General features: G+C 40.5%; 2 protein-coding genes across 3 annotated transcripts in view; both read right to left on the minus strand.

Moving 5' to 3' along the window:
- Window positions 1-37,174: 37,174 nt before the first annotated feature.
- On the minus strand, window positions 37,175-38,751 carry LOC133822395 (uncharacterized). Its single transcript, XM_062254718.1, has 7 exons — window positions 38,560-38,751; window positions 38,335-38,452; window positions 38,172-38,215; window positions 37,949-38,059; window positions 37,763-37,855; window positions 37,551-37,657; window positions 37,175-37,459 (listed from the first exon to the last, which is right to left on the minus strand). The coding sequence occupies exons 1-7, from the start codon at window positions 38,661-38,663 to the stop codon at window positions 37,323-37,325; spliced, it is 714 nt and encodes a 237-aa protein (XP_062110702.1). The 5' UTR covers window positions 38,664-38,751; the 3' UTR covers window positions 37,175-37,322.
- Window positions 38,752-69,093: 30,342 nt separating this feature from the next.
- LOC133822396 (aspartokinase 1, chloroplastic-like) overlaps window positions 69,094-72,089 on the minus strand; it is a 3,747-nt gene continuing 751 nt past the window's right edge. Inside the window, exons 3-13 of one of the 2 annotated variants that reach the window (XM_062254719.1) lie at window positions 71,971-72,011; window positions 71,679-71,833; window positions 71,274-71,423; window positions 71,052-71,147; window positions 70,715-70,831; window positions 70,399-70,518; window positions 70,198-70,290; window positions 69,997-70,113; window positions 69,784-69,900; window positions 69,622-69,684; window positions 69,094-69,526 (exon numbers count right to left, since the gene is read on the minus strand). In XM_062254719.1, coding sequence (XP_062110703.1) covers window positions 69,383-69,526; window positions 69,622-69,684; window positions 69,784-69,900; window positions 69,997-70,113; window positions 70,198-70,290; window positions 70,399-70,518; window positions 70,715-70,831; window positions 71,052-71,147; window positions 71,274-71,423; window positions 71,679-71,833; window positions 71,971-72,011 — 1,213 coding nt within the window. In that variant the 3' untranslated portion in view covers window positions 69,094-69,382. The remainder of the gene's footprint in view (window positions 69,527-69,621; window positions 69,685-69,783; window positions 69,901-69,996; window positions 70,114-70,197; window positions 70,291-70,398; window positions 70,519-70,714; window positions 70,832-71,051; window positions 71,148-71,273; window positions 71,424-71,678; window positions 71,834-71,970; window positions 72,012-72,089) is intronic. The other variant, XM_062254720.1, reaches the window with a different exon arrangement.

Below are 72,089 nucleotides of genomic sequence, written 5' to 3' on the forward strand. Positions count from 1 at the left end.
CTGGTTAGGTCCGTTCATTGTTACTAAGGTTTTTCCTCATGGAGCGGTCGAAGTTGTAAGCCCAAGCACGGGGAAGTCTTTCAAGGTGAATGGCCAGCGACTGAAGCCTTATTATGAGTCAATGGCCAAGGAGGAGCAAGTTCATGTGATGTACCTTGAAGACCCAGTTTATGTTGATGAAGATTGAAGTTCTGAGTCGAGCTAGCGACGTTAAACGTAGCCATCTTTATTGTTTTCAGTTTTAGTTATTTTCTTTATTTTTATTTTTATTTTTAAGTTAAACATTTAGTTTTTTTCAATTTTTTTTTCTGTACTCTGATTCTCTCTTTAAACCGTGAAAAACGTGAAAAAAAAAAAAAAAAAAAGAAGTAAGAAAATGCAGAAAAAGGCACCATGCCGCGGCACATAAAAGCCTTGCCGCGGCACGATACGAAGGCCCGAACCCGAGACCACTGTGTCGCGGCACAGAAAATTTCCTGCCGCGGCACGTTATGCACATCCCCCAGGCCAAGACCCCTCTGCCGCGGCACAGAAAAGCCCTGCCGCGGTACGTTCAGAACTCCCAAATCCGAGAGTTCTGTGCCGCGGCACGTAAAACCCCCTGCCGCGGCACGCGCCCAGAAATCCCTAAAACCCCCTTTTTCTTTCATTTTTCCCATTCACTCACCCATCTCTCAAAACACAAACCTATCTTACAATCCCCACTCTCTTCTTCTTCTCCTCAGCCCTAAAGACCACTCCCATCTCCATTAAACGTCATCACATTCTACTCTAATCCTCATCCTCCTCAAACCTCACCATCCTCATTAAACCATCATCATTGCCTCACCCCACCATACCCATCATCCATTCCCATTCCTCAAGTTCATCATCATTTGCCACCTATTCTTCTTCTCTTCAATTCATGCTCATTTGGAAGTCTTTGCAAGGAATCAAGGAGTAATCAAGCACATTATCACAGCTTTTAACTGGATTCAAGGTAATATTCTCATTTGCCCTCCTTTGTTTGAGACTTGGCATCATTCAAACCCATTATTAGAGTGAACGGGTTTTGTTGGATCTCCTTCTTTGATTTTGATTTCTAGTGAAAATGCGTGTATATTGAGTGTATCTACATCTTGGGGGTAGTTGATCAAGCCATAAACTTGTGATCTCTGAAGTTTAAAAAGTGCACTCTACATGCTCGATGAAATGCCACAGTGAGTTGAATAGTCAGATTTGAGCGTGTTACATCTTCTACTCTGTGCTGTGCCATTAATTATTACTCATTACCACTTTGAAGCCGTTAATCCTCAATTATTGCCTGTAATATAATGTCGAGCAAGAGATCACGCACTGACCATGCAGGCCCGTCTACCACAGCCAAAGTCAAGTATGATGCAAAGAAATTCACTTCTAAAGAAGCGTTTGAAAGCTACAAGGATGCCATTGATAAGAAGAAGGCATGGGTGGCAGAACGGGGCTTTGATCTAGACATGCATCATCCTTACCCAAGGTTGATGAGTATCATCGAGCAGAGGGGTTGGCAAAGACTGTGTGCCCAACCACAGCCCGCGGTTGTTTCGATTGTTCGTGAGTTCTATGCTAATGCAATCGACCGCAAGAATTTACAGGTAATGGTTAGGGGTGTTTCCGTTACCTATTCTGCCTCTGCCATTAACCGTTACTATGGCTTGCCAGACATTCCCAATGACGAATTTAATGCTTCTGAATCAAATCTGGATCCTAATGCCATTATCCAAGCTATTGGCATTCAAGGAGCACGGTGGAGGGCGACAGAGAATGCCTTGTCACACAAACTGGAGTCCAAGTATATGGACTATGAACTTAAGGCATGGCATCGTTTTGTTGGGGCAAAACTATTCCCAACAAAACATTTTGGAACAGTTGATTTGGCCTGTGGGAATTTGTTGAGGGCTATTATGACCAACGAGACTATTGACGTTGGCAAGATCATTCACGCCTCTATTCTGAAGAGTATGGCTAGCACACAGTACGGGTTCTACCATCCTTCATTAATCACAGACTTATGCAAGAAAGCCGGTGTGCGCTGGAATGATAATGAAGAGGTCATAAACCCAATGCATATCATTGACAGGAATACTATTCAGCGGTTTGACAAACCCGCAGCCACATCTTCTGAGCAACCTGCATCTTCTTCACATGCACCTGTGCAGCCTCACACAGGCCGATCCAGGTCACTTACTGATCGGGTTGCCGCCATGGAGACGGAACTTTACCGAGCTCGCATTGACATGCGAGCATATCATGATGAAATGGTGGCCCACAACCAACGGATGATGGAGATTGCTGCTTATCAAGACCTATGCTTCAGGATGCAGCAAACCTATTTAGGGGCGGATATGTCTGCATTCCCACCGGCCCCAAATTGGTTGCCACCTTATCCCCCAGCTGTTCCAGTACAGCCGAGTAACACTCAGGAATTTGGAGATGCTGATGAAACAGCTGGCACAGAGGAGTTCAACTATGATGAGGATGACACTTTTAGTCGCAACTGATGAGGGAGTTTTCTTTTTTCGTATTTTCTTATTTTTCTTTTATTTTCTTTTCTTTTATTTTATTTTCTTATTTTTCTTTTATTTACTGTTCTTGTCTCAATTTGTACTTATCTCCATTGAGGACAATGTTCAATTTAAGTGTGGGGGACGGGTAACAAATTGTTTGTCTGGTTAATTGTCTTTGTTTATAAATGTTTGTGTGTGTGTTATTTTGTCTTGTGTCTTGGGCTGGTCTTATTGAATGCAATGGTCGATGATGAGTTTATGAGTGACACTAAACTTGAATGCTAGAAGATGATGGATAGATTATGATTCGTGTGATTGACTCCTGTTTTGATGACTACTTTTGTGATTTAAATAGCGATTTATTACAGATAGATTTGCTACTTACTTGTTTTAGGAATAGTTTATGCATGTCGAAAAAAAAAAAAAAAAAAAAAAAATAAGAAAAGAAATATAGATATATACAACTTAGCCCCGCCACTCTAGAACACACTAGTAAATTGCTTGAGGCGAAATCATAAGTGCACAGAATTAGGAAAATGATAAAGGCAATTTCTTTGGATCGTTTGAGCCTTTCAAGCCTACCTTATCAATAATGTATCCTTAGTTCCCTGTTTTGGGCCTTATTGACCATATATTTTTTTTCGATGAAAACTCATTACTTAACCCTAAACTTCTTTCTTTTTCTTTATCTGTGTTGATAACCCATTGCACCATGGCTTAGCTAGTTAAATTTCTACTATGGGATGAGAGGTTATATGAAAAAAAAAAAAAAGAGAAGAAAGAAAGAAAAAAAAAAAAAAAAAGAAAAAAGAAGTATAGTAAGAGTTTCTGTTTATGATGTGGTTATAAGTGTAAAGATCTCCTATTTATCCCCAAGAAATATGTTAAAAGCAAAAAGAGAAAAAGAAAAGAAATTTTTTTTTTCTTGCATGAAAATAAGTGTGGGGGAAAATAGAGAGATCAACAATGTATGAAATTTATGAGGGAATTGTTGAAGAAGATCCAAAGTAGAAATAGAAAAGTATATGTATTAGGTATGCTATGGTGCAATATGAGCCTAAAATGTATCTTTCTCATCTACCCTGTACCCTAGCCATCCATTATAAGCTGATAAAGACCTTTTGATTCTTGATTCTGTGTGTTTATATTAGTGGAGAGTAATTGGTTAGTGTCTATGGAGTGGTTGCCCTTTATATATATATTCATTTTCTGATGAGGGGCTAGTTTGCTTAAATTTTTTTTGAATAAAACGACATGTATAAATTCATCTTGATTCAAGTGAACTGGTAAGTATGACTGTTATAACTCGTGGTTTAAGGCAAATTTCAAGTGGTTCATCAATTTGGGAGTTGAAAATCTGATGGTTATGAAATTCAAAGTCACTATAGCATAATATTTTAGTGAAATTCTCTGAGACAATCATCGTATTCAGTGAGACCGCCTCTGTGATAGTTTTTAGTTTTGTTTAGAGTCTAGTGGGTTTGCTAAGGGACTAGCAAAGTTTAAGTGTGGGGGAATTTGATAAGTATATTTTTGTATAAAGTTTACCTTTCTACTTATCAGATTTTGTGTTCATAAGTAGTGTGTTTGGGGATAGCTAGAATCGTTTTGTTAATTTGATTCATTTAATCTAAATTATTATTTTTAAGGATAATTGTATATTTTTGATGATTTTTGGTTGAATGATGATTTTGTAGGATTCTAACCATTGGAGTAAAGTGTTAAAGAGGAGAAAAATCGAGAAAAGAACAAAAGTACAGAAATCTGAAAGCTTGCCGCTACAGGGAAAAGTCCCTGCCGCTACGAGGGAAATCAGAAAGGTCCTTGCCGCTACAGAGAAAAGTCCCTGCCGCTACAAGAGAAACAGAGAGTCTCGTGCCGCGGCAAGGAAAGTTGCATACCGCGGCACGCAAAGCCCATATCGCATATCTGAAGCCTCGTGCCGCGGCAAGGAAATATGGATGCCGCGGCACGCGTTAAAATTCAAATCCAAATTCGATTTTTCTTAATTTTTAGACGGGAAATAAAAGGGGGATTAGGTCATATTCGTGAATTAAGTTTTAGATACACGATTTTAGAGGGAGGAACACAGAGAGAGCGGAGGAGAAGAAGGAGGATCGCATTCAACCTTTTCAATAGTTTTCTTCTTCTCTAAACTCTTTTATTCTTTGATTCTGGTTATGTTTTTAATCATGATTGTTGGCTAAGTTTCTTTTAGGTTAAGGGTTATTCAAAACCCAGACATGAATGTTTGATTTGAGATGTGAATATTGTTCTTGATTTCCATAATGTTAAATTGCTTCTATTCTTCTATGCCTATTGTATGAAATATTGTGATTCCTTGTTAGGGTGTACAACTAATTAGGGCTTGCATTATTTACTGTCATCTTAGAATTTCTATTCACCTAATAGTTTAGGATTCTAAGTGTTTGTGATAAATTGCAATTGATGATGTGGTCAAAAACATTGTTGATTGTGATGAAGAATAGAACCTAGGTTAAATGAATTAAATGCTTCATTGATTTATTGCCTAGATTAACCTATCTCCACTGTTGTTAATGCTTTTACTAAATTAAATGAATCGTATGCTTAATAGGTTTGTTGTTTGGTAAAAAGAATTAATTATTGAGCGCTTAGCCGTAATTGATTGTGATAGGGAGATTGAGATAATTGACTGCTTAAGCGTTATCTGTAGGGTTAATAGTTTAATTGGGAATCGGAATAATATTCATTATTGATATAATTGCATGACGGTCTGAGGTGGAGAATAATTCTTAACCATCTTTAAAATCGTTGTTAATCTCTTCTTGCTATCAATTGTTTTCTTAATTTTTGCTTTTACTTTTACTTTCCAAAACCACCCTTTCCAATTTAACTTTGTTAAGCTTTTGTGAATAATAAACTGAATATAGTTCCCTTGGGTTCGACCTCTATTTGCCGTTATACTAAATAATTGGTTTGAGAGTAAATAAAATATTTGTTAAATTTGGTACGCAATACGACACGCATCAAAGACGAAGGTCTTTAAGGCTTATAGTGGCTGCCCACTAGTGTGGGCCAAGTCAAAGTTGACCATTCAGATATGTTTGCCATGTTCCCGTCTTTCTCCTCCATATGTGTAATAAGTATGGCAGCTATGGCAACGATGAAATGAGTGTTATGATGAGTCTAGCTGCGATGATGGCTAGCCGGAGGAGAACCCATGGGATTATATATGATATGTGTAACAAGCCCTGCAAGCATTGGCCTAATCAAATAGTGTGCACAAGTGAAATTGGGCCGATAAAAATGTGAAAGTAAAAGAAAGAGCATAAAAGTAAAGTTTGAAAGTGCATGAGCAATAAATGAAATGCATAAGTATATAAGTCAGCATATTAGTATATGTGCACTTCAAACTCACGGCATTCATGTGTATGTGTATGCATGAGATTTACTTACTGAGCGTTAGCTCATTATGTTATTTTCCAACATTTTTCCAGGAGTGGCTTTAGATGTTGAGCAACTTGTGGAGCACGGACTCAGTAGCAATGCAATAGTGGTTTAGGGTTTTCATATTTCTACATTAAATTTAAAGTATTCATACATGTAATAATATCTATTAATAAGGTTATATAAATTTTTTAAACTTTTATGTATTTCTTAGTATCATTTTATTTAATTCATTTGGTCAAGTGCCTAACATACTTGTAAACCCTGGAATTACGAGTATGTGGCAGACGTACCCTACCCTAGGGGTGTCACATTGATGGAGCCAGGGTATATCCCGTTGAAGCGGTCCCATAGACCGTCGGGGTCATTAACAGCATCCCAAGGGTCCCAGCGGATCCGGACGCCGCTGGGGGTGCCGTATAGATATTTTCCGAACACTGCACTTCGTATCTGGGGAGGTTTTGGGTAGTTGACTGGATTGTTGGCTGCCACCCAAAGGCTTGGATTTGGGCCTCCTCCCAGTTGATGAAACCTTAGGCCCTCATGATGAATTCTTCAAGGGTGGTAGCCTTGTTGCGCTGCATGTCGTCCCAGAGAGGGGACCCAACTCTAATCCCGGACTGGAGAGCCACCAGGCACTGTTCATCATCCACCTTAGTCTCTTAGGCTTCCTCCGTAAAGCACTGGATGTAATCCTTAAGGGTTTCTGTGGGATGTTGCTTGACATTAGCCAGCGCACTAACTTGCATGTTCAGCTTTATGGCAGCCACAAACTATTTATGGAATGCTGACTGCAATCCAGACCAAGACTGGATCAATCCCGCCTTAAGTATTTTCCACCACTCTTCTGCGGGTCCAACCAGAGTGATTGAGAAACATAGGCACTTGTCGTTGTTGCAAACGTGAGCTACAGTCATTAGGCGATTGTAGCGGGACAAGTGATCTCTGGGGTCCGTGTTCCCGATATAGGAAGGTAGGTCCGGTATCTTGAACCCATTTGGTAGCACAACATCCAATATATGCTTGACATATGGCTCATTTTCCTATTCTTTGGAATCAGAACCTCCGCCTTCCTGTTTCCGGAATAAGTGGTATGTGACTCTGTTAAGAGCGGCCAGCTGTTCCATTAACTGTCTGGCCATTCCATGGTCTAGGTGGACTCTCTCGTTCCCCTTGTCATTGAGGTTGTGCGAATATTTTCCTTGCGGGCCCTCTCTTTTCGGGCATTGAGGCTGTCACACAAGTCTACTCGGGAAGTATCATCTCTCGAACTTATTGCTTCTGGCTCTTTTCCGTGTTTGCGCCCTTCATGATCCTTGATAACGAAGGTGCTAGGATAAAAATGTCTCTCTTGTTTGTCCTGTCTAGGGACGTTCCGGGGCTTAATACCCTGCAAGCGCTTCCCTTGCAAATCGTTCAGATGATTCCGTCTTGGGACAGGATTCATTCATTCTTTCCTAGGGAATTACCCTGGGTTAGCCCCAGTTCTTGGAACAGGATGAGCTTTCTTCTGGGGGTTTGTTTTTCCAACAGGATCGGCCATTTTTGCTTTTCCTTTCTCATGAGAAGGATTCGATGGGCCAGCTCTGGGATGCGGGGATGGTCCTGAAGGAGGAACAGGGCTAGCGTTGTTGGGTACGCCAGTCTTGATAGGTGGGACAGGCGGCTGCATTCCTGGAGTTGGAACGGCTGAAGGATTGGCTGCCAATCCTTGGGTATCAATAAAGGTCTGAAGATCCACGAGGGACTCTTGTATTTGGCGAATGGCTTCTTTTTGTTCATCTATCTTGGCTTCGTGATCCAGGACCTGTTGTCTCAGGTGGACCACCTTTGGATCCTCCTGTTCAAGATCTATACCCTTCTCGTCATGATCAACGGGATCTTAGGCCTCATTATCCTCATATTCCCCTTCATCTTCCTCGTAATAACCTTCGTCGTAGTCACCCCCATCTCCGAAGTTCTTGGAATCATCGGGCAGATGCCCCTGATAAGGAGTGTCCTCGGGTTAGTCTTGAGGAAATGATTGGTTGGGCAATGGTTCTCCATTATCTTACTGTTGTTTTTGGTGAGAAGGTTCAAACACGGTATGCCTAGTGTTCACCATTTTTCGCAGATGATCGAGATTGATTTAAGCTTCCTTCAGCTCTCAATGAAAGCACCAAAATGTTTACCAAGTATTTCAGAAACTAGAAATATATTAAGAAGTACGAGCTGAAAAGAAGAATTAGAGATGAACAATCACAATTATTACGTGGTTGGGGCGTTAATGAGCCTTAGTCCACGAGTCAATAGTATTAGGATTTAGAGAATTTTTAACAATGGAGTTTTTTACAAGTTTTAGCAGTGTATTTGCTTACAAGAGAAAATCTGGAATCCCTGCTACAGTGCACAACTAGCCCTATTTATAGGCAGTCAAGCACATTGGTCCGGACTAATTCGGGCCCAATAGGGATGTAATTATAGTTTTCTTGCTAATGGAGCCATAATACAAAGAATTTTACATAATAAGATGTAGTTAATCTAGGCCCATTAGACCGGCTTAGGCATGGCCAAGCCTTACAGTTTCCCATTGTACGTTAGCATGGACTGGTCCGCGTGGGCTTCTAAAGGAATCTTGGGCACAAGATCTATCAGAGCAGTGGCAACATTGTTTCCTAGGAACAGTGTACGTTCCCTTGCGTACCCTCTTCTGCAGGTTAGTTGAGGAGACCAACTGCCGGATTTCATAAGGACAGGTCAACATAAGGGAAAGCTAGTCTTGCCCTATCCGGAAGTCTGATTCGAGTTCATTTACTAATGTCCTGGTTCACTTACCGGAATCCTGGTTCGTTCACCAAGACTCAGGTTCATTTGCCAAGATGGACGTCGTGACACTGAGTATCTCCCATGGATCTTTGATAAGGTTCATCTCCATGGACTAGTTAGTCTGCTACCTCAATTGGCATCTTGGAAGATGTAGGTTGGTCGGGGCCGGGAAGATGAGTCGGACCTGCATCTTAGTCTCGCTTCCTTCGTTATGCTCGTGCCCATTGAATGTTTTTGGGCTCAATGGTGCTTGGGCTATCTGGGGTGTCCTCCTTCCCTGCTCACCTGATTCAAGATAGGTCCAGACCTCTTAAGATGGCCCACGGGCCCATTGGGTCATGCCATGGGTCATGAGTGGAAAACAGGGATAATAGTCACAGGGGGAGTAAGAACTCTCTGTCTCTTGGCTGAAGGAGAGGGTTCTAGGTGCTCCCGAGGGCATGACAACCCCTCTCCTATCGAAGAGCTTGAGGGTGCTCCGAGTGAATTGCAAGAACAAATCAAATAGTTAGTGTATTTCCCCACAAATCAATGTAATAACATAAGCTACTCGGAGGCCCACCGTGAGTTAAACCTTGGTGCATGCAAGGTGTCTTGTCCTATTTTTGACCTCATAACCCATGTTAGTGCCATATTGGAAAAACAAGTTAGAGTGGAAAGACGTCACTCAGTCTAGGGGTACAAAGCCTCGAGGAGTTGATCGTCTCCTCGGGCAGTGGAGATACACGTCTATTAAATCTATATCATCTTGAAATTCCTCCTTAGTCCAGTGCCAATGTGAAATTTGTCCACAGCGAAGGAGAGTTGAGGAGGCCTAAACGTGCTCAGGACTTATCCTATCCCTTAATCGGGGAGCATGATATAGGGTGAGAAGTAGTTCACCTGGAGCAACGTGCAAGGCTTCCATCCACGCCTGAAGCTCTTCCTTAAGCTCACGATCCTCCAAGACTTCTCGGGCTTCTTCCGTGGCATGCATATTCTCCAGCCTTTCCACCGCCAGCCGCTTCTGTAAATCCCTCCGGGCCAGCCCATCTATGTAGTTGATATGAAGGGACGCAAACTCCAGAGACGTCTTGGACTGGCGATACTTGGTCAAGTCCAGGTTGTTGATTCTTTGCTCCACGCTGAGAAGCCCCGACCTAATGAGATTGGATTTAGCTACCAGGATGCTAAGGTCTAAATCTCGGTCGGGAAGAGCCTTAATCACCTGGAGGTGGTCCTCGAAGAGTTGGACGTAGTGGGTTCGGCGGAAAGGACCTATTAAAAAGAATTGACTAAGTATCAAACACAAAAAAAGCCCTAAAAACATGAAAAAAAATGGCCGGGAAGATACTCACCAACCTTGGAGAAGTCAAGAATCAGGGTCGGATTGTTGCGAATCGAGAAGCCGTTTGTGAAGAAGAAGGCGTCCTTGTAATCTCGAGAAAGATTCTCGTTGTGGTGAAGAGCCTTGTAGTCAAGCGACGAGGCTGCGTACTTCGCCAGGGCATAGAACCCGTCTCGTTTGGTTTTCTTCTTCCTTGAAGTGGTACGGAAGCTGTAAACATAGAGGATCTCCGCCAGCAAAGGCTCGGGCCATTTCTGCTTCCAATACAGAATGTACATCCCCGTGAGCACTCTGTAGGTGTTGGGGGAAATCTGTAAAAGGGCTATCCTCATGAACTTTAGAAGGTTCACAAAATATTGTTTGAGGGGTTGGGTATCCCCTACCATTAGGTGGGCCTGGCTCCAGGTGCCCAAGCCATTGACGCTGCGGTGTGCTCTTTCAGACTCCTGACAGAGGCGGATGAGACACTTGTCCCTGACCGATTAGTGCCTCATGATGGCCTTAATGGCATCGGGGTGTCGAAGAAGAGTATGGTAATCCTCCACTTCGAACCCATCGCCCTCGTACGTTTGGATAAGGTGTGGAATTGGAGCTCTGTTGGCTTCTTCCATAGTCAGTCCCTTGACTTCGAGTGTTTCAAGCCTCTTCGGCAGTTGGCTGTCGAGGCGAACGACCAACTCCCTGGTTGGTTCTCGGGCTCCCACCCTTGAGTTGACCTCGGAAATGCCTTGTTCTCGGGCCATGTCTGAAATCTCCTAATCAAAGAGGTAGAATTTGTGTTCATGTAGTTTTCAAAGTTCCTCGAACATCTAAGACAAAAACCAAGCAGTTAGTATTTTGACCGAAGGAAAGATGGCCAAAACATGAATGACTACAAGGATACTGCTTAGGGAGAAGAGGGAGATTTTGGAAATATGGGTATCCCTGGCACCTAAAGACAGACCAGAGGGGATGAAACTACCAGAATCTGGGAATTCCCCAGAATCCGGTCACAGGCCCAAAAAGGCAGGAATGACATAAACATATCGAAATGACACAAAACAAGGACCATTTTGAAAGTCCCTACTATCGAAATGTGCCTAAAGTGACTCGTGTAAACAAGAATCAGGCTCATAAATTCCATATCACTGACATTCCTAAACATATAAAAAAAAAATCCTCAAGCATACAAAAAATAAAGAAAAAAAAGACAGGTCAAAGGCACTTACCCGAGATGAAACGAAGGTAGGTACTGAGGCGAGTCCTAACTCTGAAGTATCGTTTTCCATTTGCCTAGAAGTAAGATGATTCATTCCAATCGTCCAGAGCTCCTGGAAAAATTGGTTGAAGATAAGGGACATGCAAGAGAGAAGAGAGTGTTCTGTGAGAGGGTTTATGATTTGCGTATGGTTATTGTGTGAGATTGAAGATGTTTTTCTGGGCTTTATACCCAATAAAACTTAGGGGGAAAACAACTTCCCCACGATCGTCGGATGGCTTCCCCTGATAAGATCACTAGGGTGATCCAACGGTCAGGGTTCAAAAGGCATGGATCAAAATCATTGTTTCTTTCGGAAAAGACGCCTTGAGTATAGAGTAGACGTTTGATATCAGAGTTGACCCCTAATTAAAAGCATGGAATGATGGGCCCAACAATGGGGAGTTGACACGTGGGTATGCTCTTCAGAATGATTTCAGCGGAAAGTCCAAATGTTTTTTCCTCCTTTTTTTTTTCAAACCACTCTTAATTTAAGTCTCCACTGCCCGAGGATGAGTAGAGACCTGCGGGGCAAATTTTATCCATATTTTTACCTCCGACACGTGGCAACCCATAGTGACTCGCTCAGACGCTAGTAGACATCTTCGGGGTATGTTACTCCCTTAGGTCTCTGTTCGGGGTGAGGCCTTGTCTTTAACAATTAGTAGGTCATGGGTGCTACTTTCCGAAGATATCCTCGGAGCTTGAGGTTCTCCAGGTGAAGCAACTACGACTAGTTCTTCCTCAATCGTCCCCCAAGTTCGAGGATCTGGTTCTCGGACCTAAGATAGGTGCCAGGTGCCAGGTGTCAGTCGTTGCGGATTTGCAGCACCAAAGTATCATCTGACAACCTTTTTGGCGATCCTTCCACAGTGTTGTCGAGTGTACGACTCAATAATTCGCACTCCCACTATGCTATCTGACATGAAGGTACTTACAGCATGCCCTGGCAGTACCTGGTGCATGTTCCCTATAAAGTAGGTACCTTTCTGCAGTGGGCCCCACGAATCTCACTTGGGTCGTGGTCTCTATTCAATGCATCCCAGTGTATTGAATTGGTATTAATCCCCAATGATGGGAAGAATGAGTATTAATTATTGATGATTAGTATTAATGACCCCAGCCTTTATAAATAGTGTTGGGAGTCTCATTGTAAGGGGTTCTGTTTTTTAGAGAGAAAACACCTTGTACTCAGAGCAATCTAAACGTTGCCTGAGAATATACCATTGGAACTTGCCATAACAAGCTTCCAATCCTCTTAATACCAGAGACTCGTGGACTAGGGTTCTTTTATAACCTGAACCACGTAAAAATCATTGGATTCCTATTATTTATTTCTTTAATCTCGCGTTTTAAGGTTGATAGCGAAAAGGATAGTCAACAATCGGTAAATAAAATAAATAAGAAAAATTATTGTGTTTGGTGGATTAGTGGCATTGATTTGGAGTTAAAGGTGTAATTTTATGTTTAATAGATATATTAGGCTAAATGACCACTACACCCTTGAGGTTACATTGGGGGTTAAGTGAATGGAGGGGTAATATGGTCATTTGACCTATTAGTTAGTGGAAATGGACTAAGGTAGCTGAGCTATCCCACACGTTCAAGCCTCATTGTGTTTTGGAGTTTCTCATTTAGTTTCCTTCTTCAAAGCTTAACCAAGAATCCAAGGACATCCAAACTAGATCAAGTTGAATCTTGAGGGTTTAAGGGGGCATTTGAAATTTCTAAAGGAGTTAGCAGTTGTAAGATACCTTCAATCAAGCAAGAATTTTAAAATTCAAAGAAGGTTTCCTTATATAAATTTGAGTTAGCAAAAAGAAAGTAGAATTCCTCATACATGGTTGATCATGGTTTGAGAACACTTTTATTATTCTAAATAAGCATGAATGAATAATAAGAAGGATTTTGTTAAACTTTAAGCAAATTAAACACGAACTTCTTAATATTATATTTCAGTCTAGCCCTAGCTGGTATACTTACATTACAAAATTTACAAATGATTTGATACTAAAGATCAAAATAGTACTATATATGTAATGCCCCAAAATCCCTAATGCGGTTTAATGGTTGGATAAGTTGGCCGGGAGGGCCATAACTGATTTATTACGCCATTAAATGATTATGTGCATGTTTATATGAATTATATTATAATATGATGTTAAATGCATCCATGTGGGTCCACATTTAATTATAGGGGCATTTTGGTAATTTGGCCCATTGAGGGCATAATTGTGTACTTTCATGCATGTTGGTGAACTATTGATGAGGCCACATAATAATGTGGATTTGTTTGAGCCATTAAGCATGAAATGATCTTTGGGTGTAATTTAGCAGTTTGGTCATAATGGGATTAAGTTCGGGGCTCGGGGTAAGTCTCGGGGTAATTTGGTGATTAGAACGTTGCCGGGAATAAAAGGGTACCGGGATATGAATTATTGGTATTTGAGAATTTTGGGAATAACGGGAATTGGAGGGTGTTAATTATGACTAACGAAATAGGCGGGAAAGGACAATTTTGGGAATATTGGGAGCCTTTAGAAGACTTTAAATAGCCTAGGGGCAATTTAGTCTTTTCACCCTAAGATATACTTAAGCCATTGAAGGCTGTAGAAGCTTGCCAAAACAGAGTGTCCTATCTTTCTCTGCTGTACATCATTTCTCTTCATTTTCTTCTTGGATTTTTGAGCTCTTTTGAGGATTCAAGGTAGGGAAGTGGACCTTAAGGGCTTAGGATTGTGTTCCACCATTGAATAGGGTTCTAAACTGAGCTTGAAGTAAGTTTCTAGCCATTAAAACTCTGGTTTGCTCTGTTTTTGTTTTGGATTTTAGCTTGGTTTTCTAGAGTTGATATTGGGAATTGATGGGATTTTTTGGCTAGGGTTACTGGGGATATGATGCCTAGGACATGTGTAGATGGTTTTTGGGTTCATTTGAGACTTAAAATGAGGTTTGGAAGCTTTTTATTCAGGTTGGAAATGGTGGTATCGAAGGAGGGAAAAACTAGGGTTGAAAACCCTGGTTGTAGCGCTACAGCGCCCACAGTGGGCGCCACAGCACTAGCCTGAGGGGTTTCAGCTCTGTCAAGGGCGTTGGGGCACTAGGTGTAGCGCTACCCTATTTTTCCAGAATCCTGTTTTGGGCATTTTTAAGGGTTTTTGGCTTGGGGTTTCAATTCCTAAGGTTCGAGATCGAATCTACTCACCGTTTGGGTACAATTAGGGGTCCCGGGAATGAGGTTTAGGTCAAGACCCTTTTATTGTTGATTTTCATTAATGGAGGTTATAATTGGTTATGACTAGGTAACCGCTAAGGAATAAAAAGATCGATCGTTCTCAAGGGTCGTTCTTTTACTATTTCTCGCTCGAACCAGAGGTAAGAAACTGCACCCCATACATGACATGCATGGTTATCATTGAGGCATGTTGAGTGTCAAATGCTTAGCAAATCTTGCTCACTTGTGCATGGCACTGACTAATTAGTCAGAATTTGCAATGGTGTTAGTATTAACTGTGAAGCTGTGACTCACTAGTCAAGTTCAACAGTAGTACTGAGCACTGGTCATATGGTATTGACTAATAATTCAAGAACGGTCTTAGCGTGTTTAACGCAAGCCGATAAAGATTAGATCTAATCGACATCTGCATTGAATGACTCATCATGAGCATTAATGCCGGACCTCAAGTTCGATGAAAACTAAAAGCGCTTGTCTAGCCCATTTAGAGTCAGGGCTAGAAGGCCCAGGTGACTGCATCATCACATGGCTATGGGAGCTGAGCCCCATAGTGACTTGCTCATCAGTCACTCATATGTTTAAGCTAGTGACTTACTCATCAGTCACTCATCTGGTTTACGCTAGTGACTTACTCACCAGTCACTCATCTGGTTTACGTTAGTGACTTGCTCATCAGTCACTCATCTGATTAGGGCTATAAGCCCCATCATGGTTAAACAGAACCTTAAAGCGTTATTCACTCATCTATTCAGGGCTATAAGCTCTGTATGATTATCATAATCATCATTTGATATTATTTACATGCAGTAATGAGTTTTCTTGCTGGGCTTTGGCTCATGGGTGCTATGTGGTGCAGGTAAAGGGAAAGAAAAGCTCACCCAACCTTGAGTGGGGAGCTTAGGTGGTGATGTGTACATATGCGGCCACTTGACCACCACGGCCAAGGAGTTTCTCGGAGGAACTAAGGGGTTAACCCTATTTTTTCCGCTTAGGTCTGCGGGTTGTAATTTTATACTTAATGACCATTTTGTATTGTAAATAACTTGTAAACGCTTTTATGGGCCCATGGACAGTTTTATGTTTTAAATAAAATATATCATTTCCTTTTGATTGGTTTTCTACCTTAACCTATTAATAACACCTAGATGCACATTTATAACCAAATAACTCGATTAGCGAGTTAAGCACGGTTCAAAGCTCACAGTAACGGTCTGAGAGTAATCAGGGCGTTACAATATATATAGCTATATATGATAATAAATTTTAGTATCTACTTGAAATTTTGTTGTTTTACTCTTGATTAATTCCCCTTTTTTGATATGATTCATACATATATTTGTAATTGTAACATATATAAGTTAGGCAGTTAGCATTGTTATGATTATAACTATTTTGATTTCTCCTAGTCTTATCTTGTAATATCTTCTAATTTATAATGTCTCTTTCTATAGATTTTGTATTTACTACTAATCAGATTATTGCAGTTTTCATTTTTATTTCGAATGTATTCATCATTAGATTTGGATCAATGTTTAAATAATTATAAACAGTTTCAAGTATATTTATATATACTTAATTGTAAAATCCTTTATTGGCATATTTGACAATATTGACAAAATTAATTAAAGGAGAATTTTCGAAATGGGTAGTTTCCTGTTTTGTTGTAATGTGTCTTTCTATAATCAGATTATTATATATATGTTAATAAGATAAATATATAATTTCCTATAAAAGAATATATTTTCTTGAATTGGAAATTATTGGTATTTATTTTATTTTATTTTTATCTGATTTATTTGTCCAGAAATCGTGTACAGCTTGCAGAGATAATGTATATATTGTTTCCTTATTTATTTAGGGAAAATGGGTTTAAAAAACTGTCCAGGTTCAATGAATCTGTTTGAACGGATTGCCAGTTTGTTTGAATAGATTCTGACTTTCCTGTTTTGGAAGATTTTCCATTTATTGACTGTTGGGTTTCTGATTTGTTTTCCACGACCTAAAGGGGTTCTAAAAAGTATATAATCATCCTTAGGTCATTGGTTTTTGATCATCTCTCTTGGTGTATTATTTTTCAAGTGTTAGAGAGACTTTTTATTATGTGAAGAACTTGAGTCCAGCAAGTTCTTAGTGGTTTATTACAGTGTACTTCTGTATTGTTTTCTTTGTCTTAATTGTGCAGGTTGAACACACTTGGACATTGTTCATCAAGCTTGGGGAGAAGTCTTTTTCGTGAGTCACTTTTCGGGAGGAAAAGTGCAAGTGTTATGATTTAAATGGAGTTCAAGATCTTAGCACTTCAGAAGTTCGATTAGGAGTTTAGATTACAACAGTTGCGACAAATTCCAGAGGGAGTCTTTATTTGTATAAGTCAATTTGATTTTGTAATCATTTAGATATTCTTCTAATAAATTTTATTCTCTGGGCGTGGCCCCGTGGACTAGTAGCAATCTGCAAAGATTGCTGATACCACGTATAATTTCGTGTGTTCTTTACCTTATGTTCGTTTTTATCTTCTGGTGATAAACTGTTTAAACATATCTGGTTTCTGTTCAAATAGTCTCTGTGTCCGTTTAAACATTTCCGTAACATTTTAACAATTAATTATTTAATATGAATAATTAAGTGGGTAATCATAAAAAACGGAATTTCAATTGGTATCAGAGCGGTTCACTAAACTCTTAGTGAGATCTTGTGGTTATTTTCCATTTGATTTGTTTTGTGTGAAATGTCTTTCTTTGCAGAAGGTAGTTCGGTGTCTCGACCTCCTTTGCTTAATGACTCAAACTATCCATATTGGAGAGTTAGGATGAGAGCTTTCATAAAAGCTCAAGATGAGAAAGCATGGAGAGCAATTTTGTCTGGATGGTCACCTCCTACTAAAAAAGGTGAAGATGGAAGCACAATTGTAAAATCTGAACTTATTTGGGATACAGAAGAAGAAAAATTATCCAGTTATAATAATAAAGCTCTTCACGCCATATTTAATGGTGTTGGAGAAAGTTTTATAAAACTTGTTTCCACATGTGTCTCGGCTAAAGATGCTTGGAAAATTCTTCAAACTCAATTTGAAGGAACTGTAGATGTTAAAAGGTCTAGATTTATTATGTTACAAACTAGATTTGATGACCTTAGGATGTCTGATTCTGAAACACTATCTGAATTTTATGAGAGATTATCTGATATTTCTAATGAGTATTTTGCACTTGGTGAGAAACTTGATGATTTCTAATGAGTTTTTGTTTTATGAGAGGTTCAATGTTAAGCTCACTGCTATGGAAGAGGCAAAAAACTTCAGTACTATGAAGGTAGAAGAATTGATGGGGCCACTTCGTACTTTCGAGTTAAATCAAAAGATTTGTCAAAAAGACAAGCCAAGTACTTCCAAAGAGAAAGAGAAAACCATAGCTTTCAAGAGCACTGAAAAAGAAGTGTCAGATGATGAAGATGGTGATAATGAAATGGCAATGCTTGCAAAGAATTTTCGAAAATATATGAATCGGATTGGAAACAAGAAATTCTATGGCAAGATGACAAAAGGTAATCCTTCTTTTCTTAAACATTTTCAAACTAATAAAAAGGGTATTCAGTGCAGGGAATGTGAGGGATTTGGTCACATCCAGTCTGAATGTGCAAACACCTTGAAAAAGAACAAAAAAGGTATGATTGCTACTTGGAGTGATAATGACTCTGAAAGTAGTGAAGATGAGGAAGGTAATGTCGCTCTCACTTCTATTTTGCCTGTTTCTAAATCTGAAAATGAAAAAATTGTTTGCTTAAATAATGTTTCAAAAGATGAAGAGAATACTGATAGTGATGAATCTGAATTAAATGATGAATCTTTGAGTGAATCTTACAAAAATATGTATGGTTCATGGGTGAAAGTGTGTTCTGAGAATCGGTCATTGGTAAGCAAAAATAAATATTTATCCTTTGAAATCAAACAACTTACTGACTTAAATGAAAATTTTGAAAAAGAAATAATTTCAAAAAATGTTGAAATTAATAAGTTGAGAAAAATATTAGAATGATTAACCCCAGTTCTACTGTTTTCGAGAAAATTCAGAATGCAGGTCAAAGAAGTCATGTGGGACTTGGTGCTTCAAGTTCTCAAAAATCAAAGAAAACTGTCTTTATCTCAGCTGGGATGTTATCGTCTGATGTTCCTGTGCCATCTTCACTGAAATCTGTTGCATCCAGTTCTCGGATTGTTCCAACAGACTGGACACAGTCAGTAGGAAAACCCAATGGAAAATTGGAAATATTCATTCCAATCTGTCATTTTTATGGTAGGAAGGGTCATATTCGTCCTAAGTGTTTTACTCTTATGAAGTTTGCCAAAAATGAATATTTTGAAAAATTCAATTATTTTGATAATTTCAAAAGAGTAAAAAAGGAAAATGTTCAATCAAAGAAAATATGGATCAAAAAGAATAATTGTTTTGCTGGTTTTACTAGTGAATATGATAGATCTGCTTCTTCATATTTTTGGTATTTTGACAGTGGTTGTTCAAGATATATGACAGGTGATAAGTCTATTCTTACAGACATAAAACCTATGCATTGTGGGTCTGTTATTTGGCAATGGAATTGAGGGTAATGTTCTTGGAATGGGTACTCTTAACTTTGAAGGGTTGCCTAGAATCAAAATAGTGTTACTTGTGGAAGGACTTAAAGCTAATCTTCTAAGCATAAGTCAAATTTGTGATCAAGGTTATACTGTTAACTTTGATAAAGAGAATTGTTTTGTTTTAAACAAGAATGGTGAGAATGTTCTTGAAGGTTATAGATCTAATGACAATTGCTACACTCTTCTGCCATCTATTATGTGTCAATATGTTGTGAGTAATAACACTGATGTGTGGCATGCTAAACTTGGTCACATAAATTTCAAAACTTTGAAAAAATTGTCACATGCAGGGAGTATTCGTGGTTTACCTAAGCTAGGTAAAGAATCCGATGGTAAGTGCAAGAGTTGTCAACTTGGAAAGCAATTAAAAAATACACATAAAAGTGTTTCTGACATAAACACTTCGAAAGTTTTAGAATTGCTTCACATGGATCTTATGGGTCCAATTCAAATTGAAAGTTTAAATGGGAAAAGGTATATTTTTGTTTGTGTGGATGATTTTTCTAGATATACTTGTGTGGATTTCGTGAAAGAAAAATCTGACACTTTTGATGCCTTCAAAACTCTTTTCTTGAAATTAAAAGTTGAAAAAGATTGCAACATTGGAAAAATTGTTCGTATAAGAAGTGATCATGGTAAAGAGTTTGAGAATTCTCTCTATGATGATTTTTGTAAGTCTGCAGGTATCTCTCATGAGTTTTCAGCTCCCAAAACTCCTCAACAGAATGGAGTTGTAAAAAGGAAAAATCGCACTCTTCAAGAAATGGCTAGAGTGATGCTAAATAGCAAAAAATTGACCAAACGGTTATGGGCAGAAGCAATTAACACTACTTGCTATATCATAAATCGTGTTTTTCTCCATCCAGGTACATCTAAAACATCTTATGAAATTTGGAAAGGTAAGAAACCAAGTGTGGCTTACTTTCATGTTTTTGGATGTGATTGTTACATTTTGAGAGATATAGAAAATCTTGGTAAATTTGATGCTAAGAGTGATGAAGGTGTTTTTATTGGATACTCCACTAACAGTAGGGCTTATCGTGTGTATAACATGAGAACCCAAACTGTAATGGAGTCGGCTAACGTTGTTATTGATGATGCCAGGGATTTTTCTGAGTTTTCTACTGAGGAAGAAATTGAAAGGTTTATTGATGAACCTACTAAAAACACGAAGAAGCTTGTGTCAGTGATACTACTGTTGCAACATCTGGTCCAACTGTTCCAACAGATCGCGAATTCGATGAAACTGATTCTGGACAGACAAAAAAGAAATTTCCAGATATTATTTTGGATGAAGTCCAAAAGGAGCCATCAACCAGAGTTAAGTTAAATCATCCAGCAGATTTAATACTTGGTAACATGAAGAAGGTTTAGTAATTTTGTTCAGTTTGTTTGTTTCTTATCTCTAATTGAGCCTAAAAATGTGAAAGAAGCTTTAACTGATGAAAATTGGATTAAAGCTATGCAGGAGGAATTTGAACAATTTTTTAGAAACAAAGTGTGGATCCTTGTGCCAAGACTGTTGCATACCAATATTATTGGCACAAAATGGATTTTCAAGAATAAATTTGATGAATTTGGTACAATTGTGCGAAATAAAGCAAGATTAGTGGCACAAGGGTACACACAAGTGGAAGGAATAGACTTTGATGAAACATTTGCACCTGTTGCAAGACTTGAATCAATTAGATTATTATTTTCTATTGCTTGCTTGATTGGTTTCAGGTTGTTCCAAATGGATGTCAAATCCGCATTTCTCAATGGGAGCTTGAATGAAGAGGTATATGTTGAACAACCCAAAGGGTTTGAAGATCCCCATGCACCTGATCATGTTTAGAAGTTGGAGAAAGCTCTTTATGGTTTGAAGCAAGCCCCTCGGGCTTGGTATGAGAGACTCACTCAATTTCTTGTTTCTCATGGATACAAAAGGGGTGGAGTAGATAAAACTTTGTTTATCAAAAATATTAAATCTAACATAATTATTGCTCATATTTATGTTGATGATATTGTGTTTGGATTTAATTCTAACAATGAGGTGTAGGTATTTGTGAAACAAATGAAAGAGGAATTTGAAATGAGCATGGTGGGAGAATTGACTTATTTCTTAGGTTTGCAAGTCAAGCAGTTAGATGAAGGCACATTTGTTTCTCAAAGCAAATATGCTAAGAACTTGGTCAAAAAGTTTGGACTTGAAAGTTCAAAGATTGTCAAAACACCAATGGGAACGACTGTGAAGCTATCCAAAGATGAAAATGGTGTCAAAGTTGATCCTACACTGTATAGGAGCATGATTGGTAGTCTTCTTTATCTCACTGCTAGTCGACCTGATTTGAGTTATAGTGTTGGTGTGTGTGCCAGGTACCAAGGAAATCCCATGGAGTCTCATGTTGCAGCTGTCAAAAGAATCATTCGATATGTTCATGGGACTGTTGATTATGGTATTTGGTATTCAAAAGAAACTAACCCTAATCTAGTGTGTTTTAGTGATGTTGATTGGGCAGGTAACACTGATGACAGAAAAAACACTAGTGGAGGATGTTTCTTCTTGGGAAATAATCTAGTCTCTTGGCACAGCAAGAAACAGAATTCTATTTCTCTCTCAACAGTTGAGGCCGAATACATTGCAGCAGGAAGTTGTTGTTCTCAACTGTTGTGGATGAAGCAAATGATGATGGATTATGGGTTTGATCTTGACATTTGAACTATTTTTTGTGATAATACAAGTGCAATTAATATTTCAAAAAATCCTGTGCAACATTCCCGTACTAAACATATTGATATTCGTCATCATTTCATAAGAGAATTAGTTGAAAATAAAGTTCTTGTCTTGGAATATATTGAAACACATAAACAGATTGCTTATATTTTCACTAAAGCTCTTGATTCGGTTCGCTTTGATTTCCTCCGAAAATCTTTGGGGGTTTGTTCTCTTTAAAGTTCCTTGTTATTGTGTTGTGCTCTTGATCAAATGTGTGTTATTTAAGGTTAAGAAAATTGTCAATCAATTTGAAAATTTTGTTGTGTGTCAAGCTGGATAATCTGACTTGTGTTTATGAGCCTTTGGTTGTATATTCTTGAGAGAAATTTAATCAATTCCTCCTAGGCATATTCGAGTAAATTAATCAATATTTAATGTTTGAGCTTCCTTTTGTGTAGCTTTGTTTCAAGCTCTTGTGAAAGAATAGAGCTACCTACATCAGTGTGTGAAAGCTGTCTTTTGAGTAAGTTGGAACTTTGTAATTCGGAGTTATGAAGAGGATACGCTACCATAGAAAAGGGCTACCACTGGTGTAGTGTGACAGCGTCTGTAACGCCCTACTTCCTTAGAGTCGTTACTAAGTGAGTTTAAAAACGTGCTTTCATCTCGCTAATCGAGGTTTTAGATCAATCAGTGTAATTAAGCTATAAACAGAAGAAAAACCTTAGAAATATTAATTTCCATAGAAAATCATAAAAGGTTTACACTTGGGATCCCAAAATATAGTTTAGGAATGTTTACAACCTATTAATTAAACCAAGTCGACTAGATGACAAAATCAGAGTTTATTTACAAGCATCTCCAAAAATCCTCTGGCCATGGCGGCCAGGCTGGCCAAACATGTACACGCCGCCTCACACCTGCTGTACTCATGGTTGTTTGATCACCTCTGTACCCTTTACCTGCACCACAAAGCATCTGTGAGCCGAAGCCCAGCAAGAGAACCCACAAGCAGATAACATATGCAGCACATATATTAAACATATAAACATGCCATCAATGGCTAAACACGTACGGCCTAGCCGTCCTAGGCACTTACCAAGCCATGGGTTCACAGAACATGCTGTGAGGATATCCCAGGTATCCTTCCGAGGACTCGCCCTGGAAACTCGCACCCCACGTGCTCAGCGCTGCTCCCGGCCCCTTGCCGTTCTCGGTCTTGCACTCAACATGCCCAACGCCGTTCCCGGCCCTTCGCTGTTCTCGGTCTACACCGTTCCCGGCTCAAGCCGACCATTCACATCATAATTCACATAGCATAACAAGCAAGTATAGAATTCTAGCATAATCAGATAAAGGGCTACGCCCCGCAATTCTAACATATTGAGCTCGGCCCTGCATACTAATCCATTCAATCACACTGGGCTCATCCCTACATATCAGTTCATTCAAACACATTGGGCTCATCCCTGCACACAAGCTCTATGGGAACAAGGGTTCTCTTACCTGAGTTCCGAGCTTTCTGAGCACTGATGCCCCGAGCACAGTCCTCCAACGTGAGCCTCGTCGAGACCCTATTCACAACACATTAACAATGTCCATCCATCAAATTCTAATCCAAAAAATAACTTAGAGACATAACCCTAACCTCCGGGTCCTTGAATTCTATCAATCCGGGTGATATAATCCATCCCAAGCCTTAACCATTGAATTCTCAAGCCTAAACACCCTTAGAAATGCAAACTGGCACTAAAGGTCGCGGCCCCACCCTCAAGAGCCGCGACTAGCCTCAAAACAGAGGCTAGCACCACACTGACCCCCACACGGGCCGCGGCGCGCCCACGAGGCACCACGGCGCGCATGAACCTTCTCGGCCTCCCATGGCCGCGCGCGCACACGGGCCGCGGCGCTCCCCTCCTAGGGCCGCGGCGCTCCTCACCGAACCCAGAATTCTTCATCAATTTCCTACCTTTTCTTCAAGCCAATCCTCACCAAAACTCACCTATCTAACCCAGATATTAAACACATATACTCCAGCTCAATAATAACTCAGTAACAACATCAAAACCCATTAGAATCCACCCCAAAACTCAACTAGACCACACAAGAACAAATCAAACTTGCTAGCATGCATATTCTAATAACCAGCTGCAACTTTAGACTTATCCACCATAATCAAAACTTACCTCTTGCTGAATTGAGCCTTAGAAACAGTTCCCCCTATGCTTCAATCTTCAAGCTTCAAGTTCCCTTAGATTTCCCCAGCCGAAATCCCTTAGCTTAAGATTAGTTTTCCTTAAGTTTCCCTGTGGGTTTGCCTTAGTGAGTGAGAGAGTGAAGAAGAAGAAAGTTATCTCAGTCAAGGGAGAGTGTATAAGTTGGTTTCCCCAAGGTTCTAATTAATTCCTCTTTTGTTTTATTCAGCTTAAGTCTATGTGGTTACCTCAAGGCTCGGGGTACCAAAACGTCCCCGAGGGCAAAATGATAAACTTCCCCAATATTCCTGCCTAGACATTCTATCCTCAAATATATCTCCAAATATTTATTTTCATGCCCCAATAATCTCATAACACTCCTAGTACCCAAATTACCCCTCGACTCGCCCCGAGTCGGAATCTCAACCCCGTTGTGACTCTCTGGCTAACCGCCCCAGGACTGTCTCGGATCGTGCTGCACAGACATTTCACATATATATAACATATATCACATTCATGCCCCTAATATCCAGACAGGGCCCACATGCACATTTAACTCATTAAACGTGCATCACTATCATATATCCACATTAATTCACCCATTAACACATTAAAGCATAATAAATCATTTATTGCCCTCCAGGCACACTAATCAAGGCCCTAAGCCTGATTAACAAATTCGGGTCGTTACAGCGTCTTCATGGGTTACAATTATTTATAATTTCGAAAAATACTTATTTGTCATTGGGCAATGTTCTCTTGCATACACTGTCACACACTTATGCTTGAAACTTTGCAAGAAAAATTGTACACAATTTATAAAAAAAATGTGTGTAAGACTCATACATGTTAATTGATTCACTTAAGAATATGTGCTTGTGACTGAATTGTGCTTTATTTCTCTCGAATATTCTTTCTAATTTTTTATTTACACAAGTGTTCTTATCCATGGTATACACTAACAACTATTTTCAGTTGCTTGATTTTATTCTTATCAGGATGACTCACATTGATCAATGCAGAAATTTTTGGTTGAGTTATATTTTTGTACTTGTTTATATATATAAAATAAAATAAAAATTTGTTTGACAAGGAAATTCATGGTGGACTGAATCTTTGTGGTAATTATGTGAAATTATGCATTTATTTTGTGTGATTTAATATATTCTTTATTTCCAAGGATTTTATTTTTGTCTTCTTTCTCAATTTGGAATACCATGATTTGTATCTTTATTGTTTTGTACCTTGTTTAGAATTGTTTTAAAAAGGAAAAAAAAAAGGAAAAGGTCAATAGGAAGATCGTGTGGGGTTATTTTTTTCTGGTTACCTTTTTGGATTGGGATTTTATAACTATTCTATTTTCTTTTATAAAATAAAAAAAAGGGGTAATTTTTTATATAGATCGTGTGTCTTAAAGATTGTTTCCTTTTCTTGTTTAATTAAAACAATTTTTTTTTTTAAAAAGGAAACCTCTTATTGCCGTGGGTGTCCAAATTGGGTAAGTGTTGTCCTTAAAAAACTTGCCATTACCTTTTTTCTTCTCATCCACGATCTCTCCAAGTCACCTCTTCTTCTTCTAATTTTTTTTCTCTCACATTTTCTTGTAAGTGTCTGCTGTTTTACAGAGAAGAAAATGGTGAAAACTCGTGGAGCTTCCTCTAAGAAAATCCCTGCTTCTCAATCCCGAAAGGTCCCATCTCCATCGCCTCCTCCATCTATGTCAACGGCGCCTCCATCTGTTTCAGCACCTGCCACATTTGTTGGGAAAACTTACAAATCCAAGGCGCGCAAGAAGGTGTTCTCCCTCTCTAATGAATACCCCATGGTGTTTCCAGATATCACAGCTGACATTGTTGATGTTGCACCACCATCTGAAGTGGTGGTGCCCTCTCGAGCCAAGAACCCATCTCCTCTTCTGATTGATTCGTCTCTGACAGCTAGGGCAAAATCAAAATCTGTTTCTTCTTCTTCCAAAGCTGCTGCTGCTGGGTTACTCAAACTGCCCTTGAAGCCGAGCAAGTCCAAGAAAAAATCTGTGGCTCCCAAAAGGAAGTTGGGATTGGACACGTCTTCTTCCCCCTTGACTGTTGCCAAGAAAAGATTGAAGGCTCATCCCCCTTTCTCTGTCTTCCTCCAAATCTAACCCTGAGGAAGAAAAGTCTGAACCTGAAGCAACCCGTGATACCACCTTATCTGATGAAACAGTTCCTGACAATGCAGAATCAGAGGCTGAGTCTGATGAGCCAAAAAAAGAAGACATTGTCCCCTCTGAACAAGAAGCCGAATCTGACTCAGAGCCAGTTGGATCTCCTTTGTCATCCAAGGCTAAAGGGAAGAGACCTATTGCTGATTCTACACCTTCTCCAAAACATTCAGGTGTAAATTTCAAACCTTATTCTTCAACTTTTTGTTATAATGATAATGCTCATGATATGGTTCTCTATGCTCAAAGGAAATTTATCATTGAGAGAAATTATGTCTTGAGTGATCATCGGCCTTATGGTGTGCTAACAATGCTTCAAGATCGAAAATGGACAGGTTCTTTGGTTAAATTTACTGGTTTTGTGGATAGAATAGTCAAGGAATTCTATGCCAATCTTACTAATGAAATTATTGAACTAAATCTCTTCTGTATTATAAAGTGTTTGTTAGGGGCCATTGGTTCTCTTTTTCCCCTCAAGACATTGCCCATGCTTTGCATTTGCCTCATGATGCCGAGGATGATGATGATGGTGATCTTGCCACTCTTGACAAGGATACGGTTATCACTGAATTAGTAGGGAAAAAAATGGTATGGCCATCTAATACAGTCATCTCGGTCTCTAATCTCACCTACACTTATGCTGTCCTCCATAAGTTTGCCACAACGAATTGGAAACCAACTTCTCACACCGCAACTATCTCATTTGACATGGCCTCGTTTTTGTACAAGGTGGGGACCGGTATTGGTATAAACTTGGCTATGGTCATCCATAATCAAATCATTGGGTTTCGAAAAGGTAATAGGAAAAACTTGAATCTTCCTTTTCCTCAAATTATTTATAAAGTGTTGAGTATGCAGAAAAAAGATCTCCAACGTGATCAAGAAGACTTGGTGGCTCCCACTACTTCTGCTTCCTACAAGGCCTCTGCTCCTCCTACTGAAGCCACTGATGCTCCATCAACCAAGAAATTCAAGCCCCAACCTCTGAAGTTTGCCTCAAATGACATTCCTCATGCATCCTCCTCTGTTGCCACAGATTCAGGACTTGTTGCTACATAAATAGCTGTTGTTCGAGCCTCTGTTGATTCTTTGGCTGCTCAAGTGATGTCGATTGAAGGCCTACAACGTTCTGTGTGGGATGTTGTTCAAACTCTGACCAAGGATCCAGTCGCTTAGTTTCTTATTTTTTTCTGTCTATTGTTTTCAGACCATTGATACTCTCTTTTGTTTTTGTTTTATTGTTCTTTGGCTTCTTTGAAAGACACAAAGGGGGAGAGTGTAGATACTTCTCAAAACCTGCTTTGTTTTGTTTGTTGTTTTTGTTTAACTCTGGACCTTCTTATTTTGAGGGGGAGTTAAGTCTAGTTTCTTTAAATGTTTGTTATAAGTTAATGCATATTTGCATGGGGAGTTCTTTCTCTTTACTTATCACTAACATTTGTGTTGCAGGTTTTTTGAATTAATTTTGTCTATCAAATTGCCAAAGGGGGAGATTGTAAAATCCTTTATTGGCATATTTGACAATATTGACAAAATTAATTAAAGGAGAATTTTCGAAATTGGTAGTTTCTTGTTTTGTTGTAATGTGTCTTTCTATAATCATATTATTATATATATGTTAATAAAATAAATATATAATTTCCTATAAAAGAATATCTTTTCTTGAATTGGAAATTATTGGTATTTATTTTATTTTATTTTTATCTGATTTATTTGTCCAGAAATCATGTACAACTTGCAGAGATAATGTATATATTGTTTCCTTATTTATTTAGAGAAACTGGGTTTAAAAAACTGTCCAGGTTCAATGAATCTGTTTGAACGGATTGTCAGTTTGTTTGAACAGATTCTGACTTTCCTGTTTTGGAAGATTTTCCATATATTTGCTGTTTGGTTTCTGATTTGTTTTCCACGACCTAAAGGGGTTCTAAAAAGTATATAATCATCCTTAGGTCGTTGGTTTTTTATCATCTCTCTTGGTGTATTATTTTCCAAATATTTTTCAAGTGTTAGAGAGACTTTTTATTATGTGAAGAACTTGAGTCCAACCAGTTCTTAGTGGTTTATTACAGTGTACTTCTGTATTGTTTTCTTTGTCTTAATTGTGCAGGTTGAACACACTTGGACATTGTTCATCAAGCTTGGGGAGAAGTCTTTTTCGTGAGTCACTTTTCGGGAGGAAAAGTGCAAGTGTTATGATTTGAATGGAGTTCAAGATCTTAGCACTTCAGAAATTCGATTAGGAGTTTAGATTACAACAATTGCGACAAATTCAAGAGGGAGTCTTTATTTGTATAAGTCAATTTAGTTTTGTAATCGTTTAGATATTCTTCTAATAAATTTCATTCTCTGGGTGTGGCCCTGTGGACTAGTAGCAATCTGCAAAGATTGCTGATACCACGTATAATTTCGTGTGTTCTTTACCTTATGTTCGTTTTTATCTTCTGGTGATAAACTGTTTAAACATATCTGGTTTCTGTTCAAATAGTCTCTGTGTCCGTTTAAACATTTCCGTAACAGTTCAACAATTAATTATTTAATTTGAATAATTAAGTGGGTAATCATAAAAAACAGAATTTCATTAATAACTATTTATAAATTCCATCATAATTAAAGTCAGGATGATGTTGTTATTATCTTGTTCAATTTTGTTATATATGTTCAGTTTGGTTTTTTTGTCATATGTTATATTCTCTTTTAGTAAAGAAAATATGTGACAACTCTCCTACCACATTCTCATGGCTATACTCTCTTCCTGTTGAAGTATGGAGATTCACAAGATAAGTTTTCTTTCTTGTTTATTGTATTAATTCAATTATTTTTCTAATAGTTCTGCGATCATATGAATAAACAACTGCAATTTTTAAGCAGTTACACTTACGATTTTGAAAAACAAACTATCTATTAGTTTTATCCACAATTATTTACGTGTTGTATAAATTATTTGAATAAATGTATTTTTTCCTTATTTAAGAACAAGTTTTTTGAGAATTAAGATTGTCTGTTAGTTGATTTTTTTTTTTACAATTGCTAGTTATTTTTCAAGAATTGGTTTGTTGGCCATTAGTTCTTGGCTATTATTATTATTATTAGGCTATTTAGGATTTTTGTCCCCCGAACTATGACATATATATTATTGTGCCCTCTGAATTTTTTGGGCCGTTAAAAATTCCTCCCGAATTATTCACAGTGATGTAAAATGAGACATCTGTTAAGTTTTATCTCATGTGGCTAACGGAAGACTGACATGGCTATTCACTCGCTGATGTGTTTTTGCCATATCAGCGCCACATGTGTAATTTAAAATAAACAATAATTTAAAATTAAAAAAATATATGCTTTAACTAAAAATTAAAAAAAAATTCTTATAAATCCCAAATATATATAATATAATTAACATTATCATTTAGATTATTAAAATAAACCTAATTAATTAAAATCCCTTAAAATAAACTAAATTAATATTAAATCAAAATTTTGATATACAAAAATTAATATAAAAAAAAAACAAAACAATTTTTTTAAAGAAAAAATCATTCAACCGTGCTATTACTATTATTAAAACTTAAATCATATTCTAAATAATTTAAAAAACTAAATTTGAAAAAAAAAAATGAAGAACACGTAGAAACATTCAACCAATTAAAAAAAAAACATATTCATCATTTTCTTCCAATAAATTATAAATGAACATAAATCCAGATCCATTCAAAATGTTGAACACAATATACTCAAATATATTGATTTTCATTCAAAATCTCTCAAATCTAGATATACAATGGTAAAAAAATCTACAAATCTCACCAAAATACAAAAACCAAATCCAAAAATCAATAAACAAAACCCAGATCTGAAGAACAAAAATCCATATTTGAAAAACAAAAACTCAAATCTTTTAACAACACAGATCACCATCTTTGTCAAAGCCATCTTCCTGCCCCTCTTCATGCTACCTTCCAAAAAATTGCATTTTCCAAGCTATCTTCGTCACCCAGCAGGACCCAAGTGCTTTCGTACTAAAATCCTTCAACCTCGTCACCCCGAAGCTCATTCATCATCTCTGCCCAGAACTCAAGCCCTTCACCTACCTCTCCTGCGACCCCCAAGCCCAGATCTGACCCTCTGTCCGACAGTAGAAGCACTAGATCCGACCACAGCCTCCGTTCACAAGCATAGTCCAAGAGTCGACCATTCCGTCGACGTCACTTGTGAAGAAGTAGAGAGGAGATCAAGAGAATAAGAAGAAGAAGAGAGAAGATCGGGAAGAGAAAAAGAAGAAGAAAATCGGGAGAAGAGGAAGAAGAAGATTGGGAGAAGAGGAAGAAAATAATTAGGGTTTTTTTTAGTTTTGTTTTTAATGTATTTTTATAATTTTTTTAAGTTTAAAAGGAAATGGATTTTTAAATTTTTTTTTTTTAATTATGTGGCCAGGTATTTAAAATTAATAAGAAAAATGTTTTTTTTTTTTTTTGTCATTTTTCATTTATTAATTTATAATAAGAAAATAGTTTTTTTATAAAAAAAATTAATTACACATGTGGCGCTGATGTGACAATAACACATCAGAGAGTGAATAGCTATGTCAGCCTTCCGTTAGGCACATGAGATAAAACTTAATAGAAGTCTTACTTTATATCAATGTGAATAGTTCGGGGGAATTTTTAACAGCCCAAAAAATTTAGGGGGCACAATAATATATAAGTCATAATTCAGGGGTAAAAATCCTAAATAGTATTATTATTATTAGAGGAGAGCCAAATTTTACTCTCCCTCTTTCTCAAAACAATATTCTCTTCTTATTATTATAATTATTTTGTGTACTCAATTACTTTTTATTTATCTTTTTTATAGTTTGGCAGGAGAAATCATTAGCTACCACACTGATCAGCATTTGTTTGCTATAACAAACTCGATGATGGTTGTCTTTGAGAAGTGGGCTATTGATGGAAGCTTTTGGACATTATTAGTTGGGAATTTTTCAAAAATATGGTTTTTATACTATCAATGTGCAAAAATATGGGAGTTATACTTTTCTTAATTTGTATAGGAAATTTATTAAAGAAAAAGCTAAAGTATGGAAACACAATTAGTAGCTAACTAAATATATGGAAATGCCATTTTTTTTATCATAGTTATGTTTTCTTTTATTTTGAAGGTAATTTTTTTTTTCCATAATTTTTTAATTCTTTTTTCTTTTTTTTCCTTACTTGTTTTTTCTTCCATTTTTTTCATTTTCTTTTTTTTTTCTACCAATTTTTTTTCTTTCTATTTTTTCATTCTTCTTCTTCTTTTTTCCATTTTTATTTATTTATCTATTTTTCTTTCATTTGTATTGTTTTGTTTTTTTTTCATATTTTTTCAGTTTTTTTTTTCATTCTATTTTTTTCTTTATTTTTGTATTTATTATTTTCTCCTTCCATTTTTTTTTTATTTTTTCACACATATGAGCTTTTTTTTTATTTTTTTTCTTCTTCCATTTTTTTTCATTTTTTTCTACCAATTTTTTCATTCATATTTTTTTTCTCTTCATTTTTCCATTATTTTTCTTCTTCTTCTTTTCATTCTTATTTATTCATCTATTTTTTTTCATTCATCATTTCTTTTGTTTTTTTTTTCATTTTTGTACTTATTCTTTTATCATTCTATTTCTTTTTTTTTTCAATTTTTTCACACATATATTTTAACATTATATAATTATTCTACTATTTTTTTATTTATTATCTTTTATTATTGTAATTTTTTTATAGTGTTTTCGACTATATGTAAAAAAAATTCAAATCAATTACTGTAACACTTATAGGAATACCAAAATTTGGAAAGAAAACTAATAAAAATATGACAACGTAAATGGGTAACTGGTTACCTTCACATTCTTTGTGTGTATATTTCTGAGGGTAACTGGTTACTTTCACGTTCTGGTGTGTGTATATTTATGGTTTCTTTATGGTAACTAGTTACTTATGCTACTGAAATCATAGTTACTTCTTCTTCATTTTTTAATGAAGTGTTCTTCCATTTTTTCCTTCAAATTTGATGTTTCTTTTCATATTTAATATGAGTAACTCGTCACCCCTCTGAGGTAACTGGTTACCTCTCTCATGGCAGAAAATTACTCATCTCAGGATAATTGGTTACCCCTCCTGGTGTATGTTATTTAACTTAGCTCTATGATTTTTTTTTAAGATCAATCAAGTAACTGGTTACTCTACCCAGGATTTGAAAAAAAAACGTACAATCTTAAAAAAAATGTTTATAATAAATAAATAATAATTTTTAAAATAATTCATATTACAAAAAAATAATAATTGTAAAATAACCAAAGAAAAATTTAATATAAAATTAGTAATATAAAAACAATATAAAAAACAAATAACCTAAAAAAATAATAATCAAATTACAAACATACCCTTCCAAATTTGATTAAAAGTAAAACTATGGCATAAACCAACTTTTATACAAAAATATGGAAAAATAAACTCATAAAAGTGAAAATTCTTAGAAAAAGTCGTAGATTAACTTTTTTTGAAAAAAAAGTCATATTTTTGCACACTCTACTCAAAATTCCATATAAAGTGTAATTTCCTATTATTAGTTTTGTTGCAGTTATTCTCGGTAATATTGGGCCTTTGCTTCCTTCTTGTACGTAAGTTTTTTTATCTTATGTACATTTTTCAAGTTTGGCATCCTATTGCATGCGTATTCCTACCTTGTGTTCATCATAGATTAGTTGTAAAACTTGAAACTTATTTTCTTTGAGGAATTTCTCTCTTGTATTTTTCCTCTCCTGGTTGTATTTCAATCTATATATTTTTTTTTTATATGAAACTAAGTTTCTATTTCAAAAAAAAAAAAGATCAAAATAGTACTACATGTGAGATCAAACTTGATGTTGAAATGAACTCTCTCTCAATACATACATACATACACACATATATAGAGAGACAACGGTTTAGGTAGGGGTGTGCGTTTTCTATTTTTGATACCTGGAGAAATTATAAATCATTTTTTTATATGACGGTATACATAATAGTTAATTTACAGTGCCGAAATCAAGATTCAAATAGCTTGTTTTACACATGTATAAAAAAATCAAGCACGCATGCAATTGACTATTTGAATTATGATTTTGACACCATAAATTATTCAGAATTTTTCAAAACTAGTGAGATACCTCCTATAACTACAGTGTACACATTCATATAAAGAAAATTGAGTTCTAATTTCTCTAAACATGCCAAAAATAAAAATACCCTGCTGACACCGGAAAAAATCCTACCTAATAATTTCTCGATTATGTCTATCTTCATATATTATAAATGTGATATTAACAGAAATTGTTGTTTTCCATTAGATTTAACATTTTTTTATTATTATTTTTTATCACCGTTAGTTTTAAAATTATCTAAATAAAATGAATAAATTTTAACAAAATAATAAAATCATCTAAATAATGTATGTTATCCAAAAAACTGGCATTGATGACGTGGCAAGTGATCCCTGGACACGTGGCTGACATCTGGAGGAACTCTGCTAGTGTATCGACCAGAAGGCACATTATAGGCGGTAGGAGGTCCAGTCTTTCCTGCGACCAGTCTGGTCGATGGTTCTGCATACAGCATGATGTTCCAATAAAGATCTCTGTATATCCCGAAATTAACTCCCACAATCTCCTAGTATCTGATTATTTAGGATATAATATCTGTAACAAATTCATGTAATCTCCCTTGAGTCTATAAATAGAGAAAGATAGCTCAAGGAAGGGACTTTTGGCTTTTGAATCATTTGAGACTAGAGTAATTCTACTAGAAATATTGTATTGTTCTTCAGAGGTTAGTGAAACTCATTGAACCCTAGTTCTTTGATCACTTCTTTGATTCTCACATCAATAACAATCTAAGTGGACGTAGGTTATTACCAGATCCTGGGACCGAACCACTATAAAATATCGTGTTCTTATCCTTTTCGCTATTACGTTCTTTTCAACGCATTCATTCACATCAAGCATATTCTGACTCCGTGTCAGTTGACCAAAATCAAGGTCAACAATGTAAATTAGTAAAAAAAAATAGAACATAATAAATGAACTATAATAATTTCTCATTACATATTTTAAATTTTCATATTTAAGTATTTAAATTACTCTATCAATTATGTTTTCAAAACTATAAGAAAAAAATATTTATAAGCTTAAATTTATTATTTTCTTTCTTTTATTAATTATTTATTTTGTCAGTATACGTATTTTGTTTATACAAACATATATGTAATGATAAAATAAGACATAAATATACATATATCTTATTTTGTCATTTAGTTTTTTTTAATGAGAAATTACTTATTTTAATTGCTCTAACAATAAATTTAATAATTAATAAGCATCGGATTCGTCTATTTCTAATTATTTATTATTATATGATTATGCACTTGATTATTTATTTATATATGTTTAATAAGTTTATTTTGTGTTTTTAGGACTTCCAAAACATTTGAGTGAAAAATAATGAATATGAGATATTTTACAAGTATTGGTTAAGTTCGGAATCACAAATCTGAAAATTCACACTTGATTTTGATAATTTTTAAATACTCTTTTGGAAATATTTCTAGTAATAAAAGTTTTAGATATTTGTCTTAGCTTTCCATAGTTTTTTAATCGTTCAATTCTGAGTTATATTAAAGAAGCTATGGTTAAAATACCGTCAGTGGCTACAGTTGAAGAAAACGAAAAAAATGGAGAAAGTGCAACGGTTGCAGCCAACCACATCCCAGGCTGCGCCCATCAATGTCCCAGGCCGCGGCCAGCGCCCAATTTTCTGGAAAATTCAGCTTTAAATTTTAAATTTCAAATGTATTTTCAAGGGGCTATAAAAGGGGTTATGGTTATAGCTTTTAGAATAACTTTGGATTGCAAATTTTAGAGTCTCTAGCGGCAGAGTAGAAGAAAAGACATCATCATCTACATTATTCAATCTAGTTTTTCTTTCTTCTCTAAAACTTCTTTATTTTCATTGAAGATTTATGTTTGTGATCATGAATTTGATTATGGAGTAGTTTTCTTTTAGGTTAGGGGTTATTTCAAAACCCTATACATGAGATCTTAAATGCATTGATGAATTTTATTCATTTTATTCTCTTATATTAAATTGCTTCTATTTTTCTATTTGAATGTTATGAATCTTGTAAAATCTTGTTTAGATGGCCACTAATTAGAGTTTTGCATTGTTGTATTATCATCTTAGGATTGCTATTCACCTAATAGTTTATGATTCTAAGTAGAATGATAAATTACAATTAAGGTATTGTGACAGATATTTTAATTGTGATGAAGAATAAAACCTAGGTTAAATGAATTGCATGTTTAATAAATTTGTTGCCTAGATTAACTTGTTTCTGTTGAATGTAATGTTTTTCCTGGGTTAAACAGATCACGTGCTTAATGAATTTATTGCTTGGTAAAAATGATTGATTAAGAACACTTAACTTTAATTAATTATAATAGGGAAACTTTGATAATTGACTGCTTAAGTATTATCTGCGTGGTTAATAGTTTAATTGAGAATAATAAATATTATTCGTCATTGTTGATAGATTGATTGTTGAAAATGAAGAATAATTCTTAACTATTTCTTTAAAATCGTATTATCCATTGTTCTTAATTTATTATTTTATTTTGAGTTATTAAATCTTGAAATAAAATCTCTTATTTAATTATTGTTTTTATTTTGAATAATAAATTGAATAATAGTCATTGTGGGTTCAACCCCTTACTACCACTTTACTAATAATTTAGTGAATAATAAAGAATAAATATAATTAAATTTGGTATGACATACGACACACATCAATAATATATATTATATATAACTTTTTAATGGCTTTAATTTTTTTTAATTAAATAATTAAAATTCGATAAAAATAACTTTTTAATGTATAGTTTTAATTTATAATCTTTTAATATTTTATTATATTAAAATTCATATATTTTAAAAGAAAATTAGAAAAAAAATATTTAATTTTAAAACTAGAATGCATTATATCTTTATATATAAAAAATATGTATATAATGGAAACTTGGTTTATTAATTTTTTATTTTATTCATTTAAAAAAAAAACTTATAAACAATATTTTGATTTTTTTTTTAATATGTATATTTCATTTGTTTGTGTATTTCAAATTTATATGACGATTAAAAAAACATAATAAAAGTACATTAATGTATGTAAACTTGCATTTCAAAGCAACTAGGTTTTACCTAGCATATATCTCTTCTATATAATAAATGTGTAGATAACGGAAATTCTTGGTTTTATCGGTTTTTTATTTTTTTTCCATTAACTTTAACGGAATATTCTTATATTTAACAGAATATTCTTATATTTAACGGTAATTTGTAAACACTTAAACTTAAATAAAGTAAAATTAAAAATTAAAAAAATTAAAATATGATATTTTTGATATATTTTACAATAATAATTATTTAAAAATAATAAATAATTAAACAAATTAAAATATACTATTTTTGAGATATTTTACAATGATAATTATTTAAAAATAATAAATAATTAAACAAATTAAAATATGAAAATTTTCAAATATTTTACAATAATAATATTTTAAAATAATAAATAATTAAACAAATTAAAATATGATATTTTTGAGATATTTTACAATGATAATTATTTAAAAATAATACAATCACATGTTTTATAACTTAAATAAAATTTAATTAAACTTAAACTCACTTATTAGAATAATATCATATTAAACATATAATATAATCTACTGTCAATTAGTAACAAATTTCGTTTCTTAAAAAAACTAACAATAAATTTAAATTTAAAATTCACATATAATATTTAATATTACATTAAACATATAATATATAATCTCTTGTTGTTACTCTCAAATTCAAAAATTAGAATAAATATAAACTTAAACAAAAATAAATAAATTATTTATTTAAAATTTATATGACATTAATATAAATTTAATAAAAATAATTAATAAATTCTATAAATTCTAGTATATATATAAATGTTACATTTCACAATCTTCAGTGATCACTTCCAAGACTAAATATTGTAGAGCAATAGAGTATTTTGCAGATTTCGTCCTCTCATTCTCTATATTGTTATTATTTTTTAGAATAAACGATCCAGAGCCATCACCATCACCTTCACGACAACACAAACATCCATCCATTCAGTAATTCTGTTATCATCATGATAAGTGAGTTTTTACCATAAACAAAAACAAAACCCAAACCTTTAATGGTGAAGATAGTGGAAATCCATCTCTTATAAATGAAGAGCAACCTAGGGGACTCTCCATGGTGTGTATCCGATAAGAGAAGCTTACAGGGCCTTGTTCCACTGCTCATTGTATTTAAATAATAATGACAAAAATAAGGTAATAAGAGGAGTTGTCACATTGCCCATTACAGAACAAAGTTAGCTTAGCTAGTTAAATTAACTCACTTGGCGTGCATTATGGCATTGTGGCATAAAGCAAGTGTCCGAACCATAGCTAATTCTCTTCCCCTAGGATTCCCATACCTCTCTTGGCAACTTCTACTCATCAAAACAACATCATGAACACCAAGGAGTTGAGTTGTTGTCCAATCCAATTCAATATAATGAAATGAAAAGAAGAGTACCCTCTACCTGTCTTCAAAGAAATCTCCAAAATCATCAATAATAATTGTGGCAGGAAATGTTTCATGCAGGTGAAATGCAGCAAAGTAATTCTTGATGGCTTCATCATTATCCACATACCTGAAAAATGTATAACACCAATACACCCATTTTGTTATTCTTAATCTTAATGTTATAGTTTAAGTTTTTCTGGTACATATACACATTTAAAAATGAAATGAGCATCGCTTACTTCATCTGAATGCGTTGAAAGGCATCCGAAGAAGGATCAATCCCCTGAAAGTTAAAGTTTGTTTTTTTAAAAAAATAAAATATAAATAACACACGAAACCTCAAAGATTTATATATAAAATGGAAATGAACAAGGAAAGAAAAGAAAGGGAAAGAAGACTTACTTGGGAGAGAAAAGGGGGTTTAGTTTGTAACCTGCGGCGGTTGCAAATGAAGACTACCTTTTCATTGGTGAAGTGGGTGGCGTTGAATGCGAACTGGAATAGAAGAGAGGACTTTCCACTGCAAATTAATCACCATACCATACCATACAACAACACAATTCAAATCAAGCCAAGTCAAGTAAATATAGAATAAAAAAGGAAAGCAAGTGTGTGTAGCTAACCAACCTAGAAGGAGGGCCTGAAAGAAGCTGCATAGTATTAGTAATAGGTTGAGTGGGGAGGTCCATTTGCCTCCCTGTCCCTGAGACTGAGAAGAAGCTCTCTACCATAATTTCAGGTTCAGCTGCAGCTGAGTCTCTCTCCTTTCAGACCTTCACTTTCTTCTTCTTCTTCGGCTTTAGCAGGCCTAACAGTGCAACGCTTCTCTTTAAGGTCCATTCTGTAGTGGGCCCCAGCTAATTTGGCCCAAATTGAATTCTTTGTAACTAAATATATATACATTTCAGCAAAAAAAATACAGGGGGCTTTACAATCCTTATCTCATTCCTTACTAATAACATATTCCTAAAATATTTAACATTCATTAAAACAATTATTAAATGTAATAAAATATTCTTTATAATCAGTTTTTAAAGTAAAAATACGTTATCACATTATAAAATATACCCGCTAATTATATATTGTCCTACGATATTAAGTAGTTTTAAATTGCATATTATGCACAATAACATTTAAGAGATACCAATTAGTTTCAAATTGTATATGATACCAATAGATATCATATTGTATGTCAGCTCATAATAAATTATTTTAGAAACCAATTAGTACCGAATTGCATAAAATACCAATAAGTATCTGTTGACCATCGATTTTGCCAATGACATGAAGTCAAAATAATGACAAAGAATAAAAAGGCAATTAATAAGAGAATCAAATAGGAAGAAAATGACACAAGTATTTTATAGTGGTTTGGCCCCAACTGTGTGGTAATAACCTATGTCCACTTAGTGTTCTTATAGATGTAGAATCCCAATGCCGTGATCAAAGAACTAGGGTTCTTGAGTTTCACAAGCCTTAGGAGAATTACAACTTTTTGGTGGATAATCACACTATGCTCTCTCTCTATGAGTATTCAAGTTCCAAATTCAAAATTCCCTTCCTTGAGCCTTCTCACGCATATTTATAGGCTCAATGGGGTTACATGAGTCAATGAGCCTTAATTATCCTTAATATCAGCGTATCAAGGCAATAAAGAGAAAAGATAATAAATGTAATTATTACAATATTGCTGTTGACGCGGTTCTTCGGCAACAGATAATTAAGAGAAGAAGAGAAAGAGATTAGTACTTAAAAGTAGAACCGTCACAGATATGAAATCTTTGTGGAAAGAACTAGGTGACTCCAGACACGTTTTTAAGTGGTTCGAAGGTTAAAATCCTTCTACTCCACTAGTCAATATTCTTGATCTTTTCTGGGTAATTGGTTTACAAAGTATATAGTTCTTACAAGACTATTTTTCCAACCCCTATCAACTCCCAGGGTCTCCATATTTATAGGAGAAGGCACCTGGAAGTTGGTAGGGAGGTCATCCCGTGACCTTACCATTTGTCATATCAAGTCTGTGATATTCATGATTAATTCCTAAACCTGACACACAAGTGTGGTCTAATCAGTATGGAAGGAGATAATGGGCCGCACGGCCCAACCCGTTCGTGGGTGTCTGAATACGCACGTTCCTGCTGCGTGTCCGAGAAGTCAGGGGGATATCGGACACGTGATGGCAGGATTATGCACGTTTATCTTGCGTGTTGACTTCCCATAGGGTCAGAGCTTCCTGAGAAGCTCGCTACCGGAGCAATCCATAACCCGAGCTGATCCGTCAGTGGTCGCCGGATGTTGTTCCCAGCTCCTGGTGCAACAAGAGGGAGCTGGAAACAGGACCCCCCTCGAGCTAGAAAGGGCCCGTCCTGAAAATAGAGCCTCTGGCCTGTGGGAGCCTCGGGCTAAATCATGTTTAGTCCGAGGCTCGTCCTGCTAAACAGCCCGTGGGAAAACCAGGGCGTACATCTGCCCCCCAAGCTCCTGCTCGTGGTCCATGACGTCAGATATGGGAGACCACAGTAGGGGCTTTTAGACTTCTCCCACAACCCTTCGCATTCCATGCTTTTCGCATGCGTCTGATACGTGGAACGCCGTGGGTGGCGACGGTACACTCTACGAGAACCGCATTAAATGGCCTAGCCTACTGTCCAGCCGTCGTTTCACATTTCGAGTGGAGGGTCTCCCAAGGGCCTTTTACACGTGATCCTTCCCGTGTATAAAAAGGGGTGGTCATCCCACGCACGGGCCACCTTACCATTCAAAACCTCTAAACTTTCCTTGTTTTCTCTGACCTTCCGAAGAACAAAACCCTCATTTCCATTGCTCTCATCTTCTTCGTTCACGAAGCTTAAGCGTACGAGTTCCTTCAAAACTTCGGAGACCACTGTGCCAACGAAGCTCCTACCAGCGCAGCGACCTCACTCACCATCTAACTGTAAGTCTCCTGTCCTTGTTTATTTTTGAAAGCATGCCACTGTAGCTTAGGCAAAAAAATTTACTGTAGCCACATGCAGAGGTTTTCTGGGTCGCGCGGATATGGAGGGTGACGGCCCTTCTTAGATTAGGGCACACTTGCCATGGGACATCGTCTTAGAATATGGTTTCCATGGTTCTTTCTTAGGAACAATTTCTGGGTAGGACCCTTAGGAATTTTGGGTGCAAAAACTGGGTAGCTTAGGGAATACGCCTTAAAAGCGGTTTTGCCATGCCTTGCTTGTTGAAACTTTCCCCCCAAGGCAATTTTTTACCCTGAGTCCTCTGACACACGAATTCCGAGTAATCTGGGATCTGTTGGGGGCATAGGCGCGTGTTCCTTGGAACGCGTGGCACTACTCTCCACAGGCTGGGCTTACCCCAGCTCGTGTACTTAATACTTGCTTCACACTCCTGCTTGGGTCGCCTTTTCTAAAGTGTTTTCTTTTGTTCGATAGGCGACTAGATGGCTCCAAAGAGAAATCTGCCACAGAAGAATGTGGGAAGTTCGGCCTCCCAGCAGGATAAAGGAAAGGCGGTGGTGACCAGCTCGCCAATTCCTCACTTTGGGCCAGCGGTGGAGAAGCAAGCCGAGGTGGCTCCTGACGCGTTTTTCGAGGCGGAGAGAATCGTCTCGAAGATAACCAGCCAGGCAAAGATCACCAAAGTCTTCCTCAACCACAACATTCCTCTGGGGAAGACCTCCGTGATCGCCCGATCTGCTGCGGATGGGGAGCGGAGCTGCACGCCGCTCGACGAGTCGTTCGCGGCCTGGAGCGGGGAACACTTCAAGGCAGGGGCCTTCCTCCCCCTGGATCAGTATTTTGCTGATTTTCTGAACTATGTGGGGTTGGCCCCATTTCAGCTCCCCCCCAATTCATACCGTCTGCTGGCGGGACTGAGGTATTTGTTCCAAAAGCATGAGTGGGAGGTCCCCACTCCTGCTGATATTCTATATTTCTTCTGCCTCAAAGCCAGCCCGGACCAGCGGGGGCGAGGCGACGGGTTCTATTACTTAACCCGCTTCCCTAACACAGCAGCAGTGATCGAGCTGCCGAGCCATCCAAACGACTTCAAAGACCAGTTTTTTATGTCAACTGGGTTCCGAAATTGCGATCATCACTATTTCAACCGTCCTCGTAAGTGATCCTTGATTTAGCTCGCCTTTTAACGGTTATCTTATTTTAGCTCGTCCCTTATTCCACTTCTGATTTCAACCAACCTTGCAGCCATCTACTCGAGGACCGAAAAGTCTGTGACCCTCGGGGGTCAATACGATACACTGGCGAACTTGCCCCCCAGTGAGAAAGACTACCGCGTGCTCGTGACGGACGAGACGATGATATTTTGCAAGCTGATTTTCCCAAATCAGACTTTGAATTTGAAAAGGCCCCGGGGGCCTCCCCCAGCTCGCGACAACAGACCGATCGTCGCGGAGGAGGTCGCAGACGACGAAGGCGAGGAAGAAGGTGAGGAAGTTCCTCCGGTGAGGAACAGGAAGAGGACCTTGGAGGTCGCCCAGGGGATGAGCGAGGAGAGGGCCCAATCCAGAGCAGCCGCGGGTCCTTCCGGTCAAGGTAACTCTTACTTATTTAAGAACGTAGATAGGGCCACTGCAGACCCCCGGCTGGTTAGGTTCAACCCTAGGCAGCTCGTCCATCGTCACCCAAGGAATCTGGACCTGGACACGCTCCTGCTCCACTGCATTGACCAGCTCGTGCTGGACAACCAAGAGAGTCGGCCTAAGGGTACCGTAGTAGTAGATAATACCCTAGCCTTTAGGTCGGTCATTTTTGAGGAGTACGGGACCAATTTACGCACGTGGCCTGCGCTCCAGAGGGGCATCTATGCTCCGGGGATTAGGCAGTACGTAGAAGAGTCCAGCCCCGATTCAGAAACGGACCTAGAACCTTCGCCAGTTCGCGAGATAATCGTCCTAGGCTCTTCCATCTCGGGGGGTAGGGTTCCCTTAGTATTTGCTTTCTTATTGACTTTGGACCTTTTGTCTTTATTTCTGTATGATTGCTAATAACCATGTTTTTTGTTCTTGGCAAAAGAGATGTCTCAGCCCGGGAATAGTCTGCGGGGCATTGTGTTCGGTGGGAATCCCCCAGCAGGGCCGAGGTTAAAGAGGCTTCGCGAGTCCAAGAGCTCGGCCGGGGCCTCCACCAAATCCCCGGCTAAGGAGAAGGAGAAAGCCCCGCCATCCCAGGTCGCGGGGGCGAACCTCCCTGTCGCCAGGACAGGGCTCATGCACCCGCCACCCCAACGATCTCCACTGGCCGCCCAGGACGGGGTAATAGAGGTCGGGAATCTGGCCGCGGCAGCCCCGGACGTGCGTATCCCGGTCGACCCCCGGGCTCTGGAGAAGATGCCCGAAGCATTCCGGGGGACGGTGTATGAGTCGGCTAGCTACGCCGTCAGCCACTATTACAACATCAGGGAGAAGGAGCTCCGGGCCATCGAAACAACAAGCCCGGTCCGAGTTATAGAGTCTGCGATGGACATGACCTTAACGGTAAAGTGCCTCTTTCTTTTAAGGCTTTAACACTCACACGCCGCCTTTTTCCTTCCAGTTTGCTAATTTATCATTATTTTCTTGCAGGGCATGGCTGCCGCCTATAGAGGCATTGTTAGGACCAAGGCCCAGCTCGAGGGTTTGGAAGCTGATCGCCAGACCGCCCTCCAGGAGTCTCAGGAGGCGAGAGACGCTCTGGCGGCCTCTAAAGCCGAGCTAGAGAAGATCCGCTCGGAGAACCAAGAGCTTAAACACTCCCTGGCCGCATCCGAGCTAGAGAAGCTTCGCTCCGAGAACCTAGAGCTTAAAAACTCACTGGCCGCATCGCGGACAGATCTTGAGGCGGCGAAGGCCGAAGTCCAGGCCTCCCAGGCCGCCCTGAAAGACGAGCGGGTCGTGTCGAAGCAGTCCTTACAGGACCTGTTCTATCACTGCTGGTCCCACAATCCGGACGCGGACTTTTCCTTCATGCCGCCGGACCTCTGGGCGTTCTTGTTGCCGCAGCTTCAAGCCCGCCTGAATAAGGAGGCTCCTCCATCGGAGACTGGAGAGGCCTCTGCCGCGGCGGAGCAGGGCGAGACCGCGACCTCCAAAGGGCCAGCTGATGGGGCTTAGGACGCTTCTCGTTTACGTATTTTGAACACTTTTTTATTGTAATTCTCTTTTTTATGTGAGGCGTTTCCGCCTCGAGACAATTTGCTCAACCAATTTTATATATATATTTTTATGCATTTGGTCAGAATTCATCTCTTTATTTTTATGAACTTAGTTCGAGTTAACTTTATCCGTATCCCGGGCTCTTTAAAGAATAACCACGGTCAACAAATTTTTGTTAACTTCTAAGTTTTATGACCTGGTTAAGACCAGGAACTTATTTTGAAAAAACTTAGTTCGGGTCAACTTTTATCCGTATCCCGGGCTCTTTTAAAGAATAACCACGGTCAACAAATTTTTATTAACTTCTAAGTTCTATGACCTGGTTAAGACCAGGAACTTATTTTGAAAAAACTTAGATCGCGTCAACTTTTATCCGTATCCCGGGCTCTTTTAAAGAAGAACCACGGTCAACAAATTTTTGTTAACTTCTAAGTTTTATGACCTGGTTAAGACCAGGAACTTATTTTGAAAAAACTTAGATCGCGTCAACTTTTATCCGTATCCTGGGCTCTTTTAAAGAAGAACCACGGTCAACAAATTTTTGTTAACTTCTAAGTTTTATGACCTGGTTAAGACTAGGAACTTATTTTGAAAAAACTTAGTTCGCGTCAACTTTTATCCGTATCCCGGGCTCTTTTAAAGAAGAACCACGGTCAACAAATTTTAGTTAACTACTTCTAAGTTTTCTGACCTAGTTAAGACCAGGATAGGACTTAGTTTGTGATAACTCTTATCCGTAGATAAAAATTAACACCTAAGTCGTTAAGGAGACCTGGATATATCCAGGTACCATATGCCCCCCAAGTAACTGGGAAAGGGTCTTTCGTTGTTACTTTAAAATTACACTTGCAAATAACGAGAAACATTTGATTTTTATTTATACATGGAAGGTGACCTTCTAGGCCCTACAAATGTTCATTGATAATATTTCTTTAGGTGGATAGCATTCCAAGTCCGTGGGACCGCCCCTCCACCAAGTCGAGCTAACTTATAAGTTCCCTCTTTGATGATTTCGATGACCTGGTATGGTCCTTCCCAGCTTGGTCCCAAAACCCCATCTTTGGGATCTTTCCCGGCCAGGAAAACTCTCCTCAAGACCAAATCACCGACGTTAAAGGCACGTCTTTTGACCTTAGTGTTGAAGTAGCGAGTGATTTTCTATTGATAATGGGCGAGCTGGAGTTGTGAATCCTCTCGCCTTTCATCCATTAAGTCTAAGGAGTGGCATAGGAGCTCGCGGTTCTCGTCTTGGTCGTAGGACCGGACCCTGTGCGATAGGACCTTCACCTCCACGGGGAGGACTGCTTCACTTCCAAAGGTTAGGGAGAAAGGAGTGTGGCCCGTGGGAGTCCGATGTGAGGTCCTATAGGCCCACAGAACTTGGGGGAGCTGTTCTGGCCAGATCCCCTTTGCCTCATCTAGCCTCTTCTTGAGGCTTGCCTTCAGAGTTTTATTGACAGCCTCGACCTGGCCGTTCGCCTGGGGATAGGCCACGGACGATAAGCTTTTCACAATTCCGTGCCTTTCGCAAAATTCGGTGAACAGGTCGCTGTCAAATTGAGTGCCATTGTCGGAGACGATCTTTTTGGGTAGGCCAAATCGACATATGATGCTCTTAACCACGAAGTCTAGCACCTTTTTCGATGTTATTGTCGCCAACGGCTCTGCTTCGGCCCACTTGGTGAAGTAGTCAATGGCTACCACGGCGTAACGGACCCCGCCCTTTCCGGTGGGCAGGGCGCCTATTAGATCTATCCCCCAAATGGCGAAGGGCCAGGGAGACGAGATCATTTTTAGCTCGGTCGGAGGATCTCGCGCAACCGCGGCGAACCGCTGACACTTGTCGCACTTTTTTACATATGAGATCGAGTCTTTGGACAGAGTCGGCCAGTAATAACCCTGCCGAAGGATCTTCAAGGCCAGGCTTTGCCCCCCAGTGTGATCTCCGCAGAATCCGTCATGAACTTCTTGCAGGATGGCCTTCGCTTCGCTTGGAAGAACGCACCGGAGGAGAGGTAAGGAATGCCCACGTCGGTACAACACCCCCTCGACTAGCGTATATCTCGGAGCTTGATAAAGGACTCGCCGTGCGTCGTTGCGCCCTTTGGGTAACTTGCCCTCGACGAGGTACTCAACAATGGGAGTCATCCAGGTCGGCCTGATGTCAATCATCCCAATATCTGCTCGATCTCCGTCTATGCTGGGCTTGTCCAAGAACTCAACTGGCACCAACCCCAGGGTTTCTGTCTCTCCCGAGGTGGCGAGCTTGGGGAGAGCATCTGCATTGGCGTTCTGCTCCCGAGGTATCTGTTCGATCGACCCTTGCCCAAACGTAGACAGTTCGGATTTTACCTTAGCCAAATAGGAGGCCATCTTGGGACCCCGCGCCTGATACTCGCCTAGGACCTGATTCACCACGAGCTGGGAGTCGCTAAAGCATTGGATAGAGCTTGCCTTTAGCTCGCTGGCTATCCTAAGTCCAGCTAACAAGGCCTCGTACTCTGCCTCATTGTTAGACGCCTTGAACCCGAACCTCAGCGCCGAGTGGAATCTATGCCCCTCTGGGGATATCAGAATGATTCCGGCCCCGGAGCCGTTCTCGTTAGATGAGCCATCAACGAAGATCCTCCACGATGAATCTGAGGAGGTGAGCTGATGTGAGTCTTCCGATGGGATCTCATGGAATCCCGCGCATTCTGCCACGAAGTCGGCCAAGGCTTGACTTTTTATGGTAGTTCGGGGAGTATAGAAAATCTCGAACTGACTGAGTTCGACCGCCCACTTTAGCAAGCGTCTCGAGGCTTCAGGCTTTTGCAAAACCTGCCTTAGAGGTTGATCGGTCATGACGTGTACAGAGTGGGACTGGAAGTATGGCCTGAGTTTTCGCGAGGCCGTGATTAGGCAGAACGCCAGTTTTTCCATCAACGGGTACCTTGACTCAGCTCCGAGGAGTCTCTTGCTGATGTAATAAACCGGTTTCTGAGCCTGGTCCTCTTCTCGCACCAGAACAGCACTAGCTGCGTCCTCAGTGACGGCCATGTAGAGGAAAAGAGGTTCTCCTACCTTGGGCTTTGACAGCACAGGTGGCTCAGCCAGGTGCGTTTTAAGGTCGAGGAATGCGCTTTCACACTCCACTGTCCATTCGAACTTCTTGTTTCCCCGGAGCAGGTGGTAGAAAGGTAAACACTTGTCGGTCGATTTGGAAATGAACCGGTTCAGTGCTGCCACCCTTCCTGTGAGGCCTTGGACATCTTTCCGCGACCTGGGGGAAGGAAGCTCGAGCAATGATCTGATCTTGTCGGGGTTTGCCTCGATTCCTCGGGTATTGACTATGAAACCCAAGAATTTCCCCAATGCGACACCGAAAGTGCACTTCTGAGGATTGAGCCTCATGCCATATTCTCGCAGTATGTTAAAGCATTCTTCCAGATCGATGACGTGGTTGCCGGCAATCTTTGACTTGACAAGCATATCATCGACGTACACTTCCATGTTTTTCCCGATCTGATCCGCGAACATTCTATTTACCAGCCTTTGGTAGGTAGCCCCGGCATTCTTAAGACCGAACGGCATGACCTTATAGCAATAGACATTAGTCGGGGTCATGAAGCTGGTATGATCCTGGTCTGCTGGATTCATCGCGATCTGATTGTAGCCCGAGTACGCGTCCATGAAGGACATGAGCTCGTGCCCCGCCGTGGCATCCACCAGTTGATCGATCCTCGGCAACGGAAAACAATCCTTGGGGCAGGCTTTATTCAGGTCGGAAAAGTCGATACAGGTCCGTCATTTCCCATTGGGTTTTGGAACTAATACGGGATTGGCAACCCAAATGGGAAATCTGGCTTCGCGGATAAAGCCACATTTTTTGAGCCGGGCCACTTCTTCTTCAAGGGCTTCGGCTCGGGTCGTCCCTAATCGCCTCTGCTTTTGAGACTTGGCAGGGACGCTTTTGTCTAGGTGGAGCGTGTGCATGATTACGCTTGGACTGATCCCTATCATGTCCTCGTGCGACCATGCGAATACGTCCAGGTTCTTTTTCAGAAACGCAGTCAGTTCCGCCTTTCTTCTATCGCAGAGGTTCTTTCCAAGCTTAACCGTCCGTGACGGGTTTTGTTCATCGATGCCTACCTCCTCGAGATCTTCAATAGCTTGGAGCTCGGACCTGTCCTCGCCTACTCGGGGGTCAATGTCCTCGCTTAGGGCGAGCTTTTCGTCTTCGGAAACCCGAGGTTTTTCAATCTCAGGGGCCGCCTTGGGTCCCTGTGATTCCTCTTTATCCTGAATGGCCATCGTCACCTGCCCGGGTTTAGATTTTCCCTTCATGGAAATGCTGTAGCATTCCCTGGCAGCGAGCTGATCGCCCTTGATAGTGCAGACCCCTGTTGAAGTAGGGAACTTCATGGCGAGGTGCCGGACGGACGTGATAGCTTCGAAAGCAACGAGCGTAGGTCGACCCAAAATTGCATTGTAGGCAGCGGAGCAGTCAATGACTACGAATTCGAGTAGTTTGGACACTGTTCGGGACTCGTCCCCTAGGGTGATCACCAGCTCAATCGTTCCTATCGCTGCTGACCCTTCTCCTGAAAAACCATATAGCATCATCGAGGTTGCCTTCAGCTCGGAGACGGTCAGACCCATTTTTTCTAAGGTGGAACGGAATAGGAGGTTCACCGAGCTCCCATTGTCCACTAACACTCTCCTTACTCTCCGGTTGGCGAGCTGGACTGCTACGACCAAGGGATCGTTATGAGGGAATTGGACATGTCTCGCGTCTTCCTCCGTGAAAGTGATCGGTTGTTTCTCTAATCTTTGTTGTTTTGATTGACGCTGTTCCGGGACGAACTCCCCTCCATTGTGGGTCTTCAACTCATTTATGTACCTCTTCTGGGCGCCTCTGCTCGTGCCAGCCATGTGTGGTCCTCCAGAGATGGTGGAAATCTCTCCCTCGACCACGGGGGGAAGGACGTCCTGATCTACTCGAGGTCCAGGTTGACTGGCTGGGATCTCCGGAGCGGGTTGACTTGTCGGGACCCTGTTTCGCGAGTATTGCGCCAATGGACCTGCTCGGATGAGAGTCTCGATTTCATCTTTGAGGTGCCTGCAGTCGTCGGTATTGTGCCCGACGTCGTTATGAAAACGGCAGAATTTGGAAGCGTCTCTCTTTCCCTTAGGGTGCTTTATTGGCTCCGGTCTTTTCCAGGGGACTCGCGTAGCGTTGGCCAGGAAAATATTCTCTCTGGTTTGGGTGAGCTCGGTATACGTTGTGAACACGGGCTTGAATTTATCCATGGAATTATTCTTCTTTTGACCGTGCTGGATGTTTTCACCATTCCCTTTTCTTTTGCCGCCACCGGGCTGGTTACTCTGCGTGACGTCGGGAGTCGTTACTACGATCTCTGTTCCCGTCCCAGCGGGCTTCTCGAGGACCTGGCTGGTCCCCGCGGCTGAAGCTTCAGCTTCTTCCAAGTTTATCCACTCTTGGGCTCTGTTAAGGAATTCACTAACTGAGCTGACCCCCCTCCTTTGAATATCCTTCCACATATCTCCGCCTACTAAGATCCCGGTCCTCATAGCCATGAGTTTGGAGCTATCGTCGGCGTCTCTGGCCCGAGCAGCGACATTCGCAAATCTGCTCAAGTAGGCTTTTAGCGTTTCTCCAGGTTGCTGTCTCACGTTAGCTAGGGAGTCGGCCTGGACCCTGGCGGCCTGAGAGGCGCGGAATGCCCTCTTGAAGTCAGCCGAAAAGGTCTTCCAGGAACTGATTGACTGCCTTTTACTTTGTTTGAACCACTGCCTGGCAGGTCCAGTCAGGGTGGAAGGAAAGATCAAGCAACGAAGCTCTGGTCCGATGTTATGAGCCATCATTAGGGTGTTGAACATCCCTAAGTGGTCAGATGGGTCTCCATCCCCGTTGAACTTTGACAAGTGAGGCATACGAAAGCCAGAAGGGTATGCCGTTGCTGCTATGTTGGGGGCGAAGAGCTCCATCTCATCCCCTGAATCATATTCGTCTTTTTCTTTTTCCGATAGGAGCTTCTTCATCAGCTCCTCCATTTGAGTTAAGCGCTCTAGGGTTTTGTCCTGAGATCCTGGGTTATTCCGGGGCTGTTCAACAGCTCCGGACCTGTTGTACATATTAGGCGGGTTGTTGCCCCTCCTATCTGGAGATAGGTCATTTGGGGCATTCCCGCCATTACGTACTTCGGATCGGACCCCAACTGAGCGGGCCTGGCTACCATCCCTAACTCGATCCTCTCTGTGAGAGTTGAGGCGATCTCGAAGGTCGCCTCCCTGGGTAGTATGGTGACTTTGTGCTGAACTTAGTCGCTGTCGCAGGTCTCCTCCCGAAAGATCACTCCGTGCACTACCGGTCCAGTGACTCCTGCTGGACAGGCTCGAGGTGCGTCTTTGGCGGCTCCGACCTGATCCTTCCCCCGGCACCCTGCTGCGCCGGGAAGGCCCGGCCGATGGCGGGTCTCTCCTACTATTTCCGTAGGTCGGGATGTCTCGGACGGTCTGAGGAGACGGATATCTGATGGGAGAAGGAGGATGCCTGACCGGAGAGGCGATCCTAGTGCCGTCCGGACGGACTAAATTTGGTGGGGCCCTCTCGGCCCTGCCAGCTTGATGGTTTCGCGCTGGGCGAGCTGGACGAGGAACTGGACGTTCTTCGGGGACGGGCTGACGGCTCCGGATCCCCTCGGCCCTCCTTTGGGAATTCCCTCGATCTCTTCTGGGCGTCCTCGAGGAAGGCTGAGAGCTAGGGGTTGAGGTCCTAACCGAACGGCTGTACTGCTGCTGTTCGGTCTGAGGCATTTCCCTGAAGTTCACCTCTTGATGGTGCGTTGAAGGGGTGGAGTTGGCTGCAGGGAGTCTACCCGAACGGCTATGCCTGGATCGATTACTCCGGCGAGACTTAGGAGCCTCGCCTTGCCTCTCTCCAACGTTACCGTTGGTTGTGAGAGGGGGTAGTCGACTCAGAATATCCTGGATTTGCTGACCAGCTGCTGCTAGCTGGCTCCTCAGCTGAGCATTCTCCATCTCCACCGCAGTGTAATAACATGGATTCGGATTAGGCGGCCGGGGCGCCGAACTACCAGTGTCGTCTTGGCCGGCCGGCTGCTTTCCTGGCCTCTGCTGGACTTCAGGAACTTGCTCATCAGGGAGGGCAACATGGCGGGCCTCCTGCCCATCATGTTGTTCTGTCTCGTTGCCATGTTTGGATCGAGTGGTCACCATAGTTGTATGTTTGTGGTAGTACTAATCGGACTAGCTCTCAATGAAAGCACCAAACTGTTGACGCGGTTCTTCGGCAACAGATAATTAAGAGAAAAAGAGAAAGAGATTAGTACTTAAAAGTAGAACCGTCACAGATATGAAATCTTTGTGGAAAGAACTAGGTGACTCCAGACACGTTTTTAAGTGGTTCGAAGGTTAAAATCCTTCTACTCCACTAGTCAATATTCTTGATCTTTTCTGGGTAATTGGTTTACAAAGTATATAGTTCTTACAAGACTATTTTTCCAACCCCTATCAACTCCCAGGGTCTCCATATTTATAGGAGAAAGCACCTGGAAGTTGGTAGGGAGGTCATCCCGTGACCTTACCATTTGTCATATCAAGTCTGTGATATTCATGATTAATTCCTAAACCTGACACACAAGTGTGGTCTAATCAGTATGGAAGGAGATAATGGGCCGCACGGCCCAACCCGTCCGTGGGTGTCTGAATACGCACGTTCTTGCTGCGTGTCCGAGAAGTCAGGGGGATATCGGACACGTGATGGCAGGATTATGCACGTTTATCTTGCGTGTTGACTTCCCATAGGGTCAGAGCTTCCTGAGAAGCTCGCTACCGGAGCAATCCATAACCCGAGCTGATCCGTCAGTGGTCGCCGGATGTTGTTCCTAGCTCCTGGTGCAACAAGAGGGAGCTGGAAACAGGACCCCCCTCGAGCTAGAAAGGGCCCGTCCTGAAAAATAGAGCCTCTGGCCTGTGGGAGCCTCGGGCTAAATCATGTTTAGTCCGAGGCTCGTCCTGCTAAACAGCCCATGGGAAAACCAGGGCGTACAATTGCATATCTTAAAGGAATTAAACCAAAGCATGCGACCAGACTAGTCGCATCTAAACACGAGATTTGATGAGGAAATAATCATCTAGTCGATAGTCGAACAACACCCCTTCATTTTGACGCTGCCACGTGCCAACCACATGTAATAAATTCTTGTCACGTTATCAGGAGTCATTTTTGGGTAAACATATGTCCCCCAAGTTTATTTTACTGCGACCAGCATAAAGTAAACTTAAGAGACCGACCTTTCGCATACCCCACCAGATCTGTCAGAGCCGCCCATGCCTTCTCGAAAAATGCAACCAATCATGTCTTTTCAGTTTCTCAAAAGTTGTCTGACGGCTATTGCACTTCCCCATGCCTTGAAAAAGTAATTCCATGATTACCTCTTTTACAATTCCAAGATCAATATAAATGACTCATCCTTTTCACTTTTTACCTTTTACCGAACCCTTTGCCTTCAAGAACTCTGAAGAACTAAGCAAAATTAAACCCAGAAAAGTTTACTGATCCACGGTGCTCCTGTCCGATTTTCTGAAATCTTCTCAATCCTTCGTCCAAGTAAGTCTTCTAATCAATTCTTTTTTGTCACATTGTGCAGTGCAATGCTTGTTTTTCCTTCATTTTTGATTTCTGAGTTCTTGAATATTCCTGTCAGTTCTTGCAAAATGGTCTTAGGGTAAATGGGTATGTTGATCTGTGCTAAAATACGGTAGGGAAATAACACCTTGCTATGGTTAGGAATTAGTTTGGTAGTTGGGATCACGAATTTAGGGTGTAAAATCGAAGTAAAAATTCGATTTTTAAGCTTGTAGAAAAACTGGGTTTTTCTCGCCCCTTGAGAGTCGAAAAAGTCTTTCCTGAAAAAAAAATTTCTTCTGCTTTTTTATTCGTTTTCCAAACTGCTCATATATAATTTAGTGTTTTTGCTAGAATGTTGCTGGTCATATAAAAGCTTAACTTTTATACACGAGCAACGTTATTCCAACTCTTAACACTAGTTTTTAGGCCGTAGATTCTCATCTCCCCTTCTCTGTTTGCAGATTTTCATGCAAGATCCGTGGGGAGGTGAGAGGCCAATTGACGACGAACTACTCGCTCAACTTCTTGAGGACGAAGAACAGCCTTCGCTACTCATCCCAGAAATCCCTTTTTCTCGAATTCCACCCAATAGACCTTCCAATCCATCAAAAATTGGTAGAGTAAAATCCACTGCCCAGTGGTAGAGTCGAGGCCACTGATCCCGAAATCCAAACACAAACCCGCCTCCGCAATGCTATTCGACCAGACGTCGAATGGTACCTTGCTCCTCCTAGCACGATCACTGCTAGGATGGTCAATAATTTCCTCAGAAAATACGAACTTTCTGGGGTTTCTTTATTCCTTCCTAACACCGACCAACAGACAAACCTGCCTGGTGGCGCCTTTAGCGCCTGGTCGAGGTATCACATTGAGGCAGGAGCAATCCTGCCTTTCCATCCTTACTTCCAGGAAGTGGCCAATTACTTCGGGGTCACTCCTTTCCAAATAACCTCGAACAAGTATAGAATGCTTTCTGCACTCTATATCATTTACAGTCATAAAAAATGGCCTGTCTCTTCGCCTCATGAGATCAACTACCTGTTCGATCTCAAATCTAACCCCAACCAGGATAACACAGGGTTCTTTCATCTCTGTCACTAGGAAATGAACCGCACCTTCATGAGTGAGACTACCTACAAGTCTAATGTAAGAAAGTACCACCAAGAGTACTTTTTGACTACTGCTTGGTTGCCAACAACCTAGCCTTCACCCAAGGAGGTAACTTCTTCGTCCTCCTAGTCGTTTATTTTCTTTTATTTTATCTGCATTTTCCTTAGAAAATTAGGACCTTTCAGGTCCATGGCTGCGACTGGCTCCTACTCCAGAAATGGAGGTTCGAGCAGCCCTACTGGCCAGCATGACTGACGTAGAAAAAAGCGTCAAACAGTTGGTCACTGAAGCCAACCTGAGGCTGGTTGGGCTTCTGGCACCTCACCAGGACGTGAGGGAGTCAACGGCGAGGAGTGCCACTGGTGGAGAAATTCCTGAGCAGCACCCAAACGGGTCGCAACCTCCAAGAAGGAGATCAACTGGAGTGACAATCAGGGAACTCTCCAGCACCCCGCGATCAGCCGCTCCCTCTGCCCCTTTGGGAAAGGGAAAAAAGAAAGCTTTCGAACCCCCTGCACCCATCGACGAGTCTTCAAATGAGAACGGTACTGTCTTCTCATTCGTAGATAGTTTTCCCATTCCCTGTCATTTATTTGACGGGGATGACAACTTTAAGTATACTCCGAATTTAAATTCAGATTTCTTCCAGGCAGTGAGTGAGTGTAGCAGTAGTTTAGTAAATAATGTAGCGACCAATAGTTATAGCACGGGTACTTTACTTATAATTTCCTTGTCTTTACTTTCAGTTCCATCTATGCTTATTGTCTAACTGCTCACAATTCTTCCTTATTTGTAGATATGTCGTCTGAAGATATGTTCGATCACTACATCGCCGCTGCTGCTCCCTCAAGCAGGAAGAAAGACAGCAAGAGGGTCCGCGGAGAAAGCAGCAACACTGCTTCAAAGAAGGCCCGGACTAAGGACCATCCTCCAACACCCCGCTCCTTCAAAAGAGACGTCGCCACCTCCTTCTCCACTCAAGCAGCAGTCTCCTCCTGCACCGGTTAACCAGCACTCTACCCCTCCAGCGCCTTCCGACTAGCCACGCCACACTCAACCCGAAGACACCCTGACCCGCACCGTGGTTAATTCGGCCAAGGAGAGAATATAAAAACTCTCCAAGCACAAACGCAGCCAAGAGGCCATCGTCGGCACCAGCTCCATGGAGGCCGACCATATAATAAACTGAGGGTTGAACGAGATAGCCAGTGTAAGTTGTTTTCTACTGCTGAGTCATTTTACTTTGTCCATTCCTGCCATCATCTTACCTTTTTTATCTGATCACAGGGATTGCTGACTATCACTGCTGGTTGGCGCCGCACGGGGACTTTGGTCACCCAGACCAAAGACTTTGACACCAAAGACACTGAGGCGGTGAAGGTGCTCGAGGGGAAGAATGCTGAACTACTCAAGAAAAACACAGAATTAACCAACCAGAACAATGAATTGCGCGAGCAGAAAGCCCAGCTGACCGGAGAGCTGTTGGAGTGCCGGGCTGCCCTGACCAAATCTAATGAAGACAAAGAAAGGTTCAGGGAGTGGGCCAAACTCAACTACCAAGAAGCCAAATAGCTTGAGCTCGGTTTGATTGTGAGCAGAAAGGAGACGGAGGAGCTAGAGGGGCGGACTAAGGAGCTTGAGGAGACAAATGCCAAAAACTTGGAAAAGTATAGGAAGCCACCCACCTTTGCTTCTATGAGTTTTAGAAGCATAACTGCAAGGCCGACTTTAGCTATCTGTCCGAGCACTTGAGACGAACTCAAATAACCCAATGCACTATTTGCCTGGAGGAAAAAGAAAAAGCCAAAATTCCTGCTTCCCCAGAAATCTCCTTAGCAACAGGGATTGACGGTGCGGACAATGAAGCTGGCACTACTGTCGACCAGGACACTCCTCAAGATCCTCCAGTCTTGTAGTCTTTTATTTTATTATCTTTTAAATACATGACCTACAGGTCGTGATGTAAAGACAATTTCTCTTTTAATTTTTATTGCTGCATGGGTAGCTTTTTTTCTTTTAATCAGACAATTACATCCGAGCAGTACTGCTCGCAGTGTAAAAGAATTATTTTTTGATATTAAAATACTTGCATTTATTATAACATCTGTTCGCATCACCGAACTTAGCATAGTAGTTTGGATTGATTTAACAAAATAAATTTTTTTTTAAAAATACTCTAAGTACCCTAGCATGCTTTCACTTATTTTTCTCATGTATTTGCATACCTTTTGATATGCTTTGCTTACTAGATGCCTTATATGCCCCCCAAGTGATTAAGGAGCTTTAGGTCCTCGGTCACTTTCCTTGACTAGGACCTGTTCGAACATTTCTGCTCGTAGGAGAAATTTAAAATGATAATATAGCAAAACAACACACGTAATGAGCAAATACTTGTAGTAAATACAATAGTTGGCAAGATTGACTGGCTGCGCACAGTCCCTTTTATTTCTCGTAATAAATGGACAAATCGTGTCTATACGAGTGATTACCAAAATGATCTTACACTTATAAGTGATCAGTCACATAAAATGACCAACCCTTTTTCATAATTTGTAAAAAATAAAATTAATACAAGCCAATTCTTTAAGAATAATTGTTTATTGATAGTACTTGCGCAGGTGTTCTCCATTCCAATAACGAGGAATGAGATCTCCATTTAAGTGAGCAAGTTTGTAAGTTCCTGGATGGAGGACTTCTTCAATTTGGTACGGTCATTCCTAGTTAGGTCTGAGTACTCCGACGGCCTGGTCGCGGGTATTGAGAAAAACCCTTCTGAGTACTAGATCTCCGACATTGAATTTCCTTTCACATACTTTAGAATTGAAATACCGAGCGAACTTTTGCTGGTAAGTTGCCACTCGGATTTGGGCTTGCTCATGCTTTTCATTGACCAAATCTAGAGATTCCATCAATAGTTGGCTATTAGAGCCTTGATCGTACGTTATTCTTCGATGTGATGGTGGATCTAACTCAACAGGCAACATAACCTCATATCCATAAGCTAGGGAGAATAGAGTATGGCCTGTTGTCGTTCGATGGGATGTTCTGTACAACCAGAGGACTTCAGGTAATTGTTCTATCCATGCCCCATTTGCTTCCTCAAGCATTTTCTTTAGAGTATCTTTTAGCGTCTTATTGACTGCCTCGACTTGTCCATTCGCTTGAGGGTGAGCAACTGAAGAAAAGCTCTTGATGATTCCATGCCGCTCACAAAAATCTGTGAATAGATCACTATCAAATTGTGTGTCGTTGTCTGAGACAATTTTTCTTGGCAACCCATAGCGACACACGATGTTTTTGACCACAAAGTCCAACACTTTCTCGGTCGTTATGGTTGCAAGTGGTTTAGCTTCGGCCCATTTCGTGAAGTAATCAACGACCACCACTGCGTACTTAACGCCGCCTTTCCCTGTGGGCAAGGATCTGATTAGATCTATACCCCAGACTACAAATGGCCACATAATTTGCATCTGTTTTAGCTCATTAGGGGTTGCTCACGGAATTTTGGAGAACCTTTGGCATTTGTCGCACCTTCGCACAAATTCCATCGAGTCTTCGTTCATTGCTGGCCAGAAGTATCCTTGCCTTAGGATCTTTGTTGATAGACTTTTCCCCCAGCATGGTCCCCACAAAAACCTTCGTGGACATCTTTCATCAATTCTTTGGCCTTCTCTTTAAAAATACACCTGAGGAGTGGCATCGAGTATCCCCTTCGGTACAAGATTCCATCGACCAGGATATACCTAGTAGCCTGCCGCTGAAGGGTCCTAGCTTTGTTTTTGTCCGTTGGTAACACACCCTTCGTCAAGTACTCTATGTAAGGTGTCATCCATGTATCCGCCGCCTGGATCACCAAAGATGTCTCTTCTGCTTGGATGCTTGGTGCAGATATTCGTTCAACTGGCACTATGTTCAGAGTGCCAGCATCCTTGGCATTTGCTAACTTGGCCAAAGCATCAGCATTTGAATTTTGGTCGTGAGGTACTTGCTGGAGAGTGTGTTATACCCAGATTTCGAGACAAGGAGTCTTGATCCCGAAAGCTGGGCTCGATGGGTGTGAGCTCGAAGTATGCATGGTCGTCATTTGATCCTTCAGTCAGACCGCTCTACTGTAATTGTCGACCTCGAAAGCTCGAAGATGTGCAACCTCGAATATGTTCTGAGCTCACATGGCATGACACATAAACATATTCACCAATTGCCTTCAGGCGAGATAGCTCAAACTCGGGAAGTACAAGCTCGGATGTAGCAGCTTCATCGGCACCCACATGCCCCGAGCATAACATGAAATTAGGGTGGCAAGCTCGTGAATGACTCTTGGTCTCAACAGAGTCAATGCTAATGGCCGATCTCGAAGATTGGATAATTCATCTTAAATAACCCATTACGTGTGAACGTGTTTATTGTTATTTAATCCCCTAATTTAAGGGATATCATTTTATCTGTTATCCATTCCCGATTTCCATGTGACGTTTCCATGTATATAGGAGATATTGCATTTAATATCATTATTTCAATTGATATACAAAATATCTTCCCGAAATATGTGGGAATGAACTCGGTAACCTTCCCTATAAATAAAGAAGGAATCACCACTTGTAAATGGTGGAATTCTGATTTCTTGGGAGAAAGCTCTGGGTAATTCATCTTTGAAGAATTTCCAGAAAACTCCAAGTCTTAATAACATAAACTCGTGGACTAGGCAGAATTAACTGTTGAACCACGTAAAAACCTTCTAATCGTCCTCTTTAAATTCATTCGCTCCATTTTCCATTTGCTTAATTGCTCTACTGTTTAAGTTGATGAAAAACGGTGTCAACAGATTGGTGCTTTCATTGAGAGCATTAAGCAGTACGCGTGTGAGTCTAGTAAAAAAGCCTACCTAAATCAACAATGGCAACGAATGATCCCAACGTTCCAGAGGAGGAAATTTTAGATGAAGCTGACTACCCCCGACGCCCTGGAAAACAGCCTATGGTGAATTCGAACCCTGATGAAAGGAGTGGGTCATGCGACTCTCAGGGACCACCGGCCCCCAGGGACGACGAGGACATGTATTATAATCCAGAACGATATGTCCCAATAGTGGAGCACGAAAATCGTCAACTGCGAAAGCAGTTGGAAGAAGCCAAGAAACGTAATGAAGAGTTGGCCAGACTGGCTGTCGAGGCCCAAGCGACTCAGGCCTCGCCTCCGCCAGAGGCCCAAGCTCCGCCTCCACGAGACGTTCATGTTCCACCATGCAGGCCTCGTGGGCGACCGCGCAAAAATGCTGCCACCCGGAGAACGTAGCAACCTCCGCCACCAGCAGAACAACCTGCTCCATCAAGGCCCTGGAGAAGTACCCGAGCTGGAAAGGAGAAAGCCCGAAGAAATCCAAGAAGTCCTTGAAAAAGGACTTTAAGGGCAATAAAGCCCATGCCTTCATGTGCTCCTGACTCCAAGCCGCGTATCTTAGCTTATTGTCGGGATTACCATCTTCCGGGGCGCAGCAGCTTCACACGTGAGAGGTCAGAGCTTGACACCTCAGCGAGCCCGACAGTCCAATATTATGGAGGGCCAAGATGTCAGAGATCTGCCCCAATGAAGAAATCGAGCTCCAGTTGTAACGCCCTGGATAGCCAAGACCGTTACACTGTGTACTTATAAAGGTGCAGGACTTGCTAATCAAGTCATTAATTTGAAAACGTGTCACTAAACATGTAAGTTCTATGGTTAAAAAGGTTTTGGTCTCAAAAGACTCATTTCATATATTTAAACTGTAGTAAACAAGGGATCCCATACAAAACAAAGTTAAAATAAGTTTACAGACTCCCAAAAGTACATGAGTATCCACTAGCCATACTAAGGCAAAACAAACAGTCTTTAGGTTCCATGTCCTTGCCTAAACCTCAACCGTGGCGGCCGAGCACCTGGCTATGTACATTCCGCTCGCCGAGCTCTCCAGTCAGGGCTGGTCTAACTTGCCCTTGCCTTTACCTGCACCACGTAGCACCCGTGAGCCAAGGCCCAGCAAGAAAACATCATAGATAACTCAAACAATAATAACAGACGAATAGCTCAGTAAGCATGTATACCCATCAAATAATCCACAACAGATAATCAGCATATACAATCCAATACAAGATATATTCTATCACACATAATATTCAGGGTCGACGACTTAGGCTTCACCCTCTGTTTAACCCACTGACTCTGGCCCGCTTAAACCAAGCTCAGTGCATAATAAGCTGTCCTCGGCTACCAGTGGCCGAGCCGCGCCCTGTGCGCTAGTGAGACCCTTGGCACCCTTAGGCCGTTGGCTCACTAAATGGCTTGCATGGCATAATACCATCTTTTCAAGCTTTTACAATAGGGAGCCCTTAGTCCCGTCACATATATTCAACCAGGTGCAGTTTTCTTACCTTTAGTCTGTGCGGTTATAGGATTACGAGCAACGCCCCTCAAGCACGATTCGTTCCCGAGCCTAAGCCTTTATTACCTATCCACAACCAAAATATAGGGTTTCATAAATACTCAAATATAGGTTCCAGTTATAAAACTAACTCCCGAGACATCAAATTCCACCAAGCTCGGTGGTGAAACCAAACCCGAGCACACAAGACCACTCCCCATGCTTAAAACCCTCAAAATTTCAAGTGTGCATCCAAGGGTTGCGGCCCCCAAAGCCTAGCCGTGGCCCTGCCCCAAAACAGAGCCTACTCCCTCACTGAACCACACACGCGCCGCGACCCTTGCATTGGGCGCCGCGGCGTGCCCCCTTGGCCGAGCCCCCTTGGCTTCCTTGCATGCTAGGGCCGCAGCGCTCTAGAACAGAGTCGTGGCCCTCCCCTTCGAACCCAGATTTTACACCATTTCAAAGCTCAAAACCTCACCTCAAACCATCCCAAAACTCCCCAACTCTTAACCAATTAATTCCCAACCTCTTTAGCATGATCTAAACAGCATAACTCCCAAGTAAACACAGCCTAACACACTCCAATCTCTTCCTTTCAATTTCTGAAACCCAAGTGCTAAAACACACACAAACCAACCATCAAACTCAATGAAAAACCTCTAAACTAGGAGTAGAGACTCACCTTTGCTGTAGTATCACCTCTCCAAGCTGTGACCAAGCTAAACTCCCAAGTTTCCCCTCTTAATTCTGCCTTAGAACACCACAATTAAACTTGCTTCAGCACTTAACTAAAACCCAACTAAAACTCATAATTCAACCACAGAAAACAGAGTTAGATGCTTACCTTAAACCTTGCTTCAATTCCTTGATTAAACCCCTGAGCTAATCTCCCAAATCCACACCACAAATCTCAGAATTCCAGCTTGTTTCCCTTGATTCCCTTTGTGTTTCCTTAAGCGTGAGAGTGAGAGAGAGAGCCTAAGTGTTTAGTCGGTTTATTTTTCTTCTAAAAGCTTCCTTAAGTCTAACTTATCCGTTAAGTTAATCCCGAGGCTCGGGGTGTCGGAACCACCCCCGAGGCCAAAATGGTAAAATCCCCCAATATTCCCGCCTAGACATTCTAACCTCAAATATATCTCCATATATTTATTTTCATGTCCTGATAATCCAAATTGCTACCCGCTATCTAAAATTATCCCCGACTTCTCCAAAGTCATATCTTAAACCCCGTTGTGGCTTATCCCGCTATTTGACCCTAGAATCGTCTTGAGCCCTGCTCAACGAACCTGTCCACATAATAATGTGGTTCTCACATATATCACACATCATATTACCACATAATACAATCGATCATCATATAAGCATTATTAAACATGTAATTACTCATTAAATCACAATTATTCCATTAATGCCCTCCTGGCACACTAATCAAGGCCCTTAAGCCCTATTAGCGAATTTGGGTCGTTACACCAGTAATGCTCGACCTCGAAAAATTCTCTCTTCGAAGTGGGAATGGAGGTTGGATGTGAGGTAGAAGGGGGATTTGAGGTCTCTCCCATCAGTGAAACTTGGAGATCACCGGGCCTGAAGGCGACCGTCACTTTAAGTGTTGTATCGAGGGGGATTGGTCTAAGCTCGGGGTCTGGATCTGGGTAGATGGCGACCCTAAGTCTCTTCCTTTTACCTTCTTCGACCTCGTCGATTTGACGTCGAAAGTGGGCTCAGGTGTCTTCTTGCTCACACCTTAGTTCGTGCTCCCGAATCAAGCGCTGATTCCGAGTAAAAGGTGATTCCAGGCTCGAAGTTACTGGTGAGTAAGGAACTGCGAGTTTTGACCCCATCGCTTTTCCAAATTCTGCGACATCTAGCAAGAGAGAAAAAGGGTGAGGGCCAGACGAACAAGAATAATAGCAAAAATCAAAATATTCTGAGCTCGAATGCTGGAGACTATGGAACGAGCTCAATCATAAGAAGCGAGATTAGGCTTGGAGCGTTTATTCCACGTAAAGGGAAAAATTGGATTTATTTTTTGAGAATATCTGATTTTCAGGGAAAAGAAGTTGGCGGTTACCCAAAAAGTGAAATTTTTGGGAAACGTGCAATTTGAAAACCCTAATCTTGTACCAGTTTCTTGGTCTACACGATACGATAGTTGGAAATCAAGATAACCCATTGAAATGCAAAAATTTGGGTTTGAAAAATCCTAACAGAAGAGCCTAAAAACTACACGGCATTGATCGAAGCAGCCTAGCATAAAACTTGTAAAATGTACCTAAATGCTACTGCAACAATAAACATGCATGGAAAGAAAAAATATATACACGAACATGTGAGACCAAAAATAAATATTTACACAATGAAGATGCTGGAAACAGAGAAATGGACGACTGGAGAAGTGGCTGCAAGAATGATCTCACTGAGTCGAAAATGCCAAGCTTGTTTTGTCTTCTGGGTTTAGAGAACATGCAAAAAGAAAAGGAAAAAGAAAAGAAGGTTCTCCGCTCTGGTTTTTTCTTTTTCTGAAACTTGAAGTAAGAATGAAGATGAAGGGGATGACTGTTATATATATATATATATATATATACGTCCCAAGAGAAGGTCAAAGGTCGAGCTAATCTGAGCCTTTGGCTGGATTTGGTATCTGATCCAACGGTCAGGTGCAAATGTCACAATGGTGGCAAAAGCTGAAAACTGAAAGGACTTGGTGTGGTGAAAACACACTCGAGTATTCTGATCTTCCAATATCCACCTGACGCGTGTCCACACTTGAGTACAAAGGATGGCATAGTTTCCCAAAAGGGCAGTTCAAAAGTTTCATTCTCATGGGATTCGAACTAATACTTTTGAGGGGGCAAAATGTTTTACCCAGATTTCGATATAAGGAGTCTTGATCCCGAAAGCTGGGCTCGATGGGTGTGAGCTCGAAGTATGCATGGTCATCATTTGATCCTTCAGTCAGACCGCTCTACGATAATTGCCAACCTCGAAAGCTCAAAGATGTGCAACCTCGAATATGTTCTGAGCTCACACGACATGACACTTAAACATATTCACCAATTGCCTTCAAGCGAGATAGCTCGAACTCGGGAAGTACAAGCTCGGATGTAGCAGCTTCGTCAGCACCCACATGCCCCGAGCATAACACGAAATTGGGGTGGCAAGCTCGTGAATGACTATTGGTCTCGATAGAGTCAATGCTAATGGTCGATCTCGAAGATTGGATAATTCATCTGAAATAACTCATTACGTGTGAACGTGTTTATTGTTGTTTAATCCCCTAATTTAAGGGATATCATTTTATTTGTTATCCGTTCCCGATTTCCATGGGACGTTTCCATTTATATAGGAGATATTGCATTTAATATCATTATTTCAATTGATATACAAAATATCTTCGCGAAATATGTGGGAATGAACTCTGTAACTGTAACCTTCCCTATAAATAGAGAAGGAATCACCACTTGTAAAGAATGGAATTCTGATTTCTGATTTCTTGGGAGAAAGCTCTGGGTAATTCATCTTTGAAGAATTTACAGAAAACTAATTCATCTTTGAAGAATTTCCAGAAAACTCCAAGTCTTAATAACATAGACTCGTGGACTAGGCAGAATTAACTGCTGAACCACATAAAAACCTTCTAATCTTCCTCTTTAAATTCATTCGCTCCATTTTCCATTTGCTTAATTGCTCTACTGTTTAAGTTGACGAAAAATGGCGTCAACAGAGTGTACTTATCAAACTGCGCCAATATGTCCTTTGCTTTATTCAAGTAGGCAACCATCTTTAGACCTCGGGCCTGGTATTCCCCAATGATCTGATTGACTACTAACTGAGAGTCACTGTAGACATCAAGTGACTTTATGTTCATGCTTCTGGCTAACCGTAATCCTGCGAGTAGCGCCTCATACTCTGCTTCGTTGTTGGACGCCGTGAAGTCGAATATGATCGCGTAGTAAAATTGATGCCCTTCAGTCGTTATCAAAATCACTCCGGCTCCAGCGTGCGCTCATTAGAAGAGTCGTCTATGAACAACTTCCATGAGGGAGTTTGGCTTTGAGGCTCAGGCTCTCTAGGCTCTTCTGGCTTCTTGCTATTTGGAAGCCCAGTGAGTTCTGGGACAAAGTCAGCCAGAGCTTGTCCTTTTATCGCTGCTTGTGGTAAGTAAGAGATATCAAACTTCCCAAGTTCGACCGCCCATTTCAACAATCTGCCTGCAGCTTCTGGTTTCTGCAAAACTTGCCATAGAGGCTGGTCGGTCAAAACTGTGATTGGGTGAGCTTGGAAGTAGGGCTGCAACTTCCTGGAGGCCAAGATCAGGCAGTAGGCTAATTTTTCAATAGGAGGATACCTCAATTCTTCTCCTATTAGCCTTTTACTTACATAATAGATGGCTTTCTGCACGCCCTCTTCCTCTCTTACTATAACTACACTAGCAGCGTATTCTGTGATCGCCAAGTAGATGAACAAAGTCTCTTTATCAACTGGCTTTGATAGAATCGGTGGCTGCGACATGTGAGTCTTCAAAGCTTGAAAAGCTTGCTCGCACTCCTCCGTCCATTCGAACTTCTTGTTGCCTCTGAGTAGATTAAAAAATGGGACGCATTTGTCCGTTGATTTTGAAATAAATCTACTGAGAGCAGCAATTCTCCGATCAAGCTTTGAACATCTTTGATTTTTTTTGGTGATTTCATATCGACTAGGGCTTTGATCTTCTTAGGATTGGCCTCAATTCCTCACGAGTTTACTATGAATCCCAAGAACTTCCCTGATCCAACTCCGAAGGAACACTTGAGAGGATTCAGCTTCATCTGATATTTGTTCAAGACGTTGAAGCACTCTTGCAAGTCCCCTATATGTCCTTCTGCTCTCTTCGACTTAACCAACATGTCATCGATATATACCTCCATGTTTGTGCCGATCAGCTCCTTGAACATGTGATTGACTAGCCGTTGGTAAGTCGCACCAACATTTTTCAAACTGAAAGGCATTACTTTGTAACAGTAAAGCCCTATATCGGTCTGAAAGCTAGTGTGATCCTCATCAGGTGGATACATACTGATCTGATTGTACCCGGAGTATGCATCCATGAATGAGAGAATCTCGTGCCATGCAGTGCCATCGACCAACTGGTCGATTTTAGGGAGTGGGAAACAATCTTTAGGGCAGACTTTATTAAGGTCTATGAAATCCACACATGTTCGCCACTTGTCATTCGGCTTGGGAATAAGCACGGGATTAGATACCCATGATGGATAAAACGCTACCCTGATAAATCCATTCTCCTTTAGCTTCTCGACTTCTTCCTTTAGAGCCTTTGATCTATTTTTGTCGAGCAGCCTCCTTTTCTGTTGTACTGGTGGAAAGCTTTTATCTACGTTCAGGACATGGCTAATAACCGCAGGGTCTATTCCAACCATGTCTTTACGTGATCAGGCAAAGACTTCTTGGTTTTTCCTTAAAAATTCCACCAATTCTTGTTTGGTTGTTGTCTCTAAGTTTTTACCAACTTTCACAACCCTGGTCGAATCTGTCTCATCGAGTTGGACCTCCTCAAGGTCCTCGATGGGTCCTATCTCTTCATCAAAATCCCCAAAGCGAGGATCCAAATCCCTATCCTCACTTTGGGCAACACCCTATTTAGTGACACAATCACCTGATAGGGCTTGTACATCACTGACCGTTTGCAACTCCTTTCCGGCAGCTTCCCTCGACCTGCCTTTCTTCACCTTAGAGATTGAGGCGTTGTAGCATTCTCTCGCTTTTCGTTGGTTCCCCAACACCTATCCTACCCCTGTATCGGTTGGGAACTTCATGGCAAGTTTCCAAATCGAGGTAACGACTCGCAAGTCGACCAGAATAGGCTTTCCAATTACAGCATTATATGCTGAAGGACAATCAACTACTATGAAAGTAGTGAGTAATGTCCTATTTGCAGGCGTGGTTCCTGCTATAAATGGGAGCCTAATCGACCCTGTCGGGGCGAGCCCTTCGCCAGAAAAACCATATATGGTTTGGTTGCACGTCTCAAAGCCCTTGATGGACAACTGCATTCTTTCCAGTGAAGACTTATACAAGATGTTGACTGAGCTTCCTGTGTCAACCAACACCCTTTTAACCATCATGTTGGCGATTTGGACGTCAACGACCAGCGGATCGGAGTGTAGGAATCGGATGTGCTGAGCATCGTCTTCAGAGAAGGTTATCAACTCCTCTTCTGTTCAAGCTTTCTTTGGTGCTCGATCCTCCACACTCATCATCTCGATGTCCTGGTCGTGGCGTAAGGTTCGAGCGTATCACTCCCTTGCCTTCCCACTGTCCCCTACAAGGTGTGGGCCGCCACAGATGGTGAGTAACGTACCTGCCATAGGAGCTGGCTGTAAAGGTGGCGAGCGTTGGTGTGCAGGTGCCTGCTCGTTGCCACCCTGAGCCTCTCGCTGAGACCCTTTTGCGGCTCGTACGTATCTCCTTAGATGTCCCTGCCTGATCAGGAACTCAATTTCATCTTTCAATTGGTTACACTCGTTGGTGTCATGTCAGTAGTCGTTGTGAAAACGACAGAATTTTGTTGTATCTCTCTTGGAGATATCATTCCTTATAGGTGCGGGTCGCTTATAAGGGAAATTAGAGCTGGTCACCTGGTAGACCTTTGCTCTACTTTCGACAAGGGCCGTATAGTTGGGGAATCTCGGCTCATATCTATTGCCTTTGGGGCGTTTATTTTCAGATGTTGACGGCTCATTACCCGCCCTTTTTCCACCATTTCTGCCATTTCCGTTCCCGTTGCCTTTGTCGTTGCCATTGGGTTTATCCGACATGTTGGTGGCTTTGGCGGGATCCTCCTTCGGTCCCTTGTCTTTCTTGGGGGACTTCCCCTCGTTGGCGATCGCATCCTCGAGCTTGATGTACTGATCAGCTCGATCCAGAAACTCCTGGGTACTCTTTACCCCATTCTCTCTCAGGTTGTTCCAGAGTGGAGAATGGCGCCTAACCCCAGCAGTCAGGGCCATCATCTTTCCCTCGTCGCCCACTGTTTTGGCTCCAGCTGCTGCTCACATGAAGCGCTGGACGTACTCCTTCAGGGGCTCTCCCTCTTTTTGGCGTATCTCAACCAACTGGTTGGCCTCAGTGGGGTATACACGACCCGCGTAGAATTGTCCATAAAATTCCTTTACGAACATTTCCCACGATACTATACTAGCAGGAGGGAACTTAAAGAACCACTCCTAGGCAGTGTCGGATAGAGTGGCGGGGAAGATCCTGCAACGGGCATCGTTCGACACCTTCTGAATATCTATTTGTATCTCAAACTTGTTGACATGAGATACTGGGTCCCCGTACCCATCAAAGTTCGGCAAGACTGACATTTTGAACTTGTTGGGCGTTTCTGCCACAGCAATCCTTTGTACAAATGGAGTGCCTCTCCTCCGATCGTACTCTATGTATGATGTCCGGCTCCCGACCAGCTGTTGTGCCGCCTAGTTCAGTGCATCGATTTGAGCCTGAACCGCATCTAGGATCGCTAGGGCGACCGGTGCTGGAGGAGCGTACTCATCGTGCCTCTCGCGACGGTCGTTGAGTATGTCCCTCAAGTCATCATCCCTACGCCTTTGTTCCCTGGCACCTAGCCGATCAAAGATGTTATTCTGTCGGGGTTGCCCCCCAGCGTTATGGCTCGCAGGCCTGTTTTCTCTTGGTGGGGGGTTTCTGTCTCCACCTCTTTCCTCATGCCCTCGACCAGCATTCCTCCTACCCAAATCGACCTCATTATAGTCATGACCATCTCTAAATTGTGGTCGACTATGGCGCGACCTGCTGGTCATGCTGTTTCCTCCTCTGGCTAGGATCTCCCGAGCGTCAGGGGGAGGCATGTGTTGGTCAATGGGTCCCCATGCATTATTATGCCGTGGGGAGCCCCTGACCGCAGAGCTTGACTCGTTATGCCTTCTGTTGGCAAAAGGACGTTGCCCCCTGCTCGGAGGATTTGGCTCGTCGCCCCCTGGGCGTCTAGGGCTACAAGGCGGCTGCCCGGCCCCATTTTGCCTCTGGCGTTGGGGATTGTCGCGACCAACTTAAGAGGGTGGTTGTTGCTCAAGATCCCAAACTGGGACATCATCTTGAGCAATAGGTGGCTGCTTCGGACTTTGTGGGCTTGCTAGCTGGAGAGGAGGACTCGGATTGGGGGCCCGTTGTGGTGGTGCATTTGGTGGTTGATCCGGTTGAGAGGTTGGCGCAGCCTGTCCTCGAGCCAACTGAATGGCTACTTCAAGAGCAGCCGTGGCATCTCTCTGCTGACAATAATATTTAAAAATTAATGATATAAAAGACAATAATATTCAATAAATGTACGATAAATTTTAAATAAATAAATATAAAATAATGAAGTTGATTGGTAATTTCAACAAGTATTTATTCAAAATATAACATTTAGGATAATTCTATGGTAGAGCTCTCAAAAAGAACCCTACCGTAGGGCTCTTTTGTGTTCTCAATCCGTGGATAGTTTTCGGTGCGATTTTTTTTTATGACCATGTATATTGTAGTTATTTAGAGCATCCTGCAAATTTTCAAAAAATTCTGAATAATTTACAGTGCCGAAAATAGATTATTGCACGCGTGACTAATTTTTTTATGCGCGTGGAAAATAGCATGTTTAAACTTAGTTTTCGGCACTGTAAATTATTCAGAATTTTCTGAAAATTTGCAAGATGCTATAAATAACTACAATATACATTGTCATAAAAAAAATCGTACCGAAAACTGTTCAAAGGTTGATAACACAAAAGAGCCCTACAATATGACACTTTTTGAAGGTCATACCAAAGAAATTTCCTAACATTTAGTGTATTATATTAGACGAGATTTTTAATCATCATTATATTATGTAAAAATATAGCATTTCCTTGCCACAACATAGATGCTCCAAGTAAATAAAGGAATGTTAAGAGTAATGTGTAGTGAAAGGCAGAGTATGCATATTGATATTGGCATGCATACTGTCTTGTTTCCACTGGCTATTACAAATCAACTACTAACGTTTTGCAATGTTTTAACTTTTATAACCAAAAATGAAACTGAATGATACGCCTTAAAGAGAGGAAAAATAAAAAAGGGAAGGCTATGAGTATTAGTATTGGTATTAGGCGACCAAAACGTCACAAAGGCCATCTGCGAAGGACCCATTCTCTTCTGTTATTTTACCACTCTCGAAGAAGGTCTGGTGAAGGGCCTCGATACATCTTTCAGCTTCACTGTCATTTACAATCATCGATATGTTCACCTGCTAAGTAAATAAACAAAATGACCATATGATCACTAATATTTTCCAAGAAAAAAAAACAGATTGATGAAAAGAAAAGCAATAATGACAAAACACGCCTTGGATGCGCCTTGTGAAATCATTTGAACATTGACATCATGTGTCCTAAGAACATGAAACGCCTGCAATAAAGTAAGAGTGCATTATTATTATTATGATAAAATTGTAACATTAGTAATAGTCTCCTCTAAATCCCAGAGAGAACAAAAAAAAGCCAGCACCTTCTCAAGAATCAACGAAGAACGCTGAACATTCCCGATAAGAGAGATGATTGATCTATGCTGCAAAAGTTTCACGTGTGCAATTTTTTCAAGCTCTTCCTCTACATTGTCAAGTTCCTGCATGAGAAGGCAATACTTTATTTGATCCATTGCAACAAACAATCTGAGGACAGGTTTATGTGCTCTAGATCGGAAAACACATCATATGCTTGCCTGCTGGATTAGATCTCTGCTCCAGAGTTTTGCAGGATCCAATGTCAAAGATAAACTGACTTCACTAGTAGCAACAACATCTACCGAAATGCCCAAATCCTCGAAGATTGAGAAAACCTGCAAACACCACGCAAATTGCAGTTAAATCACCAGAACAAAGCATCATAAACAATTAGCAATACACAAATGTCTCATTCTCACCTTTGCAAGGAACCCAACTTGACCAAGCATGCGTGTACTCACAATATCCAGCATCGTAACATTACGCTTCAAAACTATGCTGGTTAGAACAGCCTGAAATTTATTTATTTAGGAAAAAAGAGAGAAGAAAAGAATCAACTACATTTGAAGTCATCTCAATGCTTCACTTTTATGTTGGCAGCAAATTCAACTACCACAAACCTCTGTCATATCTCTGGTTTTAGTGATGAGTGTGCCAGGAGCTTTTGGATTGTATGAATTTTTTACCCTAACAGGAATATCACCTTCTCTTGCTGGTCTCATGGATTGGGGATGCAAAACCTGCAAATTCATTGTAAAATAACATACCCACTAAAATCAAAAGTAGCTCTTGTTTTCTTCTATTAATTCCATTCATTTAATAACTTTAGTTAATTTACTTGTTATTTCATTCCGATATTACAGCCAATTAAAATTTAATAGAAAAATTTAAAAAGTGGGAAAAAAAATGTAACATTAAACAGCAACATATCCTAACCTGAGCACCGAAGTATGCAAGCTCAGCTGCTTCATCAAAAGTCAAAACAGGCACAGGCTTTGCACTCGGATAAATGCTGGGATCGCAGGTCAATACACCATCAACATCCTTCCACACCTATTAAAAAATGTGAACTACGCTGGTAGTTTGTTCATTTATCAATATTGCAAAACAATGTTAGCATAAAAATGCTACAAGTTAAAAGAATTGATAATTTGTACATAAATTCTCTTGTATGTATTCCCAACTTAGCTCCATCCAAAGAATAGCAGATATAAATCTAATAGACCTTACATAAATGCCACCAATAAACCATGCATAGCAACTCTAGTCTAACCTGAATTTCTCGTAAGCCAAGAGCTTTACCAATAGTAGTGGCGGACAAATCGCTACCGCCCCTACCCAAGGTAGTAACTGCACAAGATTTCCAACCCTACAGTAAAAACATTGATCCATTTCATATTCCCAGATAGTAAACTCTAAACAAGTAAAGTGCAATCCTTCTATGAACGAATCATCTAAACTCAAGGCTAGACAAACAGATGTAGCAGCTAGCAACCTTTCCAAGGAAGCCAGTAACAACTGGGATTGCAGGATCAGCAATCCAATCACCATGTAACCTTTTAGCCACAGCAGGGTAAGTTGCTTCTAAGATATCTGCATTTGTGAAGTCGTCTGTGGTTATGAAACCAATGTCAAATGCATCATACTGCAAAACACAAAAAGCAGAGGCAAAGGTCATAATAGACAGAGGTGGAACCTCGCCATTTTAGAGTTAGCTTGAACCAAATATAATTAGTTCACTAAATAACTCCAATGCAAAAATTAACTTGATTGCATTTTCTCCAAATCATCTACACAAATGTAACTGAAAAAAAAAACAAAAAAGTTTGATTTCCACTAAAACACAAAAGTAGCAAAAACCACTAAAACCGCTAAAGATTCATAATCAGAAAGTACATACTTGGCGAGCTTTTACACCAATCTTATTGAGATAAGCAGCAAATATTCTTGTGGACATGCATTCTCCGAAAGAAACTAAATAATCTCTGGTGCGAAGAGTTAATTCTTTCATCATAGCTATTCCTTTCAAAAGTTGTTCCAGTTCTTCCAAATGTTCTGCAACCAGTATTATAATTCCAAGACTCATTTACAAAGTAAAAACAACCTTCCAGATGAAAGGTGTGTTAGAATATTTATTTATATGGTATATAAAATAAAACCCCAGTAGCAATAGCATTATAAATGAACCTCACCAGAGATAACAGAGCGATCAACTTCAAGTTCATCAACAGTCCTGAATAAAAGAAAGGAAAGCTCTATAAATCACTATACATAATAACTGTAACAAAAGAAAATACTAGAATGCAAGAGA

This window comes from Humulus lupulus, chromosome 3, assembly GCF_963169125.1.
Source record: "Humulus lupulus chromosome 3, drHumLupu1.1, whole genome shotgun sequence".
Taxonomy (NCBI): domain Eukaryota; kingdom Viridiplantae; phylum Streptophyta; class Magnoliopsida; order Rosales; family Cannabaceae; genus Humulus; species Humulus lupulus.

Excerpts from the sequence above, each read along its gene's own strand:
- LOC133822395 (XM_062254718.1), bottom strand. The coding sequence starts at position 38,663 with ATGGTAGAGAGCTTCTTCTCAGTCTCAGGGACAGGGAGGCAAATGGAC. Across the intron at positions 38,216-38,334 it reads AACCCCCTTTTCTCTCCCAA|GGGATTGATCCTTCTTCGGA; the intron begins GTAAGTCTTCTT and ends TTTAACTTTCAG. Across the intron at positions 37,460-37,550 it reads CACTATCTTCACCATTAAAG|GTGATGGTGATGGCTCTGGA; the intron begins GTTTGGGTTTTG and ends GTTGTCGTGAAG.